Source organism: Thermobia domestica, chromosome 8 (genome assembly GCF_964235325.1).
Source record: "Thermobia domestica chromosome 8, izTheDome1.hap1.1, whole genome shotgun sequence".
NCBI lineage: Eukaryota > Metazoa > Arthropoda > Insecta > Zygentoma > Lepismatidae > Thermobia > Thermobia domestica.
In genome coordinates, this window is record NC_137461.1 from 75,690,370 (window position 1) to 75,762,458 (window position 72,089).

The window sequence follows — 72,089 nt, forward strand, 5'->3', positions numbered from 1 at the left end:
TCTGCTAAGGGCAAGGTGAAAATCGTTTTTTCTATTGATTTTGAGAAAATCATTTTCTGAATGGTAACGCTCTTGTATAAAAACAAAAATTTTTGCCTGCTAAATTTGAAATGGTAGGGACTGAATCAAAATATGTTTGAAGCCAGTTTTTCTGCTGTTCGTTTGTATAATTCCTTAAGTTATGGAATTAGTTCACATTTTGAAGTAATTGTTAATAGCAATACGCACTTTGGAGAATCCTGCAAAAGAAATAAAATTTTTGACAGAATCTTCGGTAGGCACATTATAAAAGTTAATTTCTTTAATGCTTATTGTTATTATTGTTAATTTGTGAATATAAACATATCTAACGTATATTTGCATATTCTTATTCCTTATTTTGTTTTAATAAACATTTTGAATTTAATTTTCCTGGCTTCTTATTTCACTGAAATACTGGTGTGAAACTCTTTCAGGTATTTGCATTTTTTAATTATGATAGTAATGAATACTGGATTATTCAAAAGAAATTGCGACAGGCGCTAGCTTTTTACTTAGGATCTGGTGTCTCAAACTTTCTTCAAGGACAGAATTTTTGGGAGGAACAATAATTCAATTTTTATTCTTGAGCTTTTGTGTGGGTGGGGGTGCTACAAAAACTATAACGAACAACTTCAACGTCGTTTTGAATGTTTGTCTTTTGTGATATAAGGTAAACTGGTAAGGTTTAGTGACATTTTTTATATTAATATTGTAATATTTTTTTTTCTGGATTTTCAAATCTAAATTGTATGTTATCTTGTTATACGTTGTTTCATCGATTTCCATTTAGTCTTCCTTTTTTGTACAAGAAAGAGTAACTAATATATTTTTAGATTTAATTGTTAATTTTTGCTTTGCCTTAACGCTATGTTGTTTTCTACAGAAGAGAGTATTTTACTACACTTTTAGATAGCTTCAGCTCTACTGTAGACTTTCCATAGCTTAGCATAAGAGTGTAGCACAAAAAATGCGTTATTATATGGTTCTTTGATTCTTCTGACTTACTTCAGAGCGCACGCAATAAATCGTAATATGAACGTCTGTTTTATTGCTGGCTGTATTTTATTATTATTATCTTTTTGTATGAGCTTTAGTTCAAATTTCAAATATATTATCTTCAACTTTTCCGAACGGTTCCATCGTTCATTCTGGCCCTCACATTCCTTTAATTTCAAGATTGTACCATTCTTTTCAGGAAGTTTGCAATTTATATCTAACTCACGTTAAATTTAAAAGGGAGTTTATATGAAATGTTTACGGAGTGTCTGTTCCTGTATTTATGTAAGTATTTGATGGTAGAAAATATGTATGAAGATGATTTAATTACAAGTGAGGTCACGTGGTTAATTATAATGTTGGTGAAGGGCGTGTTTCTTAAAAGAGAAATGAAACAATTTTGCCGGAAACAAATGAGGCTTTACAACGCGGAACCTCCCTCATCTGAAATGTAAATTTAGGCAACATTCACGTTATTCATTATGTCTAGCATCATGTGTCTTCTATTTCTTTCCAAGTTGAAAAAGAGCAGTTAAATGTAACACAGTTTTATAAATTTAAAGACACATATTGCATATTTGGTTATACACTCGTGGTTTTAGGCCAAACCAAAATAATTTTTCCCTTAGGATTTGAGGATGTTTCAGGAACAGTAATACAACAATATTCAATATCGATATCAATTTCTTGGACGAGTTAATGCAGATATTTCAAGAACGCTGTGTGTTCATTTAGATGAAGAACAAGTTTGTGTGTAAGATTGCCTAGCAAAATTACGGTGTCCTCGGGTAAAGCTATAGTCAATTAAGGAAATAACGTTTCCTTGTGTCTCAACACCCCATCACTACAAAACAGGTATTTTACATATTACTTGCCCCTCCATTATTGTCTATCGTAAATATTAGTTTCAATGATATGATGCAAATAGCGTGTTCCTTACTGGGATCTGTGGGCCTACCGTCTAAAAGAACAACTGCAAGAAGGGCAGTAGAACTCATTGCGTAAGAGTCAATCACATAACTGCACATGTTGGATATATGATACCGATGCACAAGATTCCGGTTCTTATGCTACGTATTCGACGAATCATGGACTGCTAGTCAATAACAGTAATAATGTCATTTTCATTTTGTAGGTAGAGGTTTGTACTGATTCTGAGTGATGCATGGGTTAATCTGTAATGTTTCTATAAAATACTATAGTGAAAGATGCTTATACTGTTTGCAAATTTTCAACTTGGGTGCAAGTTTAATATATAATTCACAACTACTTTACTGCTACAAATTATTTCAGTTTTGTATAATACCGTGACTTGTACATCACACTAATTATAATTTATCTTTTTTTGTATTCTAGTTTAATGTTTTTCTTCAATAATAACATGAAATGGTTTTGGTTTCGCTGTAAACCCCTCTATGGGTTCTGTTGATGGTGGAGGTTGATTCAGTGGAATACTGAAGGTAAATTTCTGCAGCATCATTGTTGTAAATAGAAAAAGAACCATTTGTGCCATACTTTCACCCAAACATCTTCTTCTACCTAAAAAAGAAAGAAACAAGAACAACTAGTACAAATACAAATTCCAAAACAACTTATAAGCAATGTAATACCACCCTTAGCAGTTAAAATTCCCATGATTGTGAACTAATTTTAGAACGTAGTATAGGTCTTTTGAAGTTAAGAATTTACCTCTGTACATACAGAATAACCAATACTAACATGCCTGCAATTGGCTGTGAATACCATTTGTGATTTCCACATATCATGATGTACACTCTGCGGAACAACTTGGAAGCCAAAGTATGATATAAAAAATGTTTATTCCATCAAATTTGCCGTGAAATAACCAATTGGCAATACAGTTGTTTATACTACTAATGTATCCATCGATGATTACCCACAATGTTTTTTTAAATATATGATGAATATTTTGAATGACTCTGACCCTATACCGTGTTCACTAAAAGAGGGATCAAAACAACATCCAAGTGATCTACCCTAACTCCTATTCACCTCTATCGTCTCAACCAACATCCCTCTACCCACTATAATTGTGGAGCTGATCTCGGTACAGGTAATAAGTTGATATTTGCTTTCCCCTTGTTAAACTCTCTCTTGTATGTAACTTGCAGACCTGACTCCTTCAAATTAGATACCATTCCTTGTAACGTTTCTCTTTGAGCGTTACATTTTCTCAAAGAGAATATTTGCGGAAATGTTTAATCAGCTCTCAGTTAATGTTATTTCTTTCTATATTTTCTCAATTCTCGACTCTCATGAAGGATTCAGGATGGTCGACAATTGGACTAGTGTGCGTAGTTGTAGTATGCTACTTTTCTTTGTATGTCTATGTTTTGCGTTGAGCGGCTTTTGAGAATAGCTCTGACTGTTTAAAAATAATTCGAATTTTTGTGTTGCGTTTAAACAGAGAGATTAATTATAAACGTAAGTATATGAATGTTTACATAGATAATTTTTATTTCCACTCAGTCATATATACATCATTATTAAAGTTGTCGTTTCCATTCTACGCTCTGATGCGCAGTATGGAGCGACCAATCAGGAGCGAGCAGGTTGTGGACCGTGCCCCCCCTAGACTTAGCTTCTTGTAATGAACATGGCGGAGGTGTAGTGAGAAGCATAATTTGTCCATGTTTTTGGACATGAAATTTCCTGCGAATTATGCAGTAAACGATTGTGTTTTCATTATCAGTGCCTTCTTAAGTATTGCTGTGGTTAAACATTATGTTGGAGGAATGAATACGTCGTAAATTATAAAGGATTCATTTAAAACTTGTTCGGCGTGTGTGTGTCTGACGTATTACTGGGTTTGGCGCAATATTCGTTAATCACTGCTGTGATGAGATCTGAAGTTTAATAGCCTTTCTCTATTGTCTCCAACCCACATTCGATTACGTATGGCTTCGTCCTCTTGAAGTCGGGATTCCTCGCCTTCTGACATGGTGATTTATTGTTATCAGACTTCTTAATAAGGGACTCCATCCTAGGTAACTGGTTATTGATCATACCTGCTTCTGTGGAATTTAAACGTTCCTGGACTGCCGATGGACAAATGGTCCTCCTCCAATTTTGTTGAAGTTTCTTAAGTGATTCGTCGCCTATTCACTCATCAACAGTGTTGTGGCAGCTTTGCAGCGAACTTCTGTCTACCTGGTGAAAGTAGTGGTGAAATGTGCTTACTTGGCATCAACCAAGGAGATGTCACCCTTTGGTCAACCTGCGCCGCAGTCATGGTCATGACTGCTATATGGTGAGATGTTGGAGAAGTCATTGGGACCGGTCTGGTAAGGAGATATTGGTCACTGTTTCCAGGTAACTATGTTTACTATTCTTTATTCCGTCCTGTGAAGAAACCGACGTCGTCCAGGAAGTTGTGAAAGAAATTTGTCCACCGTTTATACATTCGTTCAAGTCGCTTTTGATCACAATATCTAATGTCTAGTAAACGAAAGTGAGTCTCTATCCAGTAAGTCGAATCATACGCCGGCGGGGTAGTCTAATATCAACACCGTTTCTTTCTTGCTTTGAATAAAATCATTTCCTAGAGTTGTTTAGATGTATAACGTATTACTCGCTACCATCTAGCTCATGTTCGTCCAGTAGCGGGCATTTCGTATTGTTTATTTCTCAGGTATTTCACTTGATAAAGTAAAGATTGATTAGCGATGGCTAGTTTATGTCTGTCCAGTAGTGGGTAGTCCGTTTTGTCTATTAATTTCTACATATATATAGTTCACAATCCAAGTATTAAGTCGCCACCACAAGATTTGTGTTAAATCCTCGAGTTGTTTTCATGTCATGTTTTAGCTATAATGTTGCTCACTAGTTCAGTGAGGCGCGCTAAGATGGTGGGTGTACGATACCACTCGTACTTCAATGCGAAAGTGTCAGAAGTTGAGTCTAATTTCACTGGCTGGTCTTGTATTCCCCATAATGTTCTACAGTGTGTATTGTTATTACCGCCGCTGTTAATTGCAAATTATGTTGAGGGAAATGCCCTCTTAACAGTTGGATGCGAACAAAGTGGAGATGTTATGTACTTAAAGGGGGAAGGTCAATCGACACAGCCGTAGGTCTACTCTCTCTCTGCAATGAGACATTTACGAGCAGTAATGTAATTGTTAAATTTCCCTCTTTGTGAAGTAGCCTACCGAGGATTTTGTGCTAATGTCTAGTTAAGTTGTAAACAACTCTTCCACTGTTATTACAGTACTGCTTAACTTCTACTGTTACTCACCTTTGAGTTGTGTTGGCGTTAAATGTTTGAGAATTTTAAACGGAAAACATATAAGTATTTTTTATATTTGAATCTAGCTATCCATGATTATAAATGTTAATGAAAGTCTAGTATTATACGTTATTACAAGGAAAGTTAAATAAACAGAGTTGCAAGAAATATGGTGTTGTCCTGAATGATTTTTTTATCTCTTCTTCCTCAACATCGACGATGCCATTAGTGTACAAGAATCTGGAGTTAAGTAGCGTTGTGTTTACTGGTCTATAATTACAGCGTAAGAGAAAGGAATAATATTGGCGACCCACATTTTTTTCTTTCCTCCTTCCCTTTTCTCTTAACGTCGGCTACGGATACGTCTTAAGATAAATAGTTTTTTTCTTTTCCAAGCTGGCTTCCCGTAGCCTAGGATGTTTCGCCTCAAGTTGGCTACCCAGCCATAGAATCGAACTCGCGAAAGGTCACGCCTCATCCTTATACAGCCTACATCCTTATACATTTCTTTCCTCAATTTCTTTCTCATTTAACTCTCTACAAAACATATTTTCTCCTATATTGCATAATTTCCTTCCATTGCACTATGATAATCCCTTAATTTCCTCAGAGTTTTTCTTCCGCCCGATTTGCTTTCTCTTCATTTTGTAGTTACCATTGCAAAATGTAGTTATCTTTGTAGGGCTTGTTCAAGACAGTGGTAACATTGCTCTGTCGTTTCAGGCGCTTCTAGGAAGAAACTGAACACTGGCGTTGATCCTCAAGCCTTTGAAACGTAGAGACGATAAAGGCCCGAGGGTGTTTGTCCTTGAGAAGACAACATTCAGTGGTTGTTGGTTACGTACAGCTGTTAGATGGGTAAGTCAAGTCGTATGACTCAGCTAGGAACGAAATTCAGCAACGATGTAATTGTTTATTTTCGTATCGTTTTGACGAGATAATAGTGCAGTTTAATCCATTTACGCCGTCAGTGCAAAGATTTGAACGACTCGGTATAAGAAATTCAATTTCTAGTTTTTCTTCGCTATTTTTGTGAATAACAAATGAGAAAAGTATATGGGAGTTAAAAGTGGAAGTTTATAATATTCAAAGTAAACGTTTTTGTACATCAACTTTTACTGGTTTTAGTAAAGCTTACGACTCGCTTAGAAGGGAAACATTGTAGAATATTCTTACAGAATTTGGAATACCAAAAAGGTAAGTAGATTAATTAAGGTATTTTTAAATGAATTCCAAAGTAAATTTCGGGTAGGAAAATTTTTATCCACAAGTTCTCACTCGAGAATGGCCTGAAATAAAGAGATGTGTTGCTGCCATTAGTATTAAACTTATTCGTGGAATACCTATAAGGAAAATGAAATATAACAACTAGGCCATACAGTTGAACGGTGTTCACCGGGTTATGGCGTATATTGATAATGTACATTTAATAGGGGATGATAGGAAAACAATAGAAAGAAATACAGATTTATTATTAAACGCTTGCAGGGGCATGGGTTTAGAAGTAAATGCAGAGAAAACTAAAAACGTAGAAGTACTTTAGGACGGTAATACGGAAAATTATAGATGCGTTAAAATTTTAAATAATACTTTTCATAAACTGGATACCTTCAAGTATCTAGGATCAATATTAACAGACGAAAATCATATTCATGAAGAAATTAAATGTCGACTAAAAGAAAGGAATTCGTTTTAATTTTCAGTTCAAACTGTCTTGTCGGGGAATTTGAAGGTCAAAATATATATAAAAATGATAATCATTGTAACTAGCCCGTTATAAACTTTTTATTTGTGTTATACTTTAGTTTTAAATTTAATTCTTATAAATTAACAAAACAAGAAAAAAATTCTTTACATACATTCAAATCAAAAATCTATAATAAACTGCTAAAACGTTATTATGTAATTTGTCTGCAAGTTCGTTTTATGTGCTAAAAACAGTTTAACTTACATAATGAACTTCCTCATTATGTAAATCTTGTATTAACAAATTTATTCATTTAAATCAAATTCCAACTTGTACATAAACTCAATCTTCTGGGTCATGGCGTGGTTCGACACCACTTTGGGTAACAACCTCAGCAATATATATATATATATATATATATATATATATATATATATATATATATATATATATATATATATATATAATCTCACAATATTTCCAAAATAAAAAGTGTGATCCAACATTCATATATCGCTAACAATATCAATGTAACTAAAATATTAAAAACACATTTTGTCTTCAAACACCGAACATCATAGTCTTCGTCTAACAAAGTGTAAAAAGTTACTATTTTGTCAATCCCAACTAAATCAAAAACTTGTGCTAAAAATAAACCATAAGTAACAGTCATAAAACAATATCTTCAACAAAAAACTTAAGTATGTGCTTAATAAACTCTGAACACAACCAAATCATGTATGTTGTTCCGTATAGTTGCCAGACATGGCCGCTTACTCTGAGGGAAGAGCATAGACTGAAAGTATTTCAGAACAAGATCCTGAGACGAAAATTCGGACCCAAGAAGAACGGTAATGGGAATGACGGAATGTTCATAAGGAGGAACTACAAAATTTATACGGTTTACCATACATTGTTAGGGTCATAAAGTCTAGGAGGTTTAGGCGGACAGGTGATGTAGTTAAATGGAAGAAAGTAGAAAAGCTTTCAAAGTTTTAAGTGGAAGACCAATCGGGAAACGATTATTAGGAAGACCTAGGAGTAGAGGGACGACAATATTAAGATGGATCTCGTAGAAATAGGAATACAAAGTAGAAACTGGATCCAGTTGGGTAATGATAGAAGTCAATTGAGAGCTTTGGTGAACGTGGCATTTAACCTCGGTGTTCCATAGGCCATATAGTTAGTTAGATACCTTCTTTCGTTGAAACGTCGTTGCTGTATTATTTCCTCTCTTGTTGGGATTTACCTTTTACTTTTGCTGTAAGGTGAAGAAGGCTTTAAGGGGCAAATGCTGGGAGTTGAAGCTGAAATTTTGGAAGGCGCAATATAATACAATCTGTGTACTTCTTGTGTTCATTGACAGTGTGTAGAATGTTGTTCATTAGATGTCTTGAATTGAACATGTGCATTCAGCTTTGGATCGTTGAATCACGTCCGGAAATACGAAGTGAGAAAAATCGTCAAAACTCCTTTAAAATTTACAAATTACTTGACTTTTGCAGTAATTAAATAATTATTGACTTCCTTATCTTTTGACTGTATTTGAAATTATGTTAGCAATTTATATTTTGATTCATCAGTCGGTTTTAACTACATAACGGATTGTTTTCATTATTTGATGTAATTTGTAGCGTTCTAGAACTATTTTATTAGTTTTGTTACAAATAATCAATGTTTTGTACTTTGAGAATTTTTGCCCCTACCCACAAGAAATCTTGTAGAGAGGAAATAATTACTGCATAGTTTTGGTATACCCTACAGTTTTAACTATAAATGCTGTTGTAGTATATGAAAATAGAGAAAGTTGGGATTCTGATTGTTTTTGATCTATTATATCTGGGTCTTACTGGCGAATCCTTCCACTCCGTACTAAGACCTGATGAATTATGATTTTTTGTATTGTTGATAAAGAGGGTTGAACCGAAAGTTCCTCGGGATTCTAGTGTCGTTTTGAGGGCCTGAAACACCCTTCCAAACCTGGTCTGAAGCCCTTGTAACTGCGTTGTAAGAGGACAACATTAGATATTATTTACCGCCGGCGCTAAGTCAAGGACAGACCAAAGAATATCCCAGATGCGCTTTATGAGCGAATTGTTAACTTGGCGACTTCAAGTGAGGACGGAGGTGCCTGAGTTTTTTTTTTTATTTCGTAAGGCAAGTTTCAAAAAATTTTCACGGCTTGAGCTTCAAAATATCACGTATAAACTTTGCGTACCTTTGGATATTTTTAATTTTTTTTCGAGTTCCCTACGTGAAACCGGGACCGGGCAAGGGGGACGCAAGGTTTCAAAGGAAGTACTTTTTTTGTCAAAAAATTTCGTTTTTCCCGATTTTTCCGGATTATGATTCGGATAAGAATGTATGATTCGGAATTATGAGTGATACCGTTGAAAGTGGCTCATTACACTGAAGAAAACGGCATTTACACCATGACTCCAGGTCAAATAGCAAAGACGCAGTAAGTTTTTGAAGTATTACATATATATACAGGGTGGCCCAAAAGGAAGTATACACGTTTGCGTTGATGAGGTATAACATTCTAGTTTATGGATTTATTTGCTGCGGCTCTTAAGAAATAAACATAAATTAAAAACACATTAGGAACAAATAATAAAGAAACTATGTGTATCTGATGGATAACAATAAAAAACGATATAAAATGCAGTACATTACGGTATACATTCTTTTGGGCCACCATATATATATATATATATATATATATATATATATATATATATATATATATATATATATATATATATATATAGTAGATTTCCTTAAAAACAATCAGATCTCTATGTCATCTATGACCGGGCCAGAGGGGCTCAAAAATTTAAAAAAAGAAACGAAAAATACCCCCCTTTTCCCGATTTTGTCGTTTCTGGTGTATAATGCGGACAAGCGATTAGTTCTGTTGGAAATGCTCTATCCTGAAAAAAAAAAAACTAGATTTAAACCATCATCCTACGATAAATAGTAAGGAAGCAGTAGCCGTTTGAGTGAAAGTCTAAAATTTACTGAAAAAATTACAATCCTACAACGTTTACAACTGGACGCGATTACAATTCACTCCAAACAATTAATAGAAGATATTAAAATATTCAGCACTTTTGTTTTTATCGGCTATAATTGTTATGAAGTTAAAATACTTTCTACATACTTTCCGTAAATTTTTACTCTCTGATTAATTCCAAAAGATTCTCCTGTGGGATTTCAAACTAAGTTTAATGTGTTTCCACAGTATTTGTTTAATCAGAACTATTACTACTTTTTTCATTCTAATTTACGCATCCGCCTAATGTGACATATACCGGTATGTAACGCAGGAAAGAGAAGCACATATGAGTCATCAACTATAATAAACTGCTTTTCTGAATGAAAACAAAAATTACGCCAAATATCACGTGAAAGGTCTCTCAAGCTGCCGTGTAAGAAATGTTGTACTACTTGGTTATGAGCAGGAACAGGAGATTGTCATAGTTATGACCAGCTTGTCAATATGAGTGCTGAACACATACTTTTCAGGTAATTACTTAATGTTTAGTTGTTGGATGGTTATATAATATTAAATATATACGTTCCGCTTTGTAGAAGGGTCTAGAGACTACTCTATTTTTCAGATCGTTTTTTTCTTATTTACATGTTTTGATTTTGTGTCTTTGTAAATTCTGTGATATTACATATATGTTACATTGGGCGCTTATGTTCTTATATTTGGTACTCAGCCAAGTGTCACCCTGCGTTTGTTGTTGTTGATTTTCAGAAGAAATGTGTTACTTTCAATGATATTACATTAAGTACGTACAAGTGTCCTTCCAAAATAATAACTGTTCTTTACACAAAAGTATAGAAGGGGTTTAGGAGGCAGAACCTCAACTAATATCTTATGTTTATGCAATAAAATGTTTCCATTAATTACTTTGTACTTCCTTGTCAATATATTTCTTAGTTATAGAGATTATGGCGGAGTAATACATTAAAACGTACTTCTAGTTATCATTGGTGTAAGTAGGGTATCGTTCTGAGAGCATTGCTCCTTACTTCTGAAAATTGCAATGTGCATGCGTGAATTGGGGTAAACTTATCATGTTATTTTCGTCAACTGAAACAATCATGATGTTGATAGCTTTCCTTCTGAGGATACCCTGGCCTCGTGCTCCACTCTAGTTACGTCAATGATAGCTATAGAGGAAACTTTTTTCCTCACAAAGATAATTAGGATAGGCATGGATTTGGGAGTTCAAAAATAAACTTGTTTTTCGTAGCGTCGTTTCCATGTAGAATCGGCTCCAGGATCGTAACCGAGGGGAACTAAAGGGGGCAAGCCAGTAATGTCTCTCATTCTAATTTTAGAATACCTGCTTCTGAAACATTCTCACCACGCTAGATACCAATTCCAAGATAGAGCTTCCTCGTGGCTAAGCGGATAGCGTACGAGCCCTTAGCGTGGGAGACAGGAGTTCGGTACAAGGCGGGAGCGCAAGTAGTTAGGATTCCATCATAATGTGTAGGACCAAGTATCGTACATTATTGTTGTTGAAAGGGACGCTAATCTACAAATCTAATCAACTCAATCATTTCCAAGATATCATAATTTAATAGTTGGATCTAATGTGGAGGCAGGTATGAAAGTCCGCTACTATGGAAAAGATCACTTTCTAGGTGTAATCCTTGACACGAAGATGCGAAAGTGTACTTCAGATCATTGCAAGGCAGTTGAGAGAATACAACATGTAAAGTATAAATATACATAAATTGCTTTGTCTCTTATCACAAATCCTGAATTAAAAGAAAGATATATAAATGTTTGGACTACTTCGGGAACTGTATTCTTCATTTATATAGAATGCATGCCTACATATGCTATGTAATGAAAGTCGACGCTTGATGGAATAAACACAGGTAAAAATTAAACTGTTATTGCACCGAACCAAGGTAAGAAAACTTTTTTGATATAATAATCGTAACAATAAATAGGTTTTATTTCCTTCGTTTGAAGTAATAATTTTAATTTTTACTTCTGTGACTTTCTTCAAGAGCCACAACTGTAGGCCTTTTAGCTAAAGTTGGGATCTTTTTAGAGTGTAAAATTTAGTTTTAAAATTTACAGGTAAAAGATATATAAATAAGTAACTGATTATGCATAACAAGCAAAAAAATAATTACAAATAAATAAAATACCACATTTACGAATTGACACAATAACAGACCGATGTAACACTTATGTTACTCCTCTCTACCCACATTGAAACCGATCTTCATAAAACTTTCAAAATTTGATATAAATGCTCAAGAAAAAATACTGTAAGTGATATCATCATATCTAACGAAGAAAAAACTTTTGGGCACAACCGTGTTAAATAAACAAGGTTTCTAATAAAAATTGTTAGACGTTTTATACAAAAGAAGTGAAATACCCGTACTAATAAAATATTACATAGTGTGTTATTTTGTTGTGGTGTAATGTATTCATCTGATTATAGTACTGAATTATTAACGCTAGATGTATGTGTTCAAAATAACATTTATGGAGTGTGAATAGTATTGTTAGTTAATTTGTATAAAATAATAACTAGCTGCTAAAGATATATAATACTTGTATTACCTCCTCCATATGGATGAATTTGCTCAGAGTTAACAATTTCTCCATCTTTCATAAATCGTTCTGGTCGAAATTCATCTGCATTCTCCCATGTTTCTTTATCCTTGCTTGCTAGACTCATGTTAAGAAATATAGTTGTTCCCTGAAGTAAATTATATCTCACAATAAAATTCAATTAAAGATAATATAGTAAATTGGAAATTTAGATTCTAGTAATAGGACAAAAGCAGGGACACATGGCGCACATTTCTGGCTAACGGAATATAACTGGTTATATATCCCTTTATTATTTCCCAATTCAGATTACATAAAATTTCAATATTTGTAGAACTGAAATACATAAAATTCTTAATATCTTTACCATAATGGCACGAGAATATGGTTAGAAAAAGCACTCCTTTCATCTATCTTCTTTGACAGGGTGAGGCATATATAGCGCAATGAATAAATGATCAGAAAAGAATAATTTCGTATACTACGGGCTCTTCTAAGCAGTCTCCAACCGTCCTTTTCGACCCTTTTACACCCTGCAAACTAGTCTAGATAAAGTGAACAGGTTTGATAGAACCATCTGAAAGTTTTGCTGTAGAGATTGTAGCTTCACACAATTCTAGACTCTATAGACATTAACCACTATGTTTATACAAAAACTACAGAGCTCGATGTAGAAACATAACAGTAATAAATGTATTCACTTACTACGTGGGCTCCAACAACTTAAAAGCCTAATACTTCTATATTATTTGCTTTAGATGAACTCAAGCCATACGTCTGATATTGATGGGTTCTCTTTGTTACGCTATGCTCATGTGACCTTACCGAAGTAAGCATGGACAGTCGTATAGTGAAGGTGATCCCAGTTGAGAAATCACCCAACATTCTGTTTTATTAAACTTTGCAGCTGAAGTAGAGAGAAACAGATAAGAAATCACTAAACTCATCGGAATATTCCTGAAACCATATAATTTAAAACTTTCTTTCACCAGAAAGATAAATTACTTGCCAAAAACTATCAAATTGTAATAAATCAAATATTTCACTAAGTTCTCCATTCAGGTTCAATGATAAGTTTCTATGAATAAATATGTCTTTATAGGAACTATTGAAACAAACGGATGTACAATTTCCTTACAGAACTAGAACAACTGAGGTTTTATCCACCACAAACATGTATATCAAATGCGAATTACAGCCTTCCATTTAACCAACCATCCAAAGTATCACGGAAAAAACTATTAAACTTCACAATAGCCTACCTATTCAGCATTTAATAATTCGTAGAACAACCATATGCATATTTAATAATAAAGTTCATATTAAACATGATGATCGAAACAACATAACTTCCTTTACCAAACACTGTTAAACTCGTCGTAACAAATTCCCTTGATTTTACTCTTAATATCCAATTCTACACTTGATATCATGCTCTACCCTTGAATTGCTTATTGCAGAAAGGGACCGAAGTCATTTTTTTTTTTTTTTTTGAGGTATTGGAGTTAGTGCTATTTTTGACTTCCCAATTACAGACAGATAGTTTGGTGCAGAAAGGACATCAGTCGCATGATTCAATAGCCAAGAAAATATACAGCGAAAATTAATCTTTAGTGCAGAAATGTACCTAAGTCACTGACTCGAGTACCTTTCTCCAATAAACTTGGCTACTCTATAGCGACAGGCGCTGGTTTCTTTGTATGGAAGAAGAGATTTAAAAAGAATATGAAAAATAAACTTGGCAACCTTGAAAGAAGTGGTGAGCGATTTCTGTAAGTAATAGTTCGCCTTTTGCAGTGGTCTTTCGAGGTCATATTTTAGTGCAGAGCAGTGGAAATTGTTGTGTGCGGTTTGGTTACGCATATGACAGATATGTAGGACGATATTAGTATTAGTGACATGAGCGTTGACAGCCCACAAAACCTCGGAAAGGCGTACGAAATGTTGAAACATACACTAGAAATATGATTAGAAGTGCAAGAGTCCGTGGACACGAATATGTGAACTATAGAGGTGTTACAACCTAGACAAAAAGAGTGCGGTCGCTTGTAAGAGTCCAAGAAAATGTTATATCTTTATTTACCCGCCGGCCAGCTGGTTGTACGCTTCTCCGTACCGCGGGAAATTTAAATGATTTTTAATAGTTTGTAGTGTATGAAAGAAAAGCTTCTAAAATAACTTCTATTGCATACAGAGACATAAAGTAAAAAGCATTTTGTTGCCGAAGGCCCCTGCTATAATTTTGGGGGTCATTTGAGATACTTGGTACAAACCGAGGAGCGCCACGTGGCGCCAAAGATTAAAAAATCTAGAAAAAATGCTAAATTTGGGGTGAAAACACCCCCAACCCCCTTGTTTACAATTTTGTTTGTAAAGAATTTTATTGAAAATGTACGTACATCCTTCGGAATGCGAAATCTTTTTGGTTGAGGTCTTAGAATGAAATATTACTGTTTCTATAATTTATTTTCTGACACCTTGCAAATTCGAAAAAAATGTGTAAAATTTATGTCATTGCAGTGTATCAGAAAACATTTTTTTCTGACCTTACGAAATGCGACTAAGTTATGAAATTACTTTTATGTTCTTAAGGAAAGTCCCCGGAATAATTTTTGGGTCCTTCGACATGCTTGGTACAAACTGAGGGGGCGCAACGTGGCGCCAAATATCAAAAAATCTAGAAAAAATGCTAAATTTGGGGTGAAACAACCCCAAACCAATTCTTTTCATTTTGCTTGTTCAATTTCTTGTCAATGTCAAAGACTTGTTGATGTCATCAAGGGGGACGAACACCTGATTCTAGTCTCTTCTGCGTAAAAAAAATCCTTCCAGCTAACACAGAACGGAAAATGAAATGTCCATGAAGTTAGCAGGCCACCTATGGCAGGCCAGAACTTCAACATCACAGATCGTTAGTGCTTCGTTAGTGCTCGTTAGTGCCGCAAACCGCATCGTTAGTGCTACAAAAATAACGTCTGAATTTTAATAGTTACTATTGGCCTGCTAACTTCATGCCAGCAGGCCAACATATCAGAATCACACCATAAGTGAAAGAACCGGTTTGAGCATCGTTAGTGCTCGTTAGTGCTGTAAATATTGACGTTAGTGCTTCTATATATACAGTTTTTAGGGTAACAAAATGGGTCAGTTTTATGAAGCTAGCATGAACTTAGCAGGCCACCTATGGCAGGCCAGAATTTCAACTTCACAGATCGTTAGTGCTTCGTTAGTGCTCGTTAGTGCTGCAAACCCCATCGTTAGTGCTACAAAAATAACGCCGCAATTTTCACCAGTCACTATTGGCCTGCTAACTTCATGCCAATGAATTTGACAGGGCACATATGACAGGCCACAACTGGGATTTTACACATCGTTAGTGCTTCGTTAGTGCTCGTTAGTGACGCAAACCCTATCGTTAGTGCTACAAAAATATCGTCTGAATTTTAATAGTTACTATTGGCCTGCTAACTTCATGCCAGCAGGCCAACATATCAAAATCACAAAATAAGTGAAATTGCCGGTTCAAGCTTCGTTAGTGCTCGTTAGTGCTATAAATATTAATGATAGTGCTTCTATATATATAGTTTTAGGGTAACAAAATGGGTCCATTCTATGAAGCTAGCGTGAACTTAGCAGGCCACTTATGGCAGGACAGAATTACAATTTCACAGATCGTTAGTGCTCGTTAGTGCTCCAAACCCCATCGTTAGTGCTACAAAAATAACGCCTCAATTTTCACTAGTCACTATTGGCCTGCTAACTTCATGCCAATGTAATTGGCAGGTGACATATGGCAGACCACAACATTGATTCGACACATTGTTAGTAATTCGTTAGTGCTCGTTAGTGCCGCAAACCCCATCGTTAGTGCTACAAAAATAACATCTGAATTTTAATAGTTACTATTGGCCTGCTAACTTCATGCCAGCAGGCAAACATATCAAAATCACACCATAAGTGAAATTACCGGTTCGAGCAACGTTAGTGCTCGTTAGTGCTATAAACATTTACGTTAGTGCTTCCATATGTACGGTTTTTAGGGTAAAAAATGAGTCCGTTTTATGAAGCTGGAATGAACTTAGCAGGCCACATATGGCAGACCAGAATTTCGACTTCACAGATCGTTAGTGCTTCCTTAGTGCTCGCTAGTGCCGCAAACCCCATCGTTAGTGCTACAAAAATAACGTCTCAAGTTTTAACAATCACTATTGGCCTGCTAACTTCATGCCAGTGAACTTGGCAGACCACATATAGCAGGCCAGAAATTCGACTTCACAGATCGTTAGTGCTTCGTTAGTGCTCGTTAGTGCCGCAAATCACATCGTTAATGCTACAAAAATAACGTCTCAATTTTTAACAATCACTATTAGCCTGCTAATTTCATGCCAGTGAACTTGGCAGGCCACCTATGGCTGGCCAGAATTTCGACTTCACAATCGTTAGTACTTCGTTAGTGCTCGTTAATACCGCAAATTCCATCGTTAGTGCTGCAAAAATAATGTCTCAATTTTAATATTCACTATTGGCCTGTTAACTTCATGCCAACGAACTCGGCCGTTCACCTATGGCAGGCCAGAATTTCAACTTTACACATCGTTAGTGCTTCGTTAGTGCTCGTTAGTGACGCAAACCCCATCGATAGTGCTACAAGAATAATGTCTCAATTCTTAACAGTCACTATTGGCCTGATAACTTCATGCCAATGAAGTGGCACGCCAGAATTTCGACTTCACACATCGTTAGTACTTCGTTAGTGCTCGTTAGTGCCACAAATCCCATCGTCAGTGCTACAAAAATAACGTCTCAATTGTTAACAATCACTATTGGCCTGCTAACTTCATGCCAAAGAACTTGGCAGGCATCCTATGGGAGGCCAGAATTTCGACCTCACACGTCGTTAGTGCTTCGTTAGTGTTCGTTACTGCCACATACCCAATCGTTATTTCTAGGAAAATAACGTCTCAATTTTAATAGTTAGTATTGGCTTGATTGGTCTGCTAACTCCATGCCAGCAGGCGAACATATCGAAATCACACCAGAAATGAAACTGCCGGTTCGAGCAGCGTTAGTACTCGTTATTGCGATAAACATTAATGTTACTGCTTCTATTTATACAGATTTTTGCGTAACAAAATAGGCCCGTTCTTGAAGCTGACAAGCCACTTATGGCAGATTACGATGTCAACCTCACATATCGTTTGTGCTTCGTTCGTGCTCGTTAGTGCTATACATCCCTTCGTTAGTGCTTCAAAGACAACGGATCTATACAGTGTAATATTTAAGAAATCGATTTTACTCACGTAACTGCATGTCACACGTCCCACAGAGCTTACCCCAGAACACAATCTCGATTGCACTCATTAGTGGTCGTTAGTGGCGCATGCCCTATCGTTACTGCTCTATAGATATTGCCTACAAATTTGTAAAAACTGTTATTGGCCTGCTAACTTGTGGCAGCACGCCAGGGACGAAACCTACGACAGATGGCACCCGTCATTAGTGCTTCGTTAGTACTTGTTACTGAAGATTATTATATCGTTATTGCTTCATACTTAATAACTACATTTAAAAAAACATTAATGGCTGCAACATAATGGCAGCAGACAATGGACGAAATGTACGACAGACCACAATTTCGATCGCATCCGTCATTAGTGCGTCGTTAGTAGTCGTTAGTGCCCCATATACCACCGCTAGTGCTTCACAGAAAACGAATATATTTTTAAGGAAAGACATTTTTGCCTGCTAATTTCATGCCAGCAGACCAGAGTCGAAAACTACGGTAGACCACAATTTTTATTATACCCGTCATTATTGCTCATTAGTGCTGCATAACTCATCGTTAATGCCCTACAGATAACACTAACATTAGCGGTTGCTGAAGTAATAAGCACTAACGATACACTAACGAATGACACTTATTATTTCGTTAGTCCTCAAAGTGGGGACCAGCGTCAATTTGGAACCCGAGAGGGGTTTTACTTGTAGCATATACACTAATGAAGCACTAACGTTAGGGTTGGTGCACTAAGAAGTACTAACGATGCAACAATGATTGACACTAATTTTATCGATAATGCGTTAAGTGGAAGCGCAAAGTTCACGAACGTGTAATTTCAATATCACTAACGGACAAATTGAGTCACGACCAAGCACTAACGTAGGACAAACAGTTGGCATTAGAAAATGAATTCTATCTCAATTAGGGAAAAAAGCGGGGACAACCTGACTGAAATTGATTTCGTTATAACGATGTTATTAGAACAGCACTAACGCTCAAATTTGCGCACTAACCTGCAATAACGTAGCACAAAGTTTGCCATTAGGAAGTCAATTCTATCTTAATTAAGAAAAAAAAAGCGGGGCTAGCTTGACGTCAAGTTGGCCCCGAAATTTAAATTGTTCATAACGTTGTTATTTTGATAGCACAAACGCTGAAATTTCTGCACTAACCAACACTAATACAGCACAAACGAATGGCATTATTTATTTTTCCCAGTCGAAAAGTGGTGGTTCCAACTTGATACTAATTGTAATGTGTCGTGCACTAATGATATGATATATAACATTAACGAGTACTAACGAAGCACTAACTATAGATAAAATCAAAATTGTGGTCTGCTGTAGGTTTCGTGCGTGACGTGTTTGCATGAAATTATAAGGAAAAAATGGAATTTTTTTTAAAGTATAGGCGTTATCTGTAAGGCATTAACAATGAGATATGCAGCACTAATGAGTAATAATGACGGGTATAATAAAAATTGTGGTCTACCGTAGTTTTCGCCTCTGGTTTGCTGGCATGAAGTTAACAGGTCACTAATGGCATTAAACAATGTAGCCGTAATCGGTGGATCACTGATGGTGGGATAGCGGCACTGGAAATACTTAAGAAGCACTAGTGACAGGTGTAATCAAAATTGTGTTCTTGTGCGGATTTGGTCTATGTCTCCTACCATAAAATTAGCAGGCCAATACTGCCTTTCTTAAAAAATATAGTCGACATTGTGCAGTACTTATTATAAGATATGGAGCACTAACGAACACTAACGATGGGATGTGTGGCACTAGAGAGCACTAAAGAAACACTAATGACAGATGTAATCAAAATTGTTGTCTGCATAGATTTCATCCCTGCTCTGCTGCCATAAATTTAGCAGGCAAAAAATGTTTTTCTTGAAAGATGTAGCCGTTAGCTTTGAGGAACCAACGGTCTGACATGCGACACTAACGAGCACTCATGAAGCACTAATGAAGAGTGTAATCTAAATTGTAACCTGCTTTAGATATCGTCCCTGTTCTGATGGCATCAAGTTGGCATCCCAATACTTGCTTCTTAAAAAATGTAGCTGTTATTCCTGAACCATTAACGATGGAATATGCTGCACTAACGACCACTCGTTAAGCACTAATGAAGGATGTAATATAAATTGTGTCTTCTCTGGTCCCTAGTATGCTGGAATGAAGTTAAAAGACTAGTAATGGCTTTATTAAAAACGTAGCCCATATATATGGAATATTAACGATGGGATATGCAGCACTAACGAAAATTAACGATGGGATGTACGGCACTAACGAAGAAGTAATGACAGATGCACTAACGGTTTCATATGAGGCACGAAAGAGCACTAATGAAGCCTAATGACGGGCGTAAGCAAAACTGTGTGTCTCCCGTAGATTTCGTCACTGGTCCGCTACCATACTATCATCAGATCAATATTGGCTTTCTTAAAAAGTGTAGCCTTTATCACTGGATCACTAACGGTGGAATATGCGCACCTGACGCGTGCTGCTGAAGCACTAATTGCATATGAAATCAAAATTGTACCCTCCAGTTGATTTTGTTCCTCGTTTCCTGGGTTGAGGTTAGCATGTCAACAATGGATTTCTTTAAAAATTGTAGCCGTTATATATGCAATACTAACGATGGGATATGCAGGACTAGCGAACACTAACGATGAGATGTGCGTCACTAACGAGCACTAATGAAGAACTAATGACAGATGTAACCAAACTTGTGGGTTGCCGTCTATTTCGTCCCTCGACTACTGGCATGAAGTTACCAGGCCAATAATGGTTTTCTTCAAGAATGTACCCGTTATCTGTGAAGCACAAACGATTGGATATGGTGCACTAACAAACACTAACGAGGAACTAATGACGGGTGTAATCAAAATTGTGGTCTGTTGTAGGTTTAGTGCGTGGCTTTTTTTGCATGAAATTATGAGATGAAAATGAAGTTTGTAGAATTTTAGACCTTAACTGTGGAACACTAACGATGGAATATGCAGCACTAGCTAACACTAACAAGTCACTAATAACGGTTGTAATCAAAATTGTGGTTTGCGTAGATTTGGTCTTGATCTGCTGGCATGAAATTAGCAGGCAAAAATGTCTTTCCTTAAAAATATATTCGTTTTCTGTGAAGCACTAGCGGTGGTATATGGGGCACTAACGACTACTAACGACGCACTAATGACGGATGCGATCGAAATTGTGGTCTGTCGTACATTTCGTCCATTGTCTGCTGCCATTATGTTGCAGCCATTAATGTTTTTTTTTAAATGTACTTATTAACTATGAAGCAATAACAATATAATAATCTTCAGTAACAAGTACTAACGAAGCACTAATGACAGGTGCCATCTGTCGTAGGTTTCGTCCCTGGCGTGCTGCCACAAGTTAGCAGGCCAATAACAGCTTTTTACAAATTTGTAGGCAATATCTATAGAGCAGTAACGATAGGGCATGCGCCACTAACGACCACTAATGAGTGCAATCGAGATTGTGCTCTGGGGTAAGCTCTGTGGGACGTGTGACATGCAGTTACGTGAGGAAAATCGATTTCTTAAATATTACACTGTATATATTCGTTGTCTTTGAAGCACTAACGATTGGATGTATAGCACTAACGAGCACGAACGAAGCACAAACGATATGTGAGGTTGACATCGTGATCTCCCATAGGTGGCTTGTCAGCTTCATGAAACGGGCCTATTTTGTTACGCAAAAATCTGTATAAATAGAAGCAGTAACATTAATGTTTATCGCAATAACGAGTACTAACGCTGCTCGATCCGGCAGTTTCATTTCTGGTGTGATTTCGATATGTTCGCCTGCTGGCATGGAGTTAGCAGACCAATCAAGCCAATACTAACTATTAAAATTGAGACGTTATTTTCCTAGAAATAACGATGGGGTTTGTGGCAATAACGAACACTAACGAAGCACTAACGACGTGTGAAGTCGAAATTCTGGCCTGCCATATGTGGTCTGTCAAGTTCACTGGCATGAACTTAGCAGGCCAATAGTGATTGTTAAAAATTGAGACATTATTCTTGTAGCACTAACGATGGGGTTTGCGGCACTAACGAGCACTAACGAAGTACTAACCATCTGTGAAGTCGAAATTCTGGTCTGCCATATGTGGACTGCCAAGTTCACTGGCATGAAGTTATCAGGCCAATAGTGATTGTTAAAAATTGAGACATTGTTCTTGTAGCACTAACGATGGGGTTTGCGGCACTAACGAACACTAACGAAGCACTAACGATCTGTGAAGTCGAAATTCTGGTCTGCCATATGTGGTCTGCCAAGTTCACTGGCATGAAGTTAGAAGGCCAATAGTGATTGTTAAAAATTGAGACGTTATTTTTGTAGCAGTAACGATGAGGTTTGCGGCACTAATGAGCACTAACGAAGCACTAACGATCTGTGAAATCGAAATTCTGGTCTGCCAAGTTCACTGGCATGAAGTTAGCAGGCCAATAGTGATTGTTAACAATTGAGACGTTATTTTTGTAGCACTAACGATGAGGTTTGCGGCACTAATGAGCACTAACGAAGCACTAACGATCTGTGAAGTCGAAATTCTGGTCTGCCATATGTGGTCTGCCAAGTTCACTAGCATGAAGTTAGCAGGCCAATAGATATTGTCAAAAATTGAGACGTTATTTTTGTAGCACTAACGATGGGGTTTGCGGCACTAACGAAGCACTAACGATCTGTGAAGTTTAAATTCTGGCCTGCCATAGGTGGCCTGCTAAGTTCATGCTACGTTCATAATACTGACCCTTTTTGTTGCCCTAAAAACTGTATATATAGAAGCACTAACGTTAATGTTTATAGCACTAACGAGCACTAACGTTGCTCGAACCGGTAATTTCACTCTTGGTGTGATTTTGATATGTTGGCCTGCTGGCATGAAGTTAGCAGGCCAATAATAACTATTAAAATTGAGACGTTATTTTTGTAGCACTAACGATGGGGTTTGCGGCACTAACGAGCACTAACGAAGCACTAACGATGTGTGAAGTCGAAGTTCTGGCCTGCTATAGGTGGCCTGCTAACTTCATGGACATGAAAATGAATCATATAAACAAACAACGCAGTTTGAGCTCGTGGGTTTGAGGGGTGAGGGGAAAGAGGGCAAGTTATGTATATTGCCCAAGGTCAAGTTGTGTATATCACCCACGTGTTGAAACGAAATGGAGATAGAACAGAACAGACCTTCCTGTTGCTGGCTCATAAATTATATCCGTGGTGAAATGTTTAGACTATAACAGCAGGAAAACCTGATTGCCTAACGTCCCTCTGTACGTCGCACTGCTAGCTGTGGGAAAAAAAGAAGAGCTTTCTTTCTTTCGTAGAATAAAGGACCAGTATATATTGAAATACCATGACAAATATTCCCTGCGAAACATTTATGAAATCTTGTGAAACGTAGTGTTTTTAAAATTTAAAAGCCATTCTTTTTAAAAATCACAAACCTAAATTCTTATCGCTGTTAAACACTAGATAAAAGTAGGAATAGCACACTTATTTTTTAAAATGATGTTCCTTATTGTATGAAGAGATAGTCCATAGCGAAAGGAAACAAAAACGTTGGTTCTCAACCGGTGTGTCGCTGGTCAAAGTAGACCTTTCGCCTCTGTCAGTACAGTGACAGCGGGAAAGAACGGATTTACACTTTTGACAGTGTACTGTCAATGGTAAAATAAAGGTCAGCCGTTTGATATCCAAATTACATTTTTGTTGGAAGAAAAATACTTTTTAGTTTTTTCGGACTAGTTTGATTGTTAAAAACCGTATTTTCCGATTATTTTACAACAATGACATTTTGCAACAATGCTGCGAAATGTTGTTCAGAAACAACATTAGTACTTGGAGGCACTAGAAATGTGCAATTAACTGGATATTGAAAATATGTATAAAATGTAATAATAGATGGCTAGAATAAGGAAAATATATGTCAGATGTCCCAGAAATACAGGATTACATTATAAATAGTTTCAGTAAAGGATTCAAACATATATTGGGATAGGTTTACACTAACTGAGTCTAAATTATCGAAGGTCCCAAAGGTGTATCATTTATGTTATTTCTTCATATTTTTTGAAAGCCCTCATTATGGAATAACAATAAACCCATGTTTCCTTTTTATTTTACATGGAAACTCAGAAAGCAGTTTTTCTTCGAAGTAATGCACAAGTTTACATTACATTTTGTGCAAACAATGTGTGAATATCCATTCGGGCAAAACCTGCACCTCCCTTGCTTCTCATAGTTTGGCCAATGTGCTAACAGGTCGTACCTCCCTCACATCCCTAACTGGCATTGCTGACACCTTCCTTTACTTGTCAGGTACTGTATCTTCGCTCGGACTTCGTCTTTTTCTTTCGATTTTGCCTGCTTTGCAAAGAGCGTGTCCAATGCTTGCTTGAAACCTTCCCAACGAATAATCATTCTTTCTTCCTAATTGATCTTGATGGCGCCTATACAACAACCAACCATTCACTACTGCAACACCTATACACCAATACACAATTCTCATGTACCATTTTATTGATCTTATATCAATTCTGTGTAGTTCGAGGACCATATCCGCTTTGTCCACTCCACCCATGAACCTATTGTATTCTTTCACAATATACGACTGACTCACCTGAACTGAACACTTCTCTGCTGCACTCTATCGTTTGGCAGTTCCTTGAGGTTCGATGGCCGCGTAAGTTGATAAAAGGTTGATAGCTTTTCGGTCATACCAGCGCACTAAAGCAGCGTTATTATCAGTTTCTACTCTCCAGTCAAAACTTCCACGTCCCTTTTTCTTCAATTCTGTTTCATTCATCAGAGAAAATTTCTCCATTCGTTCAGATCTGACAGTGCCAACGCAAAATATCTGCTTCTCCTTCAAAGCTATTGCTAACTGGAGAGATGAGAACCAATTATTAAAAGTAAATTTTGAAATTCTTTCCGGATGGACTTTTTGAACAAAGTGCCATTACTATATCTCCAGAGAAACCTAAACCAACCTCTTCCCAAGATCCTTTATCAATGTAAATATTGAAATCATACATTATTCCGGACGCTCCAGTTCTCATAAAAATTTTAAACCCCCACTTGTGAGGTTTGTTTCTCAAATATTGCTTGATATTGCTTCTCCCCATCAACAGATTGGTATTCTTCTGGGTTAACAGCATTCATATTCGATGCTAATTCCTCCAAAAGGGGCCAAACTTTGAACAGTTTATCATACTCTTTATCAGAACTTGGTTTCTGATTCTGATTATTGTTTAGGTGAAAGTATTATGTATGTTGTTAGAATCTGCCCCTACTCATAACATCTGCAATGGGTGGATATCGACATTCTGTAGACCAATGCATTCTCATGTTTGCCATTTTCACTAAACCAGTCTGAAGCCAGATGGCGAGAAGTTGTTCAGATATTTACTTCTGTAATTTAATTGTGGGTATTTAATATATTTTCTTTTCTCAAGTGTTTCTTTTTATTTAAATATATGTTATTTTGTGCTTGTGAAAACTTGCTGCCAGTGTTCGCTCCCGAATTGACCATTTGAAGTTTTCTTTTTATTCTACAGGTAAAAGAAGAGATAACTTTAATGTATAATTATTTTGGTAATTTCACATAACCTACTGTTACTATAGTGTCATATATATGGATGAATTGAAATTTAGATTTGAGGATATATATATTTAAATCTTGCTGTATTTGCTTTATATCTATATATCTATCTATCTATCTATCTATCTATCTATCTATCTATCTATCTATATATATATATATATATATATATATATATATATATATATATATATATATATATATATGTGTGTGTGTGTGTGTGTGTGTGTGTTTGTGTGTATAGTATTCTTGTTCATCATCTCGTTAGTAAATTGTTCACTGGTATATCTTTTAAAGGAGGAGAATATTTTGATCCTAGAAAGTCTTTATTTATACGATATCTGCCTAAGACGGGTATCCAATCTAATAACGTGCCTTTATGTATGTAACTTATAAGCTATTCTTATGATGCTAGGAAGCTTTGCTTATAATTAAATTATGTAACTAGTGGCAACGTGTTTTTCTTGACATCCGGTGGGACGTTTATGATACATTGCGTAAACAATTGTTTAAAACTCTCACCAGCATGAGGCTTTTAGATATATAATTAGTTTCTGTGAATGCCCTTGATGTCTGTACTATGTATTAAACATGCCCTAACGTGTAGAGAAAGATAAGGTATCTTCAGATACTATATCCGGGTTGGGTGTTGTTCGTATAGGGACGCCACCTAAATATAGATAAAATTGAAAGATTGTTTCTAATAATTCATAGGTTAGCGGAAATGTTACACAAATTAGCTAGGAAAGTGGATTCGGTAACTTCTGACGTCCCTGTTAATAAGGATCTCTCGGGATTTCATAGGCCAACGAGTGCTATCCATACTAGTATAACGTTTAATACTAGAGGCCATAGTGATCATACAAGTTCCATCTCCGTACTAATTCTTCTCTCTTCTACTGCTTTGAAAGTGTTAAACAGATTTGTAGAAAATCTTGCAATTTGTGATGTTAAGAACTTTTTACAAAACAGCAAGAATCGACTGTTGGTTAATCATTATTAGACACATCGTAAAAGCAGTGACTTTCGATCACGTAGCGTAGTTCAGCCTCATGTACGAAATAGAATGGGTAATATCCAAAAGGCCTAGTTTCTAATTTTTAAGAGGTTTTTGATACTCAGCAGATTCGAACGTCAGACTGTGATGTACGAACCTTCCCTCCACTAGTTAGGAAAGGTGGTATATTTATTGAAGTCAATGTTTATGACAAGAAATACTTTGCATATTTGGACAGTCTTCAAGTGTTAATTTTACAAGCACCGGAGTGCTACAGTATCTACTACAACATGATTTGAACTTAAAAATATGTGTTAAGAATATGTGGGACGTACTGCTACGAACTATCCTTTAGTGAACAATAAATATTGTTTCCTTCCAATGGTCACAATGGTCGATATATTAATTTAGGAGTGTATTTTATTGAACCGACTGCTTTTTAATTGAAGGCTAAATAACGAAGCGTATTCTTCCTGATTTCATTTTCAGGATGACGTATATTACCAAACCTCTTTTTATGTGTTTGTGTTTAGGAACACAATGCCTGAAATATGGAAAATTGATGCCTTGACAAATCAAGCATGGGAATGTGTGTTTAATCTTAGGGAATAGCTCGATGCCATACTAAAGTGTTCGACTAACACATGTTTTCTGCTGTAGTCAGGCTTTTAGTGTAACGATAATTATACGTCAAAACGACTTTGCATAAGACCCTAAGTAACGATTGTTTTCTTTACGATTTTGTAAGCAATCATAACGCAATACTAATTAGTTTATTTATTTTTACAGATACTTTCTTCAGGCATAATGTTAAGTAATATTTTTGTTTTAATATATTGGTGATTCGTTTCCCAGAAAATGTCTCTTGTTGTATTTTTATGGAAAATAAATGTGTCAGTGTCAGTTTATGTGAGAGTTGTCAAAGGTTTCTTAGCGCGGCTTCACTCTAGCTGCCTAGAGGGCATTACTGATCATGTAACTATACATTCTGGCCATGTTTCCAGGTGAGCAGTGCAGGTTTCAGAAGGATCATACTCCTTTTCATAAGACTTATTTTGTGCTGCAATTGGTTAAGAAATACAGCGGTTAATTCAATTGCTACAATGGCTCACAAACTCATTCGACTTAACCGAATTTTACATTTTCGGAAGGTATATCATTAAATATCAGATTCAAGTTCATAGCATAATTTACTAGGGCTAAGTGATTTTTGTGTTACTGATGTAGGGTGGAATATCTCCAGGTAACTACTAAAGCCTCACAGCTTCCATGCCGAAACTCATTACTGTTGTACTGCGAGCCAAAATTGGATATTCTAATTTATACGTATGTAGGCATAATATTTTGTATGTTGAGCTAGTGTCCATCGTTCAGGCGGTTAAATATACGGTACAGTATATCAAAAGATGTGTATATTCAACAGTAATCTACTTTTTACGTTATTTTCCTGTTAAGGGTGTAATAAATTCTCAAAGTTTTTTTTCTATTTTTTAATGATTATCATTTCGTCAAGGACAACATACTCTCGCATAGTAGACTAAGTTTACTGCCGGTTAGTGCCAACTTATCATGTGCAAGACGTACTTGAAAGATTCTGACCCATGTACCAACATAGAGTAAAAAGTTACTACCGTATCGTGGTTTCTTCACGATACGAGATTGCGATTACTGTAACGGAAAAGTGGAGTACTGATAAGTGTGAAAATAATTTAGCAGGACATGATTGATCATATCACAAAAGTCCACAGGAACACAGATGCTCTTTTGGATGAAGACTGTAGACGAGAAAATTGCGCACCTTATTACTTAGATATCGCTCAATATGATAATACCACTTGTGACTTGAGTAATTTATCACTTATCTACAATATACAGCCACAAACGAAACCAAAACAGAACAGACTTTTAATTCTGAAAACCATAATTGTTTTTCATTTTCTTTTTATTCCCACACCAACAATAAAAAGCATATGTCAATGATAATAATGAATGTCGAAGATATGAACCTTATCCTGCTTCTAACGTTAAATAAGTAGAGTATTTAATGATTCCTTTTTCACTGGTAATTGACGCCTTACCAGTAGGCGACACTGGAAAACCTTGTTAACTGTGGGATTTAAGTATACGTGCGATAGAAAATTCTGTGAATTTCTTGCTATTATATGCACCAGTTTGGAAATCACTTCATTCCATAACGATTGTAGTCTGGCACAGCAGACACATTATAATCTACATACAGGGATTGTGCTTACATTACTTCACTGTACCTTCTGTCTGATGATCTGTTACTGTCCTACAGTCAGCAGGAAGTTCAAGGCTTCCTTAAATAGTATTCAGTACGTTGGGACTTGAGAAAAACCTAGCAGCATAAGAATATTGCTTCCCGTGGGATGAACATAATTTGGTAAGAAGGAAGATGAGTGAAACTTCATATTTAATAGATACTGTTTGGATCACTTCATGCATCCAGTGTCGTGAAAAGAATTTAAAAAATATATAGAAAATTAGAAGGACAAAATTACTGTGTAGAAATGCATAAAAGGGAACCAATGAATTAAGTTGTATCAACCCAAATGCGTGAGTGCCTCACACCGACTGATAGGACCTGAAAACCTAAAGGCTGTCAACAGTAGGGATTTTTTTAGTTTCTCTTTAGTATGTCGGAACCTACAAACGCATTCAAACTAAGATCAACATAAGCTGTACAGGCTCGTTTGATGTTCGAGTTTTGTTCAAAACAGGTTATGTGTATATCATATTTAAGAATGTGTTGATCTAGATTTTAAGTTTCTAATCAGTAATAAAAGAATAAACTGCTATCTAAGCAAATTTAACTGTTTATTTCCTTACCGTAGGTACTTTATAATCCGAAAGAGTAAGGTCCTCTATTGCCATTCTAGGAACAAGCGGTACAATCGGTATCATCCTTTGGACTTCATGTATGAACGCAATTGTATAAGGCATTCTAAAAACAAGAAGATAACAATATATTTAGTAAGATTAAAATAAAGTATATTACAATAGTAAAATAATGATAGTGTTATGTGTTCAATTATATTTCGAAGGGAAAGAAAGTATAAATATAGGTTTTCTGACTATATTTTAGAATTACTTAATATAAAATTATCATATTTTTATTTCTTACCTTTTCATATGACTTTTGAATGATGGCGAGTTGTCTATACCTACAACTTCCTCTATTTCCTTTCGGACCCTTTTTTGGACCTCGGGATATAACACCAAGTACAATATTATAAAGCTTAATGTGTTGCTTGCAGTGTCCAATCCAGCAAATAGTAAATCCATTATTATATCAATGGAAGTTAAATCTGTAAATAGTAAGACAATGTTAACTTATGGTTTATTAAAGGTGAGATTTCTATACAATGTTGCTCCACTCTTATGATAGTTCATTTCAGACACCATCAGTAGCCAAATCGTACTTGCCACATGTGAAGCAGGGTTTTGTCTACAGTTAGGGCAAATTAAGGACATTCGCGATTATCATACTTGTAACGGTTACTGTTTTTAAAGAGATAGATGTTCTAGAGCTAATGTAGATGGATAAGTTTCTCAGTGTCGGAAAAAGTTAAACCTGGAACAATCGATTGCAATGTTCTACCATCCTTGAGGAACCGAAAGCTTACTCAGAAGCTGCAGAAAAAGCAATTAGCTTGGAGATGTCATTGCGAATGTACGGTATTACGTCAAAGACCAAAACATACGACCACACTACGAAATAACAGCATGTGTTCGATGCTGTTAATATGATCTGCAACCCGATGCTGTTAACCCAACTGCAATTAACCGGATCATCTGACCACACAGAAAAAGCAATTCTGTTGTATAGCAAAGAGATGGATTACTCTATAATTAGGATTTAAAATGCTCTGTGAAAATATTCTACTAACCAAGAAGAAATGTATAGTTAACTTTATGGTGCTATTTCCGACGAATGAACTAATGTTACAGACAGTTTAAGGATTAATACTAAACAACAGAACGTTAAATCGATGAAGTTATAATAATTATTCAGTAGTTATAATAATTGTAGTAATATCCAGTTTGTTAATAAACTAAATTACGCACATATGCAAATTGGGACTAATACATTTTTAAATTTATAACCAGTAAAATTCAGATTTCTATCACTTAAATATTTTGACAATATGCATTTGTTTATACCCTGTAAAATAGAAAATTTAAAAACGAAAATCGTCTTTGAGATTTTATATATATATATATATATATATATATATATATATATATATATATATATATATATATATATATATATATATATATATATATGATTTTATGTTGAATACAGTGGGATAATATATAGCATGTCTTAGATTTCATAAATGTCTCTTTCAATTAATTCATTTTTTGATAACACAAAACAGTACAACCAATGTAAACAAACAGTGAACATCATATTTCTTTAAGAACGAGCTGAGATCGTTGAAGAGTATGGAAGTTAATAATTTTCTTATAGATAGGTTTGTGTACAGGGAGTATGTAGAACTAAAATTCATTTATAGACAATTAACAACTTTAATACAAAGTTAACCACTGTCGTTAAGAAGAATTTCTCCGTTCATCCATATCAAAAATCGGAGATAAAAATGACAACAGTTCAAAAAATGTTAAAGCACAACCATAAAAAATCTGAACGCGCCAAGGAAGTCCTGAATATGATGTAGAATACATGAAATACGAGTTGGAGAACTCATTCTCCGCCCACGGAGACCAAATTAAGTACAGTAGTTCAAATTGGAGGTCTATATCTGGAAAGAAAGTATCTGTTTTCCTTTGTGCTAACTTTGTGCATCTAAATTGATACAAGTATCTGCAGTAAGCTCAACGCTGACTTAATCAGCCAAGAGTGTCATATATGAAGAGAGACAGCTATTAACACAATCCAAATATGTTGCAAATAATTATTGACTATCTTGCGTTGCGTGAGAGTATTTACTATTTAATACGCTATCGAACGAGGACTTATATCAATTGTACAATTGTTGGATGTGCAAAATCTATACCCTACACCCTGGGAACTGCTGAGAAGAACTATTTCTTAACTATTACGTGTATCTCCTCTATCCGAAATCGCTAGGGCCATAGAAAGCAATTGACACTGCTAATCGTAGTGGGATTTTGAAATGAGGATATTGGGTAACTATATCAAATCTACACCCTTGGGCTCACTTAAGATATTTTGTTCTCCATAGTTGTTTTACGTGTATCCTCCATACCCAAAATCGCTTAAGTTTTCTCCTCTTAAAACAATAGATTGATTTTTCTCGGGTTTCGAAATGTATATTCTGCGTAACAAAATATATCGAATCCATATCTTGGAGCTTGGTGCAAAGAACTAGTACATCTTTTGTGTTTCATTATATGTACACAAATTATGTACAGATTTACAAAACAGGCCTTGTAGTTTTCACAAGTGTGTTTGAAGAGAAAATATCTCAGCAAATTGTTTTATACGTACTTTTGAAAACATCAAAAATTCTCTACCAGCTTATCTTCTGAAAAAGACGGTATTTAAGGCCCATTAACCTAGTTATGTAAGAAATATAACGAAACATGTGCAATGCTATTTATATGAGTTCTTTCTTTATACCAATTCTAAAGTATGAAAAGCAAGTACAAACCTTGCAAACTGTTACAAAGTTCATATAATCTCATTGAATATACAATAAAATGTATGTCTTTTAAAATTAGTACAATAGTTTCATTTAATATATTCATTAGAAGATTATTTACACGAAAGATCTATCTGAAAACTATTTAGACTTGACCTATTATGCGAGCTATTTAACCATGTAATATGATGTTTTGCAAATACATATATGTACCTTCATCTATCGGCAGGAGATATACGAGAAAAATATCCCGGGGAGCATGCTTAAGCAAATTGATCTGAGTTTGGAACGGAACGGGTAAGTAAGTGTAATATGTGGTTTCTTTGGACGAGTGTTCTGATAATGGTTAATCAGCTTGTCATGAAAAAAAATCATTTGGATTTTCTCGGCCTTCGAGTATTTTGAAACATCCAACAGCTTTTAGGATTTAGCAGTTTTTAGCCAAGACGAATATCGGTGTCCAGGACCAACCCCACCATTTATAAGATTTGGTCCTGTCTGAGGTTTTACTATTCCGCAAACCGAAGAAGATCACCAAGGTTATATAATTGGAAATTGTGGAAAACATTTGAAAAAAAATTAGAACGAAAATTCGTAACATGCAGATAGAATCTTTCCAGTAGTCGATATGGGACTGGCAGGGACGGATGGAAAGCTGTGATTGAGTGAAGGGGAATTAGTTTGAAAAGGAAATCAAGTAGTTTGCAATTTCACTAGTTTCGCAAAGAAAAATATCGCCAGTGAAATCATTCCAGTTATTTTTGAGACGCCTAATATTCAATGATTTTGGAGTATTGAGGAATAATTACAAAACTATAGTATCACAAAACATATTCATGTAATTGAAATAATGAGTTGAGTTTATTTTGAGTTTAACGCTCCTTTTAGCAGCGAGGCTATATGAGATGCTCTCTACTAATTAATGTAAAATTCGAGTTCCTGGCGAGAATAATTGATAAAATGAAACTGTAAATAGAATTTAATATTATTGTTATTGATGGCGATTCTTCTTTATGTTTATATTTTCTTTATTTTCCTTTTGAAAAGCTATACAACTCACCAACTTCTATATTAAATTTTCGTCATATTACAAAGTAATGTTTCTAGGTACACTGCAACTGATATTTCGGATAGACAGCGACGAAAAAAAGGTAGAAATACGAAATGGAGCAAGCATTGCAAGTGGCAAAGGTCAGGGTAGGCCAATAGACGGGAAATAAAATTGTGACGATAATGAAGTAACGAATGTTTGTAGTACAATATTATATAAATTAGAAGTCGTGAAGAAGTTGGTTAGAAGTTGAATTTAATGTGGATAACCATAAAATGTTACTCTAATAATTAGCTTCTAACAATTAAAAATATATATTACAAGTTAATAACCTTCGTGTTTGAATAATTTTTGATTATAAATAAGACGTTATTAATAATCATGTTTGAACCAATTGGAAGTATTTACGGATTAACAGAAAATAAGTAAGATATAGATTTAAACATTTTATTGACTTGAATATTAGTATTAATAGACTTATACCATATTTACAGAGAGCTAATTCCATAACGAGAAATACCACTTTACTTTTCAGCAATATACCTTATAATTCCATTTGTGTCCAAAATTTAGTAATTAATATGTGTAACTCTCAAGCTAAATAAGCCAGTTAGAAAAGGAAAACGTGTTTCTGGTTTTATCTAACCTAACAATCTTCCCAAGTATGGCAGTAACAAAAATGTATACACACCTGTTAGGATTGAATTTTCCTGTTCCATTTCCTGTAAAAAGTAGTCCATCAAGTCTCGCAAGCTATCATTGTTGTAAGTTCGTTTGTGATTTTCAAACACATTCTGGAATAGGAAATTAATACAAACTTTATTTGCATTATACAGTTTCGTACAGTGTTTCATTATCAATAATAATAATAATAATAATAATAATAATAATAATAATAATAATAATAATAATAATAATAATAATAATAATACGTGTGCACTTCGTGAAGGAATTCCTTTTTTCATGGTGTGATATTTTCTTAATGATTATTGGAACCGGAAGTTGTAGTATTTTTACACCACTTTTAATTTTCGTAGAGATATTAGAATATTGTGTATAATTGGGAATCCTAATCAATTGCAGTAAACCGTTTTTCGCTATCTGGTACGTTTTACTCTATAACAATCAACGGTAAAACAAAGCATTTATCGTTTATGCTATACGGAGTGCGATATTGAAACTATTAATCGTAGTTGATACCCCATCCAACCACGAATAATAACATCATGGCATCCATAAATCTGTCCCGTAGTAGCTCAACAAGAACGATAAAATGAAAGCATTTGGACTGTTGGGTACCGAACGAAATGATGCCAGAAAACAAGGATTGTTATCTGCAAACGTGTAGTTCTCTCAGTAGAATAAGATACCGGGGAGCTTTCCTGTATCCAATAATCACTTTTGATTTTCTAGTGAATCAACTAGTGCACTAGTAAATGGCCAGGACTGTGGTCCATGTCCAGAATTGTTTGTAAATTCTTCACATTAACCACCCTTCACCCACCGAAGGTGTTTTCTGGTATGGCCGTCAATGATGGACGTGATTATTCGTATCTTTTTCCGTCGAAGAGAAACAATTATTGTGTAAACAATTAGATTGCAGAACTCCATGAAATGCACCACAAATGTGTCCACGGACATCCGGAAGTTATTAACAGGCATTATTTCCTTACTCAAATTGAGAAAACTGACTCAAAAATATGTCCATAATTTGGTACAGAATGTAAGAATCGTTTATTTTAGAAACCCGTTAAATGCACTTTTTGAAACAAGAGAAAACGAAATATACATTATATTTGTGATAATAACAAATTTAAGCGTTCCGCAAAATGGGGAGTATTATTAATTAATTTGCTAGATAATTGGATGTTACTTCCAAGTAGATTATATTAGTTATTCTGTAAGTAATAACAATTTATATGAAAAAAACAGTTAACGGGTTTCAGCAATAAAACTAAATCGGTTGAAATCGTGAAGTTTGCAAGCGTAATAATATTTGTTATTGTATTATGTTTTAAAAATAAAAAAAATACTAACTATTCATATGTATTTGAGTATCAAATGAACTGTCGTAATATGATTAGGAGACTATCATACCTGTACTAAAACGGTAATCACATTAGTCCTACAAAACATGCTTAATTCTGAACAAATAAGTTAGTCGACCTCACAACTGGATTCTGAGAAACTCCATAGATTTGTAGAAACTCATTTTTTCAAATTGCAGTAAGAACTCGGTTGATTCTTACTAGGAATAAGCACGAGAAAAGATTTGTGGCTGTCTCGTCTCGAAAATGTACTGTAAAATTGATGTCTGGACTCGAAAAATGTATATTTTTCTATTGGCAGAGCCGTGTCTCGGCTCGAATGTTGTCAGGAAAATCCTGTCTCGACTCGTCTCATGCGTATTCCTAATTATTACTTTGTACTGAAACTTGTGTTTCTTTTAAATAAATGTGACGTTTCACTGGCACCGGCATCACTTTTGTTTGTTTTCCCCCTGTGTTTGACTTTTTACTTCCCTACCTATGTTTTCAAATATGTATCTTGCATGTTTCTTGTATCTCATCCATAGAAATATTTCCCAAATCTTATATTTCATCGTTAATGTAAAAACTGTATTTACCTGAACAATGGCACAAAATGTCATCCGGAATAGATCTCCTTGCCATCATATTGTCTTTATAGTTTTCGTATTTTTCCCTCTTGACTCTTGCTTTTCGTATAACATTTTCTTGGTATTTGTCTTCGTTGGAGACACTACGTTTCCTTTTTGCTGGAAATTCACTGTCAGAACTATTACTAGGCATTGCAACCAAAGAACGGGAAAATCTATGCATCGGGTACTATAACAGCCAGTTATGTATTGCTAGAATTTGGTGCGCATATGCTCAACCGTTTTCGAAAATATAGCACATACGTACCCTGTATACGCTCGTTCTTTCGTAAATTCGAGCTGAGTATACGATGGGCTATAAGATTATTGAGTGGGTATACACCATATACTCCCGTATATGCCCCATTACATCCCTGATAACAACACTAATTGAAGCAGCACACAACACTTCACAATGATGACAGTTGGGAAAAACCCACAAAGGAAGTGCACTGAAACGAAACCACAACGAGTGTCGCTAGCAGTGCAGTGTTGTCAAGATAGGTGAACATTACATTTACTGCAGAAACAGGTTGTGTGATATCACTTCTGTACTAAACACAATAATAACCAATTTCCACACACACACACAATTTCCACAATAGAATAACCACACTTCGGTTTTAATAATAACCAATTTCACGCCATAGCAGGCGACTGATTTAATAAGTAAAGTGTGTGTTTAGAGTATCAGTAACTTATTCCGTACAAAAGTACAAAGAATGACGGATTTCTGAAATAAACTATTCAAATGTGGACTTAAATTTAGTTCATAAACACAACGAAGAATGTGTTGTTGTTTACGTTAGAAACTATTTAAATTAATTATCGTTACCTTGATATAATCACCGAAGAATTTCTTTATCTTAATTTGAGCGGTATAATTTGTATATCCTGGTAGAACATTTCGAAGCAATGGAAATGCATTTAGTATTAGTCCTGATTTCATTGTTACTGATTCACATTCTTCGAGTAGATGGATCATTTCTAGTAAATTGGGGTCACTGTAACTGAAAATATGACCAGCAATAAATCTCCACAGACAATTGATAACAGGTATATGGAATATATGATCCATTGCAACTCCTTTGGATCCAGATTCCATACTTCTCTGTTGCAACATTCTTATTAAACGTGATCCTTCATCAGCAACCATTGATTCCATGGTATCCTTTCCAAATCCAAGTGTTCGAAATATTTTAAAGACTAATCGCTTACGTTCCAGCCATATTTGTCCACTTCGAAACATAAAACCTGAAATAAATATACTATATTTTACAATGAAAAGCCATTTGTAGATTACCATAGCGATAAATTTAATTTTCTAAATGCTTTTCAATTAATGATATCGTAATGTGAAATTGTAACCCAAGAAGGTAATATAGGTTATAATCATTATACTTTCTTTTAATTTCTATGAACCGTTTAATCGTTACGATATTCGCATTTCAAGTAAAATTAATTAGTTTTTGTATAGTATTGAAAGTCAATAGTTATATAAAGTGTGTTAATAATTTAACTTTAAAGTGTGTTACATGCGATCACTCTTTATTTTATCATCCGAATCAACTTATGTGAATAACTACTGTTCATTACTTTAATATTCTGACTTTTGTGGTCTCCTGATGTTATGGTTTACGATGCACATTGAATTGTAATGCAGAGAAAATAGAGGATCAGGATTGTGAATGAGATATATATAGGCTCTAATGTATAGTTTTTCAAATTTAAAAACTATAATTTTTGTATTGTAATTTTGTTTTAAAAAACTGAAATACATGTGAAATTATAATGTATTAAAATAACTCATTTGCGGGTTGAATAGTAAATAAAGTTTTCTTGTGTAACATTAAGTCAGCTACCAAGTGATGTAATCATATGCGCGTCCTTGAGGCTGGCGTAAGCTTTGCTTTTGTCAGTTGCAAAGAAGAAATAGTGTGGTTAGTATTTTAGCGATCACGATTGATTTGACTATGACCGTAATTGCCTTTATATGTGACTCACAGTTGCTATTATATTAGCTCAGCATAGGTGTAGCACGGTCTCAGATTCCGGCTAGTATTCATTTGTTTATTTTTTTCGTAACAGTTGACGAGTGTAGAAATTCATAATACCTTTCTCTCTCGCAACGTGCTTTAATGTCATATGAGTTTGTGTCAGTGCGTTTCTGATTATCGTTGCGACTGAACGTCAGTATAAGGTCTCTGGTAGACTACATTACGTTTATTTGGTCATATTCCCAGTTGAAATATTCACAGGATCTGTGGAAGGAAAATTAATATATATATATATATATATATATATATATATATATATATATATATATATATATATATATATATATATATATATATATATATATAGATATATAGATATTTGCATATAATGTTCATAAGAATGTGTATCATTAGAGGAAGGTGAGAAAATAATGAAAACAATATTAGTTTCATTGGTATTATATTGTTTCGTGCCATCATGCAAAATCTGATGCTTACCGGTGAATGTTTCACTTACAGCTCAAAAAGTAGTTTTACGGTCCTTTATAGAAATGATTATATTTGTACATTGATCAAGGTGATAATAATTTAATATAACCTTATTTAGCTTTAATAATGAGAAGGAAATTCATAGCAGAACGAAATTTAAAAAAAGAACAGTCTCTGAGACCAGCCACACTAAATATGTTCCAGAAATACACCGCTATTACGAAAGGATAAGCGTCCGAGTTGTGCGTTTGACTTCACGATTTAATGCTTCAATTTTGTCTCTTTTTGCATCGAGTTGAATGAGAAAAACATCGGTATTTTTGAAACGAGAATTCTTCTCAGTGAAATCTACTATGGTTATTAAAATTTTCCAGTTTTGTCTTCTTTTGCTGTTTGGTTCGATTTCCGTACTTTTAAAGTAATTTCTGGTTTCTGTATTAAGCTGCAGTCCGTGAGGGAGTGGCGAGTGAGCATGCTAAACTGTTAAAATAATAAGAGCATTACTATTAGTGGAAATATTTAGACAACCCTTTTGCTATTTGAGTGTTTTCTTTAACTACGTTCTCCTGCAATATGACTAAGAATATTTTATTAGTTAAAATGTTTTTATTTTCATTTAATTCTATCAGAAAGTAACGAAGATTAATTTATAATTTATACAGATCGATATATAGCCCTGATAGGGTAGTTGGTAAGGCATCTACATACAAACTGAGCGGATCAGTTGGATCCCTGGTGCGCACAGGAAGTTTTCTTCTTACCCCGTTTTATTGCTGGTCTTACTTTGATGTGTGTGTAAATTAATTCTTTCGCTTCACTGTCCTTATTTGAGAATGGAAACTGATTACGCTGAACGTGAATATGCGTAAATCAAAGGAAGTAATAAATGTAAATAAGGTTCTTATTATTATATAAAACAAAGAAGTATTTATTCCGTATATTGGACAATACAATACAGTAACTAAACAACATGATAATCACTAACGCTTGCAGGATTGTTTCCAGTGGGCTGGTGGGGGTGAGAAAAAGTCCGATATGAAATTTTTCGATTTATTGCCCTACGGGGTGTATATTAAGTTAAAAGTCATATCATATATCCTTGATAGTGTATATATCTTACTTTTTAAAATCGCCGCTGTATCCTATTAGTTACAACATTCATCTCCTGACATGATGTTAAAAGAAGAGAAAGAAAGAGATATGATCAGTGTCGTAACTAATTTTACTGCGCGCTGGATCGATCGATCATCAATTTAATCATACCCGCCCCATGTCCCACTCATTTCAACTGCTGTGTTATATGTATGTTATATATATATATATAAAACAAAAGGGCGAGGACAGAAAAGCCCAAGTTAAAACAACCTAGCGTCAAATGAGAAAGGTCAAAAGGGGCCCCGCTACAATAGGGCTTGAGTCGAAACGGCTCCGTGTGGGAAGGGACCGGTGCAAAAAGATTCTCGTGACAAACGTGTCCGACTCAAAACGTCCCCACGACAAAAAGGCCCGAGGAAAACATGCCCCCGTTACAATGGGCCGAGTCAACAGAACCTGCGTCAGAAATGTCTGAGTCAAAACGGCCCCGTTCAAAAGGGCCCGAGTTAAAAACGGGCTCGAGTCAGAAAAGCCCGGGTCAAAAGGGTTAGCCAAGAAAAGTGCACTGTGTCAAAAGGGACCCGCCTCAAAAAGGTTCCAGGTCAAAAGGGCACCGGACGAAAAAGCACAATATCAAAAGGGCCCGGGTGAAAAGGGCTCCGCGTCATAAAAGCCCTGCTTCAAAAGGGCCCGGTAAATACGGTTCCACTGATAAAAGCCTGAGATCAATGGAAATCGGGCATACACAAAAGAAAAGTCGGCCCTTAGTAAGTTGAAACGTTTGTGTAAAAAAAGGAAAAATATCCGTGGTTCTCAGTAACAAATAGGAAATTTGAATAATGATGTTACTCTTCATTGGATGCTGATTGTTATGCAACAATCACCATCGTTCAAATCGTTCTCCATGAAAGTTTGTTTGCACTCCCGTCTTTCTGACTTTGCATTCTCGTGATATATCCCAATTAAACTTGATCTATTATTGACTTTCCCCTAAGTTCTAAAATTTCATTTCTGCCCTTGGATCAAAGTATAGTATGAAAAATATTATACGGAAAATATTAATTTTATTTTGCTGTGAGAAAACTCATGTGGATCTGTATACAGGGTCAGTCAAAATATTGGAACAAAAATAATAACGACATGCGTGGGCGGAGGACGAATAAACATTACAATTGATATTATTGCAAAAAAACTGCATTTATTTGGAGTATGATAACCATGGAAGCTTTCTTGAATTCCGCCATATTGCATATCACACAATATTGTTTTAAATGTAAAATATTATGATTTTACACTTCAAAATAGGGTTGAATATTCCCACAAAGAAGAATGTGAACTCATTTTTGACATCTTATGTTTCAGACAGTGTATGCTATGTTTTACATATTTATATAATAGAAAAATTATCGTGACCGGACAGTAACGCACTCACGAAGAAAAAGCAAATGTTAGAATTTGTTTTTGATGTAGAAACTGCGTTAAACGATTTAGTGTAAATTATTTCAGCCATCTTGAATTCCGCATGTTGTACACCACACAATAATTGTAAATAGGAAGAGATATGTGTGTCACATAAAATTGGTTCTAGAATCTTCCTGCAAAGGATAATTTAAATTAATTTTTGACAGACCATCATTCGTTTACGGATAGCATGTGCTAAGTTTGACTTTTTTCTATTAAAAAAATGTATCTGGACAGGCAAGTAATAAAGAGAGCCTTCGTTGTGCTCTTCTCGTTTTTGTTCTTATGCTTACATTTGTAAAATATGGTAGAGTGAGTTGCCACGTATATTAATAGTAAGTGTAATATGTTTTAACTTTTTAACTAGTAAGCATATTTACTATTGTTACTTTAAAGATATAAAGCTATAGGGTGCTCTTAATGTGCAATGTTACGAATATTCAGTAGAGATATAATGATCGTGTGTTTGCTATTAATTACTAGCTGTATTAACTTCGATGGAGAACAGATTCTTTCTGTTATCTGGTCTCTACATACAACTTGGATCACTTGTAGCTATATCAGGACGAATCTTCGCTACACTATGGACTAAACTTTGACAATACTTACTTAAAAAGCTATCCACAACGACCGAATGACTTGCAAGATTTTCCTATCTATCACCCCTGGGTTACCCTGTATAAGGGTGCATTATGGACAACGTGCGACATACTAAACCACACACCCTGAATGACTTATAGATAGTCTTGTGAAAGAAAGAAGCTTTCTTTGTGATATGCTACAGCATGCACTTTCCGTTTTTTACGACCAAGTGCCCTATTGTCAAACAATCGACAAATGCAGATAAATGTAAGTCAGTACAGTTTTTTTCTCTCTAAAATGCAGTACAGTTTTTCTCTATAATATGTATGGGGTAGGAAAAAGTATCGGGCCAATCCAGTAATAATGTGCGGTATGAAATTGAATGTTCCAAGTGGGTGTTGCCGCAAAAACTGCACTGAGTGGAGATGTGGACACTGTGGTAGCAAAGATTGATTCCGCCACTTTGGATATCATACAGCATTCTTTAAATGGAAAGGATATGTGACACATTAATATTGGCTAGGGTGTATCCTGAACCGAGAACCTGAACTCAGTTTTCAGCTATCGTTAATTCTTTACGGGCTAGAGTGTGCTACGATTTTCATTAATATTCAAATGCATCTGAAAGTTTACTATATTCCTGTGGGTAGCTGTATACTACGGTGGGCCGAAAAAAACTCATTTTTTTCTTTCGAAGTTGTAATAGCGCGGAAAAGTTGCGAATTATATAGACAAAGATAAATAAAAAATATCAAAATTGGTTGACATCTTCCAGTCGCGCATAGATCCTAATGTTTGACAAAATATTAAAAAAAATCATTTTGCGATTATTTTTTAAAATTCCCAGCGGGAGCACAGTGAACTCGGATCCCAAGTTAATCCGTAGCTACATATCTCATATAACTTTGCTATTGAAGGGATGCTAAACTCAAATCCGATCCAATAATAGAGAGATATAGAAGTAAGTAAGCGCTCTATGACTAAGTCACCGTGCCCCTACTTTGGAGGAAACACTATGATTCTGACAGACGTATCGGCTTAGTAAATATTGTGTTTGATAAACTGACATACAAGAAGTACACACGATCAGAATGTGGAATTAGAGTTTCGTTAAGTAACGGTAAGTAAGTTTTTCTGAGTTATTCTCAACTGGTCGCCTGTGTCTCTCAGGGATTGGGAGGGGCGGTAACTCAGTGGTAAAAAGCTTCCATCTCGTACTTGGGATCCCTGGTCCACTCCCCAGACAAGTAATTTTGTGTTGGACGTCATCATATTGTGTGTGTGTTTTTTTTTCGGAATACTTCAAATTTCCTCCCACATTCTCATTCTACCATATCGTCATTCACTTGCTTTAATGATTGTCTCCCTTAGCCTAAAGAACATAATTGTGGATCATTAAATTGAAATATTTAATTACATATTTCATGGGTTGCCTACAGTTTGTCGATGGGCACCATTAAGATTTTAATACATTGCTATATTTTTCTATTATTTGTAAGGAAGGAGTCTGTGGGGCTCATAATTTTCGAAAGGCTGAGAATTAGATTTGTAGCCTGATTGTAAGAAAGGCTAAAGGTACAGACTAAATTTAATTGGTAAGTCTTTTATCATTATTAGTCTTTGTAAATTTCTTTTGATGGAGGAACGAGGAAAATAGTTCTAAAATGACTGAGTAAAGAGGCTCATTGCATGGTAAAAAAAAACATAGTGGCAGGATAGTACAAGTTACTTCATTTCATATTAGATAAGATCTATATATTAATATGTGAGGATATGTATTTGTACACATTCTATATTAGCATATTTCACACTACAATTTAGCAGGCATTTCTGTCATTTATTCAATACCTACGCAGTCAACAAAAAATAGTGAACTAAATTTCATCGATTGCTTCTGGGTCTGTAACTATTTCTTAATCTAGAAAATATTCAGTGAAGAGTATTTTAAATTCGGATAAATCGATACAGGAACTAACTTCAGTATTCTTAACTGTGACGACGCCAGTTTTAATTAATTAGGTGGGAGTAAGCGGAAGGGCAGGAAAAGGCAGGAGACTGCAAAATTTTGTATACGAAAAGTGTAATTTTATATTACTTCACCTATATCGTAATACAATTTGTCTGCAGCAGGCAGGCGTCATCACATGAAGCGGACATTCGTCCTGTTATTCCTGTCTGGTGTTGTCACTGATTCGTAACTTTTACTCAATTCGGGGTATTAAAAACCCGTGTGAGGGCATGAAAAGTGGAAGGGCATCGCGAACGAAACATGTGTATAAAATTTCTACTAGGAAAACTAATAAGAGTAAGACGGAAAAGGAGAACAGGCTAACATACTGCTTGTAATAAACTTAGAATTCGTATGATAGTAGTGAATTAGTTCAGGAATGTAAACACATAAGGGATACTTTCTAAAATTAAAAAAATAAAAGAAAAAGAGGAAAGGAAGAAAGATGAGAGAGTGATTAAAGTAAAGGATTGGTTATAAAATACAAAGCATTCTTAATAATTACACTTACAAAAGCTGTGCTCCCTTGCAAAACACATATATCAGTATTTTCCAAAAATGATAAGTTATACACTTATAAAATATGTCTATGGGAAGAGTAGTTTCCCCTCGGAAAATTTATTCTGCTCTGAGGCAAATTAGATTAATCAAACATGTGCATCTCTTCTTTTCAGGAATTCTAACAGCATTCTTCTGACTTGGACAATGTAGCAAGAATTATGTTCGTTGACTTAATGCACTTGATTCTTGTCAGTTTTCCTCAGCCAACTTTTCATACAATATCCCAGGAATTTTTCAGTTTCTTTGGGGCATTGCGCCTCTTCTCCACCACACCAAACCGCACATTAATGGAATCTAAGATTAAAAACTTTTCCTTTTGCTACACTTCGATCCTACATTTTGTTCTCGAGTTATGACTGTTTCTGCATTTTCTGGCAGATTTTTGGTTGGTCATGGCGCCGAAAGGAAGAATGTGTGCACCCAGGTTGGCCTCTACTTTTTGTCTTATCTGAATGTCAGAAATTAGCTCAGAAACATTGCCGATGTTGTTTTGAAACATCCTGTGTACTTTAATGAATTGTGGTGGAGATATATGAAAGTAGCCGATACTCTTACCGTAATTGTTCTAAACATGGCTGTGATTTCCTTTCAGAGTATAAATGGTTGGAAGTTAAAATAATAGAAAACGGAATTTCCAATATTGATTGAAATATACCGAAAGTAGGTTATTGATTTTTTTATGTACGAAAGATTTATACATAGAGTATTTCTTCTCTGAAATGTGCGTATGATTTGGCAGTTTCTTAGTGTTGGTGCTTAAAATCCTAGTACAAGAATTCCCTCGTTAGTGCAGATATTGTCTCCGTGCATCTTAGCACCAATTTAGGCAAGATGGGAATTCACCTTTCGCCTAAAATGGCTGATAGTCTTATTTTGGAGACATCAGTGACTGACAAACCGTTAGGTGAGATAGAAGGATACCCGTCGGAGACATTACTCGCTTATCACTCCCTCAACTCGTCACTGTTTTGCAGGGGCGTAATCAAGAATTTATTTGAGGGTTGGAAAGTTTTTATTGGTAAATTTTTCAGATGGTAATTTATACGTATGCTAAATTCTTTTGAAATTCCTGCAGACGTCCATGTTGCATGGTACGTTCAACTGTACGTTTCTTTCTGAGTCAGAACTTTCTAAATATGTGTACATATCTCCACCGGAAAGCAGAAAGGTGCTAAGCGCCAAACTGCAAATTTCTCAGGAGAGCATAAAAACGAATGAAATACTAATTAATTCCGATTCTTTCAATCTTCTATAGAATTCAGTTTTCACTGCAGACCTTTCATACTATATCCTGCCACTTGTCTCCTTTCTGCCAACATTAAATATGAAATGGGAAGTCAGGATATGCATTTAGCTGGAAATCAACGGGAATGGCGCTTAGCATCTTTCTGCTTTTCGGGAGCAATATATTACAGTAACAAAGGAACTTTGTATTACCGTCCGACTATCGTTATTGTGAAATATTTCATCATGACGTGGGAAATGATTTACATTAAGGTTGTAATATCTAATATTAAAGTTGAAACATCCCAAGTAAAGCAAAATCATGTAATAGCAAATATATTTGAAAATAATTTCAGTTTAAACTAGCTGTGGGTACATGCATTTCAAAATTGAACTTCTGGAATATATGAACGTAGCTAAAGGATAAATCAATAAAAACGGTCGGGATTTGAACCTAGGCTATACAAGTAGGAGACCTTACACTAACCGTTCATCTACTACATTTTATTTACTAAAATATTTTCAATGCAGCAAATGGGCCATTTCATGCTGAAACATTAACAACATAAGAACGAACTTATCAAGAAAATTGGTCTAACCTGACGGTGTATGTATTAAAGGTATTGCGGCATTCGTCTAGTGGTACTGCAAACTCGCTAGTCAGGATGCCTCGTATCGTAAATGCCTTGAGCCTTCGTTCGCTCAGTAAATGTCATCAACTTACTTCTCCGTAATTATTTTTGTAAATCTTTATTATTTTCATGAAGCAAAGAGTGCATCTTCTATTTGGGTTGAGAACTAATAGTTTACGTTCATCATTTCTGGCTATTTTCTACGTGTAAGTTACAGAGACTATTCTGAATAAAAGTTTTATTTTAGGAATTTTCCATTAAAGTTTAGCCATATATATTATAAACTATATTTATAAACTATAAACTATATTTAATTAGATTTTCGATTTTTTTATATGTTTTCCCTACCGGTTATGACAATGGTTAGAAATGAAGTCTCCTCTTCTTATACAATTATTGATAATTGTAAAGATTTTTAAAGTCAAAGTTCTGAATTGTGGGAATTATTTAAATTAATTAGAATGAAGAATACTAAGGAACGTGATTAGAAGGAAACGTTATTAAATAACGAATTGACAAAATCAAGCTTTTCAAAAACATAAAAATGTTACGATAAGGTAAGGGATTTGAAATGATGATCATGGAAAAACCAAAAATAGCTACCGATTACACACTAACCAATTACTCTAGGCAGATAAGGTTCATTAACTTGGTAGACACATATACCGAAACCACTAACAGAAAATGCCTGATCGCATTACGCCTGACCAACTCAGCTATCAAGAAACTATGAACTCTACATTAACATCGGTCGTCGTTTTGAGCATTTTATATGTTACTCCCTCCCACTCTCTCAAGATGTACAAGGATGTATTACCTCTTACCCGATTATGCAAACAACGTTTTAGGAAACACAGCCAGGGTCAGGGAGGGAGTGAAACGGAACGCAAAAATTCGCTGTATAGCTGTAAATACTTAGAAGTATGAGACCCATTGCCCTCTTGATCCAAGGGGTACAGTCAAGGAGATAACTTTAGTTGCGGCATACCTATCAAGGTCAGTTCCTGCAGTTGAACGTGCCGTTGACGGGAGGAAACACAGCAGCATAGAACTAGTCCCTTCTGTTTACGTTTCACGAATATTTATCATCTTCATACATACATGTCACGTACTGCGTAGATATAAATGACATGCTGTGTCAAGTATAGATTCCCTAAAAAGATATGAGTACTCAGAAGGAAAAAACATTACTATTTTTTCTCATCTTTCTATTAGTCAGCGTAAAGATGTATGATTGTTTCTGATCCTTCTTGTAGTTTGCTCAGGATTCACTTCTTTCTACTTGTCCTTTTAGCTATGAATACCATCAGAGGAAGTCTTATAATAGTAGCGTATTATCCGTAGAAAATACGAAATAATAAATAATGTAGACTCCGATGCCTTGAAACGGACGAAGAATGTACTTTGTAGGAAGATTCTTGCATCAATGTATGTGACACACATACCTTTTTCTATTTAAAAATATTGTGTGCTATACAATATTTGGAATTGAACATTTGTTTTCCTCTGTCTATGCGTCCCAGTGTTTCTGCCCTGTCATGATACATTATTTCAATTATATATATATATATATATATATATATATATATATATATATATATATATATATATATATATAACATAGCACACACTGTCTCAAACAGATGATGTGTCAAAAATGAGTACATATTCTCTTTCTAGGAATATTCAAGTGTACGTTAAAGTGTAAAATCATAACCTTTTATATTTAAAACAATATTGTGTGATATTGCAATATGGCGGAATTCAAGATGGCTTCAATGGTGGCTACACTCCAAATCAATGAAGGTTTTGCAATAATACCAATTGTAACACGTTCGTTCTCCTTTCACGCATGCTGATATTATTGTTCTGTCTCAATATTTTTGATTGACCCTGTATGCAGATCCACATGCGTCTTCTCACAGCAAAATTAAACTAATCTTTTCCCTAGAATATTTACCATAATATACTCTGATCCAGGGCTAGAAATAGAATTTTAGAACTAGGGGGAAACTCAACAATAGATAAAGATTGATTGGACTATATCACGAGAATAAAATCTCAGAAAGACAGGAGTGCAAGCAATGTTTCATGGAGAACGACTTAAGCGATAGTGATTGTTACAGTACAATCAACAACCGAACAAAATTAATATCACCATTCACATTTTCTATTTGTAGCTAATAACCACGTATATTTTTCATTCCTTTCCACAAAAGCTTCAACTTACTAAGGAGACACTATTCCCTTGTGCATGAATGATTTCCACTCTTGCTTTGACCTCAAGCATTTTACCCGTTGAATTGTAATTACCGGGCTCTTTTGACGCGGGGCCCTTTGACGCGGGGCTCTTTTGACTCGGGCCTTTTTCTCGTGGGGCCGTTTCGACCCGGGCCCTTCTGACGTGACCGTTTTAACCCGTGCCGTATTGGGATGGGGCCCTTTGGCCCGGGACGCACTGCACCTTTGACTCGGATCCTTTTTCTTGGGGACCTTTTGATCCAGGCATTTTGACGAGGTGCTGTTTTGGCTCAGCCCTATTGTAGCGGGGTCCTTTTGATTCGTGCCCTTTCGTCGCTGATCCCTTTCGACCTGGGCCTTTTGACGCGGTGATGTTTTGATTCAGCACCTTTTGAAGCAGGGGTCTCTTTTGACCCAAGCTCGTTTGACACAGGGCTCTTTTGTCTCGGGCGTTTTGTCACAGAGGTTTTTTGACTCTGGCCCATTTGTAGCGGAGATTTTTTACCTAGGCTCTTTTGACGCTTAGTGGTTTTGACTCGTTCCCTCTTCCCGCGAAGACCGTTCCATCGGGGCCCTTTTGACTCGGACCACTTTGTCGAGGACCCTTTATACCGGGGCCGCTTTGACAAGGTCCTTCTGACATGCAATCAAACATACAAACACACACACACACACACACATATATATATATATATATATATATATATATATATATATATATATATATATATATATATATATATATATATATACTGTATAATAAGAACCTTATTTACATTTATTACGGCCCTTGCTTTACGACTACAAAACATATTCACGTTCAGCTTAATCAGTTTCCATTCTAAACTAAGGTTAGTGAGGCGAATGAAAGAATTCATGCACACTTTAGGACTTAAAAAAGTTTCTCGAGAAATTTTTGTACTAAATTCCTCAAGAGTGAAAAGCGCTAGTAGCAGTTATTAGCTCAGTTGTTTAATATAGTCTCTTATTCAATCACATACATTTTACAGGTGCTGTATCTCTTTCCTTCTCGTCTCTCTACATCATGTCTGGAGATTAATGTTTTGACAAATGGGCTACAGAGGCAATTACAGAAAGTAAGACGATCTATGCTAACAGTAATAGATGATGTATTGTTTAATTTAACATATAAGGCAATAAATTGAAAAACTGAGAATACGAATCTTTACAGAGACTGCAGTGCACTGATGCTTCAAACCTGTGCCTTTACTCCCTATACCTACGTTATTTCCCTAGTCAAAATAAAAACGCTTGAAACTTAACCACAACTTCTTATCCAACCATCCCTTCCTTGTAGTACTACGCGTTCACATACGCGTCACGGCGATGAAAAGGCACTTTTGTCGATGGGGATACAAGTTAATTTACCACAATTATAGGTGTAGAAGCACGAGTTATTCTAAACATATGATTAGTAAAAAAAAATACTTACCTCCATTGTCTTGATAGACATACTTATAGATTGGGAGCATGTCCTTTCCTTCTGCTTTTCTATTTGTAAGAATATCACGAATGAATTCCCTTTTGGAGACAATTATTTGAATGAAACCAAATTGATTCAACGTGACTTCTGAACCATGTTTCTCGCACACATAATTCATCACTCTTCTCCAGGAACGAAATTGTATCCAAAGGTAAGAAAAGTAGATAAAATTTCCCAGAAATGGAAGTGACATTGGTTCTAAAAGTTAAAAATATATGAAATTTTAATAAATTTCTTCACTATTAAGTCACACAAATTAATATGAAAATTATTAAATTTTGCACAGTAACGATTATTATTATTATTATTATTATTATTATTATTATTATTATTATTATTATTATTATTATTAGGATTATCATAATAAGTTGATATTATTTACAGCATGAATGACTGTTAATAAATGAATTATGCATGACAGATCAATAAATGAAACTAAAGTAGTTCCTAAGGACTTCAAACGCTATGGCTGGATACAGAAGGCTTTTCCATCCTTGTGGTAGCAATTTGCAGTGGCCACCAGAGGTGCTAGTTTCGCTTCAGCAACGTTACGCACGCAGTACGGAGTAGCCAGACACTTGTGTATAAGTCGTGTAGAGGAGAGACGTGTGTGAGCAGAATGCAGCCGAAAATCGAAAAAAAATGAAATGAAATCTTTAAGTTTTACGTCCCACGGTTATGCCGGTTAGGCTAAAGGAGACGGTGATAATGAGAGATGAGTGAAATGGTGGAATGAAGAAAGTGGGAGGAAACGGGAGAACCCCGAGAAAACCCACGAGCACGGTGTTTGTCCACCACAAAGTTCACTTGGCGGGGGCTGGGATCGAACCCGGGACCCCAAGCACCAGCGGTGAACGCTCTACCACTGAGCCAACGCGCCCCCGCAGCCGAAAATCGACTCTTTTTGGGAAGGCTACATCGTAGCACTTTCTGATATAAGCTACAGCTATAGCCGAATAAGAACACAGTGCAAGAATAAAGATTTCATAGTGTCTGAAAAGGGAATTAATGTAGGCATCCATCACAATGCAAACCCAGAGCAAACCATTGCCATACGTCGTCAAAAGGGCCAAAAGAAGCAACCGGCTCCACAACGCAGTCAAGACGTCATTGCCAAGGTCCGCCGGTTTGTGACCCAGGAGAACCCACCTACCTAACATGACATAGCGAGGCGTCTTGGACGGTAAACTGCAACTGTACAACGAATCATACGCGACAATTTGGGACTCAGAAGTGCACACAAGCGGTGGGTCCATGTTCTGAAACCAACGCACATCGCAGAACGGCGGGTGGCATGCAAAAGGCTGTATGAAGGTTACCTGGCAGGCGAGAAATGGCGTTATGTGAACACCTTAGATGAAGCATGGGTCTATTTGACAGGATCCTAGCAAATGCGTGTAATTTGCTTCCGCCACTGTGATGGAACTGATCATGCAAAGTGGGTTCGCTCCTGCAAGGAAAGATTTTCAAAGGGATTTACGGTAGTGACGGGTACAAAAGTAAAGCTACCGATACATCGGGTGTCATCAAATGTCAAGGTGAATGCAGCATATTATATCGGGGATTTACTGTAAAACATCTATCTCCAACATACCCCGACTTTGTATGGCAGTGACACTGACAAAGTGTTCATCCACCAGGACAAGGCCAGCAGCCACACTGGCAAACGAACGGTGGCCTACATGACACGTATGGAACAGGAGACATATGTAAAGGCTATCCCATTTCGAGACATTCCCGTCAAGTCACCAGATGCATCCCCTATGGACTTCTGTGCTTTTGGCCTCCTCAAACGGAACATCAATGAGTCGTTCGACCACACTAGGTGGCTTTGGAAAGTGGTAAGGAGGAGTTTGCGAAATTGGATCAGGTAGTGCTCAATAGAAGTCTTCTTCAGTGGAAACTACGATGTCGTGCATTAGTTCACCAACGGGGCTCTCACATCGAACATGATCGCTAGTAAACGGGGTTTTACGACTTGTGACATGGGTCTGTACTTCTCTACCATTAGGCTGAAACAGTTTTCTGTACATAGCTTAAACTTTGTTGGTCTTTACTCTCAACATTTCAATTTGGATCTAGTAGACTGTTAGACTAGTGATGGCAACAGTTTAATTCAAGTTCATCTTCCTGCAGGAAAAGCATTAAACAACGTTGACATTGAAAAATTTCCAGAAGTTCCAGAATCTTATTGGAAGAAATCCCAGATTCGCTCCGTTTCCTGTTCTGCGTAGTGTTGAATGGTTGCATGGGTTAATGGAGACGTACGAAGTTAGAGGTGAAGTGTCATCGCTGATATTACTGTGTTTAGAAGAAATGTTAGGCAATTTAAATGAATTCGTAATCACTTTGAATATTCCTTGTTCTGGTGTCAAATTTTTAGAACCTTATTTCTTTTTGCAACTTTTTCGAGTTAGAGAACCCCAATAGGCAGTTTGTCTGGTCAATTTTAGTTCCGGGGAAAGCTCGTTTTATGTGTTCAATATTTCAATGTGGATTTTTTTCTTAAATCGTGTGCGCATTTGTGTAGTTTCTTTTTACTTCTACGAACTTATTAATAGCTTATTCATAAGCTCAAAGTGGCTCATTTCATCTTAGCTTATGTGTTAGTAAAGTTCAGTCCAAGGCCAAATTACGATAGACACAGAGACGAGAGGACCTTTGTATTGATAAATCAAGGTAAAACTAAGAAGATTGATTTAAGAGTTGGAACTATTCGGTAACTTATATTCAATTTTGAGATAATAACTAGTGGATGTGTTTGACTAATGGTGGTGATAGTGCGGTTCTAGTAAAGAACTATATTTAATAGTTTAATTAGAATCCGAATAATAATGTTCTAATGAACTATAATGATAAGCTTAATCCTTATTCAGTTACACTACAGGGTATCAGGTTTCAGATGTTAGTTCTAGTCGACTAGATTATACATTTATGAGATATCTAATTTAATTTAGATTTAAGAATGGTAAAAGAAAGTCTAGATTCATGCTTTACAGTAATAGCTTATAGATATATGCTGTAGTCACAAAGAGCCTAGGAGTATGAGCGTTTTAATAATTGCGGTTTATAAAATAATTTAATAGAGTCTAATTTGTTTATGCACTAATCATGTGTAAAATCATTCGTTACTTTTATAGAGTCTGCATTTATACAGAAAACTAATGGAGTTTAGGTTTACGCCATATTTAATTTACAATAGCGGATTCATTGCAAATGTTGGAAGAGATCTTTCAAGTCCGTTCCTCTGAAGGCTTTCTCGAAATTATTACATAATACACTTTCAAATCTCAAAATTAAAATATATATTCAATTTATCCAAAATTACTTCAACCGTGTTCCAAAGTACGCAATAGTAAATATTCTTTAAGGAAAATAGGGATAGTACGAAACAGGCTACCGTTGACAACCAGTATTGAAACTAATGAACGCTAAGCATAGTAATACGGATCACGAGCTACAAGTTTCAATTTTATCGCGTAGATATTAACTGATTGTGGATGTATGCTGTCATATTAAGAGCGATGTACAAAATCTGCTACATTTTGTTCCAATAAGAGGAAATGAAATATGAGTAAAACCCGTTAAAATCATCATGACCAGGAAGGTGATAACGAATTTACTACATTAACAAACTCGATAAATGTAAGGTAAACACTCTAGCTGTGTAGTATAAAAAAACATAATATTAAAAAATGCTTGCAGGTATGAGGTATAGGATTATCATCGTAAAACTGTCATTACTTGATCATATTTTAAATGATTGGATTTACTAGTACATTCTGTAAAATATTAGCCATAATTTTATATTGCAAAAGAATAAATGTATATAATCATGCCTTTTGTTCTGTAAGGCTACGAAACATGATCAGTCTGAAGGAGGAACGCAGACTGGAAGTATTTAATAAGAAAATCCTGAGGGGGATATTCTTGGAATGAAAATGGGGGAATGGGGTAGGCTTCAAAATTAGGAGCCAAATAATTTAGACTGTTTACAAAACATTGATGGAGTAATCAAAGCTTTAAGAGTCACAAAGAACAGATCATGCAGCGTGAACGGAAGACAGTAGAACACTAGAAATCCAATCAAAAAATGATCATGAAGAAGATCTATGCACAGATGGATCTCTTGGAAATAGAAATACAAAGTAGAAACTGGATCCAATTGAAAAAGGACATAAGCCCATGAAGTGGGTTTTTAATTGCGGCATTCAACCAGAGCGTTGCATAGGCCATAGAGTTAAAATATGCGTGCAACTGTTCGGATTATGTTTTTTTTTTTAAAAAAAAAGATAAGGTAATATTAATGGACATTACCGTAATTATATTATTGCCTGATGTTTCCTTTCAAATAGGTCTGTATAGCATCATCAAAATTACTATTGTTTACACATCTAGTACAGGAACAGGACAGATATACTTTATCTAATAGCACACCTTGACACAACGCTCTGTTGGAAAGCCAGAATGACATTTGTCATTTTATAGTACCAATAGTGTGTCCACTGCAATGCGTTCAAAGGAGCAGGAGTTGTACGGCAGGATATTACATACCAACGATTACACTTTCATCGAGATGGAACGTCCATTGGGTGAGGAGCCTACTCAGTTTCTTGCACGAAGTAATATCACAAGATGAAAGTATAAAAAAAACTCATATATATATTAGTATATTCAAGCGAATTAAAAACTTGTGAAAAACATCGTTATGTCTCGTCACATGTGATATGTGGCCATAACAATAATAAATTAATAAACTCAATATGCAGAAGTGTGGCATACACATTGACAATTGGTTAATGAAACACTAAATGAGGTAGAAAACACATAATAACATACGTATTTTCTGCAGACCTAAGACGTACCTTGCAGCGGTATTCAGTAGGTTATTTCGACAGGAACGCAGAAAAAAGAATATGGACTTGTCTGTGTAAATACTTGATTAAAGCACGTATTGCTTCTTTGTGGCTTTCGTTGATTCTGAAAAGAAATCCCTCTATCTCACGATCGTCTAACAGTCTCCATCGAACATAGTGAGATAAAGTAGTTTGAAATTTATTTATTACAATTTGCTAGCAGACAAGATTCGTGTCTCATAGATTACTAAGAGTGGACAAGCGAGGTCACATTAACGCATCCGTCACCTATATGATTCTGTGTGAGATATAGAGGGATTTTATTGCAATAATTGGTAACTTCAATTAGCATTAACTTATCAAAGTTAGAAGTGTTGTAACCAGGAGCAAAGTAAGAGTGAACGGTTGGGGATATCGTCCTCCAACTTCCAGAAAATATTTGTGGCGTCCACTCACTTTTTGAAGAAAAAAATGCAATGACCAAAGACGATAGGCGGCGGCGCAACGTCATGCTCTCCCCTACATTTTCAGATTCACTTTCACCCCTCGTAGTATTTATTTCTGCGTAGTCATTCAGGAAATCTGTTTTACACATTTCTTTCTTTCACGCGCCTTCCCTGGTACCACGTTTTCCACAAACAGCAATGTATACATACAGTATATTGTATAAGTTTTTTTCTTACCTGGAGGTAGTCGCTTGTTCTGCATTCTTTTCATTAAAGTATACACAACAGTTAGGAGAAGAGCCATATACCACAGCCACATTGTTTCCACCTATAATAGTAATAGTAGTTTTTTAACTATATGATCCAATGAGTAATAAGATTTAATAGCCCATATTTACACTTACAATTTAATAATACATATTATATTGTGAGTATTTTGTTACCTCTTTTTGATTGCATTACATTTCTTTTAATAAATAAAATTAAATATTTTTCATTATTTTCATATATGCTGTTATTCTATAATTATGAAATATTATATTCGAATAGTGAGATACATAACTACGAGAAAAGTAAGTTCCATTGTGTATTGTAACATGGTGAGTGTTTAGCGGTAAATTTTGATGGACTCCGTTTCTCAACTAGTGGACAGAGACACTCTATCTGCTATATCAATATTATGAACCTAATTCTTAGCTAAGAAGACATGTTTGTTTTCACACTGCTTCTGACGGTATTGTAGCTACTGTGAGAACCCGCTATCCACGAGATCTCGATTCCAATTCTCGGTTTAGGAGCAATGTGTATTAAGGTAGTTCAAATTGCACCGTAAGCTATAGTTCCACGTATGTGACGAAACAGAACGATTTTCAAAAATAGCAATAACTAATCGTGTAAACATCCTCAATAGCATTGCATTTTATTATGCATATTTCTCCTTCATAAATTACTTACTTGTAGTATTACTTTATTATGTGTGTAAAACGCAAATTTATTGTTTACTCAACGGAATTAAAAAGGAAAAACTGTGATTTCGGAGTCAATCTCTTTTTTTCTAAAGAAATGCAAGGCTTCGTTTTGTGGAAAAAATGAGCTCAAACAAACTGTTATCCGAGGCAGTCTTCCATACCAAATTTCGTATAAGTTTTTAAAACAACGCAACGTAAAGCAAGCAAAAATCAATTGTAATTGAAGACCTGAGTTGCATAATATCCCAAGTCTACTCTTTTACTTCGTATTTTGCGTCTTTTGTTTTTTATGTTAGCATCTATGTTTTAAGGGCTATTCACTTGCATAATACGTAAATCGAAATCAAAACTTTTTTAAAAAAGTAATCAAAATAATTTCAGCTAAACAAATAGCAAACCAAGTATAATTTTCTTGTCTTTTTTTCTAAAATCACAAAAGTAGTCCCGTGGACTTTGGATGTTCTGAAATTGAGGCCTTCAATTATTCTGTGTATTATTGTAAAATGAACCCCAATTTTGCATTGTGATGAGGTAATTTTTACGGAATAAGATTACTGGTAAATTAAAGTTATTATTAATTACTTATATTTCTAATGTAAAGACAGCATGTAATTTTCCAACAGTTAAAATCACTTTGCCTCTCACTTATTTCCAATCGAGGTAAATGAGTTTGTAGATAACAGTTTATACCAACCAATGTGTTACTTAAATAGAATATCTTGTATGCATTGCGTAGATGAAATATTCTTTCTCGAAATAGAAATTTATTATAACGAGATTTCTATAATGATTTGCCAAGAGAAACTAATGACAGAAATGCAACGAATTTGTTATCTTCGTTGTGTGTTATCTTATATAACGTAGAGAAAACTCCGTTCATGCATATATTGAGTGTTCCTGTACATCGATTATTAATTAATTTCAGAAAGGCTTACGATTCGATTAGGAGAGAAACATTCTACAAGATATTTACAGGATTGGGAATACCGAAACATCTAATTAGATTTATTAAGATGTGTTTAAATCAATCCAAAAGTAAAGTCCTGGAAGGAAAATATTTTTCCGCGAACCTTCCAGAATTTCGAACATATAAAGGAAATGAAAATATTTTTAAACGTCATCAATAATTTGCTCAGACCTGTATATTTGACCACCTCCTCCCCTTTGGATACACCTTGAGTTATATGAGAAAAATCGAAGTCGACTCAAGTCACAAATTAATTTTAAAGGTTATTGTTCTCTAAAATTGGCCATTTTATAAATAGGTAACGGAAGATTAAAATATTACAGAATTAGACCTTTTTCTTCTCCTCAAAATCAAAATTCTCGAAGGTGTTGTGACTAGAACCAACTTGCTCATTTACAGTAGGGTGCCTCAAATTTCCCCTTTTCTTGACATCAACTGACCCTCATCGAATTTTTTTTTTTTTTTTGCGAAATGGTCTCTATGTCATTTGCCCCCGATTAGTTAATTTCTTTAGGTGCCACTAACGATCTAAAGTTTCAAAAATTTGTTAAGAAAAACATGTTTAAATACAAATTATACATATCTACTTTTACGAAAATATTTTAGCCTTAGTAGTTGTTTTTGTCAGAAATGAACATAGTCTACGAGAAAAAAAATGAGCTTGATCGTTCAAGTCCTTCAGGTGGCATCAGCGTCTTAAAATTTGGAGAAAACGCACCTAACGTATACCTTGTTCAGTGTTATGTAATAAATATAATAAATATTCGAGTTTTCCTCTCTTATGAAAATCTAACTAAGTAAGAAATGGGTTAAACAAGAAAAAATAGACTTTATATTAGAATGAATGTTACCAAATAAGACACATACCAGTAGTTGTCCAGCTTATGTTCGTAGCGCGAAAAGATAAGAAGTTATGATTTTTGTAGATAAAACTCATTTCGATAAAACACCTGCACTGCATAGAATAAAGTCCCCCCAAAACGGGTTTGTCGTAAAATTAAAAGTGGAGTAGCATCGAGAGAAAATAAAAAAAGTGATTCATTGTTAGTGTGTCTGCAGATGAGATGAGGACTAATTTTGCGTTGCTTTCTAGACAGAAAAAGTGGTGTTTGATGTGGAAAGTCTTTACGTTGCTGATTGTGTTTAAGTGAAAATACATATGCATTTGTGTGCGTTTTCGAAGGATTGCATACTACTTGTGCTTGTCGGCAGCCATTGAATGTGTCAGTTCGTAATTGTATATGGTGCTACAACTTTGTTGAGGACTTGCGTTGACAAAACTGTATAACTGTTCAAAATTGGTTTCGGTTAATAAACTATCAAGTGTCCGTTATGATATCACCTTAAAAGATGCCATGTTTGAACGTAAGGAACGTCGTCCTTAATGTCATTGGATCCCCTGCGGAATTCACTTTTATTCAGCCTCCAACAATCGCTAATGTTCTTAAGCAATTCTTGTGGGAAAAAGAGAACGCGAAATGGAAAGCAGCATCTCAGGAGGATCCCTCTGCAAGAGTGCTAGTTCATTCAATGGCGAGGAAAGTAATTCAAATTTTGGAAAAGGCATCAATCGGCGGTGCAGCTATTTTCAGCAAGCAACGTGTTATAGCGTTGATTCTACGTTTTCACAAAAGGTCTGTCAGCTGCAAAAGTTCAAGGAGAAACCCATTTTCTTTGCTTCCAAAGTTGCTGGATCCAGGCGTTCGCCAGCAAAACTTTGTTTGATATCGCTTCTTGTAAATGCATCGCCCCTGTTGCTTGCACTTGTACGAGAGAGAAGAATGTTTCTAAATTGGAGGTTTCATTTTTAATTGACCAAAGAACCATCCGACTGATGGGTATGGCAGGGCGATAGAAAGGAGACACAGAAATGTGTCAAATCTTTATTGCGAAAAAAATCAAGGTCAGAAAAATCAACCAAAGCTCAATGGAATTAGTAGTTTCGGAAGACGAAACGATAGTGTCCCTTTACAAAATGAATCGGGAGAAGAGTCGTATTCCAGAGTCGAGTTTCTTCCTGCGCTTAAAAGAGAGAAGACTAGCCCTTCTAAACAAATAAGAGTTAGGCTACCGACATTCTCTAATGCCGTATATAGATGTACTATATCAGACTGCAAGGCCACAATTATCGCTTCGTCATTTTTGGCAGTTTTCGGACTGGTTACCGAAGTTCCTAAGCAAAAGGTGATCGACAAAAGCAAGATTCGGAGAGAGAAGAAATCTTTAGGAAACGTTATCGTTGAAGAGGAGAGTGCGTCGCTTTAATCGGCCGAACTGAAAGCGTTATACTTCGACGGAAGAAAGAATCAGACTCTCACGCTTGAGACTAAAGAAGGCATCAACAACCGAATAATGAAAGAAGATCACTACGTACTGCTACAGGAGCCAGGATCGAACTATCTTGGCCACGTCTCTCTTTCACCTGTAAGAGGAGAGAGCATACGGGCTGATATCACAAAGTTCTTTGTTGATCAAAATACTCCCCTATCAGATCTGGTTGTTTTGGGTTGCGACGGTACTGCTGCCAGCACTGGCCGGAAGAATGGTGCGATGGCAAATATTAAAGTCTTCCTGAAAAGAACCCTTCAGAGAATCGTCTGATACATACGAATGAGCTCCCATTTCAACATTAGATTGAATTTTTAGACGGCAAATCTACTTGACGAAATACATTTAGAGGACTAATAGGATCAGCACTGCTAACCCGCGAAGAGTTGCCACTCCGAGTTTTCAGCCCGTTACAGTAGAAAGGGGCCTCGACTTCACTGAAGATTCATTAAGCACGGATCAAAAATATTTGTTGAATATCTGCCAAGCGGTTTCTTGAGGAGAATGCCCCGTTGGGTTAGCCTGGTAAAATTCATCAAGCCAGATGGGTAACTAAAGCAAATAGTCTTACGTTTGTAAGTAGAAACAAAAGAACCCACGAATGAACTTAAAACCATCGTCCAGTACATCATGATGATCTACGGGCCACTCTGGTTTGCTGTGTTCCATAGTCCATCGTGTGCAGAAGGAGCTCGTCATTCGTGCAACTTATCATGACTTCTCACCACATGGAAGCGAAATACATGAAAATAATGTACCATGTTATGCAAAAGTGAACTAAGCGCCAAATTTTAAAAACCCACGTAAATGCGACGATTGGTTCCTGATAAGCATTAGAACGTTTTGCACCATCGAAAAGAGAGGAAAACCAACACCTTTCCAAAAAAGAAACATAATTTCACTTTTGATTACGGCTACATTAATGCTGGACATCAACCTTTAAAGGTAATTTTCTTAAAAGTGTGAAAGTGGCGCTTAGTTCGTTTTCGCAGGACACGGTACAATTGATCCAGTGTCTGTAGAAATGCGTGGAACAGCCAACCGGAGAACCTACTTCTATCAATGTTGACTGATCAAGATGCTAAAGTACGAGAGCTTGGCTGGAGGCGAGTCCAAAAAGCATTACAAATGGCCCAATCTGGTGATCGCGTACCGGTACGAAATTTCGTCGTCCCTGAAATCAACTTAGAAACGACAAACTATGTTGATATGATTAATTGGTCAGTATGCACGCTGACGGAGCCACTACTAACAAAACACTTGAGCCTGCAGAAGCTAAGATAAAATGTGAAGACGACTCTAATGACTGATGAATCTATTATATCCTTACCCTGTCACACTCGTGATGTAGAAAAAATGGTGAAGTTGTAAGAGAAGCGGCATCAGCTGTATGTGGGCAAGAAGCATTACACAGATTTGTCCTCCAATCTACTACTAATATCAAGATATCAAGAAATCATCAAGAAAACACTAATATCAAGAAAAAGTCTACTAGAATTTAATACAAAAAAATTTGAGGTAAAAGAGTAACGATGTGTACTTGCACTACCATACGCGAAATTAGTATACACGGGGGGGGGGAACTCGAACTGCACCCACCTCCTCGTGGTGAGTTCTGGGTAATTTCCATCATTAATGTTTGGAAATAACCAAAGGTCTGTAAATGTACAACAAAATCTTTCTTATCTAATTAACGATCGAAATGAATCACAAACAATGCAACTTAATTTTAAGAAATGAAAAAAGTAGGGACACATTTGTACATATTTTAAGCCACTGGTGTCACCTGAATGACTTTACTCATCAAGCTGAATTTTTTCACGTAAAACATAGACGTTTTACAGAAACAAATCTACATAGGATAACAATATTCCATAAAAGTAGATATTTTACATTTTTTAAAAAAACATTTATCTTTTAAGAAAATTTAAAAATTTTCGGCCGTTGGTGGCACCTAAAAATATTGACCAATCGACTTGCATATTTTTTTACATGTTATATGGAGCCCATTTCACAAAAAAATATCATTAAGGGTAAGCTGAACTTAAAAAAATTGCAAATTCGATGCACCCTAATATATAGTGTTTCATCCGTCTATTTTAAATGTGTTCTCATATATAGAGGGTGGGCCGTTTTAATTTTTCCACGGAAATATCTCGGAAACGGTTGAACATAAATGAATTGAACAAAAAATCCAATAGGAAATACCATAGGAAAAATCGAAATACAATGTCGCGGTGCCCCAGGGCCGTTCTTCAAACGGGCCGGGGCCCAACTTTAAACTTTTAAATAGAAATATGGGGAGAGAGACAACTCGTTCCATAGAACTTTAAAAAGTAATAAGCGATGTGACAAAAGATTTTTCATATCCTTCACCGTATTCAAATTTTCCACCACGATATATTACCTGTATCAGATAAACGTCCAGTGGCTCTAATATGGAAACGGTGGAACATAAATGAACCGAATAAAAACTCAAATAAGAAAGAAATGGGCCACATCAAATGGTGTTGCCCGTGCTCCCAGGGCCGCCCTTCATGAGGGCCCAGGGTCCAACTTTAAAATTTTGAATGAAAACATCGAGTGATACCTCATTCGATAGACCTTCAAACACTAAACAGAGCTGTGACAAAAGCTTTTTCATATCGCTTGCCGCATTCAAAATAGCCGCTAAGGCATGACACCTATATCAGATTAAGCGTTTAGTACCACTATTATGAAAGCGGTTGGAGATAAATGAACAGGATAAAACTCGAATAGGAAATCACATTGGGTGTTTACCATTCTACTCCTCGAGAATAATCCAACGGAGAAAAAGATTATTAAAGTATAAGTGACATAATGCTAAAGAGGAAATCTGATTCTTAGAAAATTATCTTTCCGATCTCCATCCGTAAGTAGGTGAAGCGAAACTGAAAGGTAAAATCTTAAATGAGAACCCCACTTTTACTAGCCATAGGTATGGTTTGTCTGAAACACTTGGGTGTACAAGTGACTGGTACTGTAATCAATCAATATTGTGTATACGAGTTTTGACCAAAACCAACGTTTGTACACGTTGTTTTAAAATTGCATTGTGTAACAAATTGGTTTCGCATTTCAGTTGATTAATTTTTGCACAAATCATTGCCCGGAATGATAAATACCCTTTGTGATTTTCTACAGAAGTTTTATTCTGTTTATCCGTTATTATCTTCAACCGTTTTCATATTAGTGGTACTGGACATTTTATCTGATACAGGCACAATGTCTTGGTCAACATTTTAAAGTCGGTGACCCATATGAACAATCTTTTGCACAATGCTATTTAGTGTATGAAGATATATCGAAAAAGGTATCACTTGACCCACATTTTTGTTTAAAATTTCTAAGTTGGGCCTGGGCTCCCATGAAAGACGATCCTGACGAGCACCGCGATAAAATCATTCGACTTGTCCCATTTCTTTCTATTTGAGTTTAAGTTTGGTTCATGTATATTCAAACGTTTACATATTAGTGGTACTGGACGCTTATCTGATACATGTAACATATGTTGGCGGCCATTTTGAATACGGTGACCGATATGAAAAATCTTTTGCCACATCGCATTTTAGTTTGTAAAGATCTATCGAACGAGATGTGAATCGTTCCATGTTTCCATTTAAAATTTTAAAGTTGGTCCCCGTGCCCCCTTGAAGACACGCCGTGGGGTACCGCGACATCACCGTTCAATTTGTCGCATGGTATTTTCTATTCGAGTTTTTGTGCAGTTCATTTATATTTAACCGTTTTCGAGATGTTTCCGTAGAAAGATTAAAATGGTCCACCCTGTACAGTTTGACGTGTATTTTGATACTGTGGTCAGTGCTGAGACTGGGCATTCTAGATTTCGAAAATTTCCGGTTGGAATGTAGGTATAAAATTGAGATTCAAATTGTTTTCTCGATGCGACAACTCATTTATTCCGAAATACTGATTCTTCCTGCCTCTTTTCATGTTTGCTCTATGGACAACAAAATCTAAACCGGAGAGCAATATCTAAACCGGAAGTAGTAGTAATGTTTTAGCACATAAGGTTTTATAAGAATAATGCTAATGTAGATGATCCTTCCACTTGAAACGTTAAATCGTTTTCATAAACTGTGCTTATCGCTTCTACTGTATTACCGTCCTTGTTCTGCAACCGTCAACAATGTAACTGAAAACGCTTTATTTTTAGCGATTTTGGTTTGAATAGAGTTTAATGGAATAGGTGAATGGTATCCTTAAAACGCTGAAGGAGTTTCAAGATTTATCGCTTCTCGATTTTTAACATTGTTCCTTTGACAGGTGTCAACAGACGGACAGATACTTCTGATATTTAAGTAGAGGATAACATAGCTTAAGCTCTAATTATATATGCTTTCTTTGGGTGTGTTGTCCGACTATTATACTCTGAGGCTTACGGAGACGGTAATAATAATAATTTTGGAATAACAAATGCAGAAAACGGATGAACCCGAGAAGAGCCGCATTTACAATGGTTGTTCACCCTAAAACCTATATTGGAAATCCATCATACAAATTTTCTCTATTTGGAGCTGAAATTCTAATAACGTTTAGACACATGGACACTAATTTCTACCAAGAAGTTTATATACCATGTTTCTTCTTCGTAACATGAGAAGACTTTAAGATACAAATTTTTGGCATAACTGAACTTTTCTTCTTCCTTTAGGATGCTTACTTATTTAAATAAGAGTATCGTGATAAGAATCCAGCACAAGACAGTGTTAAAGATATTAAGTTCAAATCGTTTGCCCGTTTCTCCGGTTAATGTTACACACAATGTTAACTTCCATTGTTTGTTTCCCTTAAATTTAAATTTTATTCGAATTCCATCCATCGGTTGCATTTGATTTCTTAATAAACTGATAGAAAAAATACCTTGAATATGGAATATGAAATTTCATGCTATTACTTATCTCTACACAATCCAGTAAAAAATGTGTATTTTAGGGAATTAACTCGAGTGTATAATTTACTCGAAATTACAAAATTTGAATAAGTAATTCAAATTACACAATTCGGACGAGTGTATAATATTCAATGTATGTTTTCAATATCTTATATTTCCGATTGCCGGTTTCTTATATTGGTGTTGGAGTAAGATTCATTGCTGTGTACACTTTGTGAAACTACATATTAGGTATAATTAGCATTATTACTATTATTGAAGAGTACAAGAGATATGTTCTACTATTCGATTGGACGCTGACTTGTGGGTATGTATACTTTTCCCAAACAAGACTCGGAAACCTATGGGACTTTATTATTCTTTTCTAATGCTTATGAATTACACCTGTTTCTTCGGCTTGAAATAATGAAAAAAGCACCAACTATGAAGGATGATTAGACATTGTCCTAGCGATACAGTAGGATCTAAACAACTTGAAGATTGTGACGATGAAATCATTGAAAATTAATACTTTATCTGGAGATTCCATACTGTATTCCATTTATTTGCAATAGTTTATCTTTAATAAATAATTTCTAGCAATTATTTTCATTTTACTGTTTGACACCTTGCAGTAGTATTCTGTAACTTCAGCTTTGTACCCAATCAGCTTTCATGATACGGTAATTGTATTATATATAATGGGTATATTTATTTATCACTAAAAACTGATGCAGCAAGAGGCTATTTTAAACTGAAACTTTTCCAAAACTTATGTATTAAAAGAATGTAGGCATTCGCCTGGTGGTATTGCAAAATCACTAGTCAGGATGCTTACAACGGAGGGTCACGCAGTGGCTCCGCTGAGATCCAAACGAGACAATTGTGTTTTCATTTGATATGTTATAAATAGATGAATCCCAAAGTTACTCGTGCCACCGAGCTGAATGTCGTGTGTTACAACATATTTTGTAATGTAAAAGCTACAAAGCTGGCAGAATAGTCTGAACCGAGTCATTTGTTTGGAAACGGTTGGGTAAATGGAAAACTCGGCCAATACGTATACCATCAGTTTGAAGGACAAACTTTTTCGGATTAAAATATTTGCCCCAGGGTCTCAGTCGGGGTCCAAATCAAAATTTTCAAATGGCAAAGGGGTAAAGAGACACATCGTTTGAAAGCTGTTGTAAAATGAAAGAAAATTGAGCAAGTCTCGACTCTCTACAGCACCCGTATGCTAAATGTAACAAAAACGTATTTGAAAAGTATATGGTCACCCCTATAAATCGGAAATAGTGAGACAAATGTGAAAATATCAAAGAAATTGTGGCATTATTTTCAATGTACAACAATTTAAGTTTACTCTTATCTCAGGGTCCCCACAGGGTCCCAGGGGGGTCCAACTAAAAAGTATCAAATGGCAAGAGGGGGTTAAGTAGCAGATCATTTGAAAGCTCTTTTTAAATGAAAGTAGATGGAGCAAGTCCCGAGTGTCTACGATATTCCTTTCCAAATTGTAAATGTCAAAATGTAAAAAAAAAACTTAATTGAAAATCTATGGCCACCTTGAATCCAAGATGGCCGCTTTAAACTTATGTTATTCATAACAGTACAAATCTAAATCTCTATTTTTCTCTGTTATATATTTAGGGAGGCTAAAGACTAATGAACAATTGAATTTCGATTCACTTCAAATCTTATTTAATTGGGTAAGAACACGTATATATTTTGCTCTTAATACAGATTCGTCAAGGTTCTCTCGACATCATTTACGTGAACGTTACGAATACGTGATGAACAGACAATTCTGATTTCCTACTCATAATGCTAAACAAAAGTTGAATACCTTTGTGTAATTTTCTAATTTTATCATGGACTTTTAACTTAAGTTTTGTTTATATTTTGACCTTCGCCTTTTTGCACACGGTTGCTGTAAAGAGTCCAGACTTGATTTATTTTCTTTCATTTTACAACAGATTTCAAACGATGTGCCACTTAACCTCCCTTGCCATTTGAAATTTTTGAGATGTTGAGCAACGTCTGGGACCCTGCGGGGGACCCTGGAGCAAAGTTTTTTTTTTACCCCAAAAAGTTTGTCCTTGAAAATGATGGGATACGTGTTGGCAAAGTTTTCCACTTACCCAACCGTTCCGAACAAATGACTCGGTACAAACTATTCTGCCAGGTAATTTCTTGTAGCTTTTATATTACACAATATGTTGTAACTCACGATATTTCGCCCGGTGGCACGTATAACATTGGGATTCATCTGGATATAACATATCAAATGCAAACACAATTGTCTCGTTAGGATCTCAGCGGAGCCACTGCGTGACCCTCCCTTGTTAGTATCACACTCGAACATGAGGACTTCTAATTAAGCGTTAACGCCAAGCACTAACCTAAGTTATCTCTGTAAATGTTGTCACATTACTTTTATGTAATTATTCTTGTAAAATGTTAGTTATTATTTTCATGTATGAGAGCGAAGAATGAGCTTTCTACTTGGACTGAGATGGGACATCACCCAGTTGTCTGGTTCTGATTTCAATGTTCTTTTTTCTGATAGAGGATATGTATTCATTATTTGTGATAACAGAAATTTTTGCCATGATGTATGTTTTCTATTTTTCTATGATTTTTAAGGGTTGTGACTTGGTTCTTAGAGATTACTGCTGAAGTCCCATAATACCACCTTTTTTAAACGGAGTATCAATGAAAGAACAACCATGTAGATCCATATAAGGCCTACGGGGAAGTCGTATGGTAGGTATGACATTGACGGCAGCCATCTTGAAGTCCGCCATTTTTGAATTAATGTCAAGTTTCTTTTAAATGGGAATAGGCTAATGTGATACACAATATCTGGCTAGAATTTAATCAGGAAGAAATGGTGAAGTTAGTTTAAGATATGCCCATTTGGGGAAAAGTTATAGGCATATTGATTGTTTATACTTACTATGTGCATAAGTCCCTCACCTCCGCTTCTAACCCACGTAATTATGATTATTCGTGGATAAAAGATTCGATAATACATATTATGTCCAGAGGGAAGAAATAAGGCACGGGTATCCTTGACGGCGGCCAATGAAATCCGCCATTTTAAATTAAAATGAAGTTTGGAAACTGAAGACCATAGCATGTGACATAGCACTGATAACCATACCACTGAAAAATTGTATGCTTATATTTATTCTATAGTTAACCAGTATGAATTTATGACTGCTTCTACTGTGCACCAAATGTCCACTATGCGATCTTTCAAATTGGTAACACTTCTAATTTTTCCCCGCATGTTTTAAGATCCCAACTGGCACTTTGCACTTCTTGCCAAGGTATATATTTTCTACATTTATTACATTTTTTAAGAGGTGCGATTTGTCAGTTCGTGAACATAATACGAAAACAGATAAATTGTTTATAAGGAGGTATAACTTAATCAAGTTCTCGACCAATACTGACTATAAATCTTACAATCGTGAAGCATCAACAATAATCGCTAGAAAACGAACGCCGTTTTTTTTGACTAGCTAAAAAAATACCAAAGAAAATAAATAAATAAATAAATAAACAATAAAGAAATAAATATAAAACAAAACAAAAGGCCATTAAGTTACACAACTATCATATTTCGTTTTCTTTTTTTAAGTGAATTTTCATTTGATTTCTCGTCTCATCTACTATCCATTACAAGCTACATGTTCGGTATTACCTGAATACAAAGTTGGAGTTGTTTCGTTGTGCGATGATTCATCTCAGTAAAAGAGTTTTTGAAGGACAGTTATAGGAAATAAATAATTACATGGCATAGGAAAAAAATAATTACATGGCAAGTCTTCAAAATTGAGAAAGGTTGCTGGATGCTTATCGCAACACTATTCATGAACTGAGAAATTGCAACTCTTAAAAGAAGTGTAATATATTTAGAAAACATGAGTCATGACAATAATTGGAAAATGCCAGTTGGAATATTGAAACGTGCGGCGAAAATTAGGAGTGTTGCCGATTTGAAAGATGAAATAATGGACATTTGGTGCACAATAGAAGCAGAACTAAATTCATACTGGTTAACTATAGAACAGAAATAATCCTACTATTGACTTTCTGGGCAAGTGTACTATTAAAATGAGGTGTGAGATGCTATATTTTTCAGTTTTCAAAACTTCACTTTAATTTAAAATGACGGATTTCAAGATGGCTGTCGCCAAGGATACCCTTACCTATCACTTCCCTCTAGGCACAACTGATTCTTTTATCCACTTATTGTCATTAATACGTGGGTTAGAAGCTGACGTAAGGTACCTAGACACACAGTAAGTATAAACAATTAATATGCCTGTGATTTTTACCCAACAGGGCGTATCTTAAAACTAACTTCACCCTTGTTTTTGTGATTCGATTCTAGCCCAAAATTGCGTATATTACCCTATTCCCTTTTAGAAAACTTGACGTTTATTCAAAATGGCGGATTCCCAGATGGCTCCCCTCAATGTCATACCTCCAATACGACTTTCCCCTTGGCGTTATATGTATTTACATGGAATGTTCTTTTATTTACACTGCGTTTACAAAGGGTAGTAAGGGACTTCAGCAGTAATCTCTAATAAACACATCACAACTCTTAAAAATTATTTAAAAAATAGAAAACATGTACCATGCAAAAAATATGTCATTACAAACAATGAATACATGTCCTCTATAAGCAAAATAATAAATCATTGGATTCGGAACCGGACAATTGGGTGATGTCATTTGTGAGAATTATCGCTTCTATAATCTTAATCAGCAACTAATAGTTTGCCTTGATTAATTGTTCATTTTCTAAATATTCTACTTGCAGAGACTATTTGGAGTAAAAAATAGTGGAGTAATTATTTTATTTTCTTAATGTTTGATGAACCCAACTGGACGCGCGCCTTTCCGTACAACCCAAAGACAAGCCCGTTGTTTTTTGTACAACAGACGTTCCTTGCACGTTTTTTGGTTGATAGAAATATTACCGCAATCGACTTAGTTTAGTTTTATACATGCAATTTTAATTACCTAATCGTAATTTTGAAGATATTCGCATTAAAAATGATAAATAATAGAAATAATCTTGGAGAGTAATATTAGAATAATTAAAAAATAATACTAGAAAACGTGTATTTTACAAAATCAAATCATATTTACATAAGCACATAATTGTGTTTTGAGCTCGATTAGTCGTCGCCTTGCTGTAGCGGAAACAAATTTTAGTTTCTCAGCGGTATTTTGCAAACCAATCGTGAACACGTGTTGACCCTGATTGTCGTAGAAGAATATTTTTTTCTTTCATACAACCAGCATATTTTTTTCCCTTAGAGGGCATGACCTCTTTCTCTTCCATGGCGGTGATTTGAATCTTGCTTAAAAAGTTCTTACGTCCAGAGGAAGTGACCTAATATTAACTCATATTTCCGAATGTTCCTTCACGAAACTCATCGCTAGATTTTTTTGGAAATACCTTTCCTCTGCATGGTGGTTGGTGAGTTTTAAACTAAAATTTCACCAATCGTTTCAAGACTTACAATTGATAAAAATGATTCAATTTCATTGCTTAAATTCGTGACATATTGTGTTGGTCCAGAAAGATTTTTCATGATGTTTGCTAATGTGTGCTATTTCGGATGAACACCAAATTGTCTCTCCATCCTTACCGTTGTCACCTAATTCCACGTCACTCCCTCCATCACCTTCGATTTCAGTTTCATCCGATTATTAGTTATATTTAGCCAGTTCATCACTATTTGATGCACTTTTGAAAAATAAAACCACCAATACTTAGTTGCGAGCTACAATGTAATCAAAATTTAAAAAAAATCTAATAACCTAACTAAAAGAAGACAAATTACAACTTAATATTCGTATTACTACAAGCAATTGCAAATTGAAAAGACTGTATTTATTTTAGATAATACCAGAACGTTTAAAATATAGAACCTTAAAATATAAATTAATCTTACTTAAATATGTTTATAACTGTTGTTCACCAAAGGAAGTATTTGTTCCTTGCAGGACACTCAAATATACTTAGAAGAGTACTTAAACGCGGAATTTAATCTTTCCTGAATGTATTTATAAACACTGCCGTTCATAAAGTGATGGTTTCTCCACTGAAGGAAACTGAAATATACTTACAAGAGAAAAAAGCAAGGTCAGAATTGCGTTAGAAGAGCAGGTCAGCAATTAAGTCTACTACAATTTAGAGTTCCATACCGTGAATACAAAACAACTAAAAAAATTATTACGTTTTTTACAATATTCTCACCCAGTTTGCTCCAGGAAATGTTAAGAGTGGGGCTACAGGAAGTAAAATATTGTTCGTTTCATATTTACTGATGTTGAAAGTTTCATACAGAAATGAAAAATAAATGAATTTTTTTCTTTCGTGTTGCGCGATCAATTTCGTTAAAAAAAATTCGTCTTCGCTGGTAGACCATATTGTCACGAATATAGGAAGAGTGTGTGCTTAAGTTTGTTCACTATAGTTATTACTACAGAAACGCAATCCTAGCTAAAATGTCGATAGAGTATGGCGTATGGAGCAAAAATATGCAAAATAGTTTTGTCCTTCTCTATTTCGATCGTTGTAGTTCATTGTGGTAATAAATTACACAAAATACACTAGTGCATTTACCTAAAACGTACACAAGGGATTAACATTAATGAAAGTAATCACACAAAATATATTATAATTTCAGCTCAAAGTGATATGATGATTTTACAACAATTAACATCATCACACAAAATGTAACAATAAGTTTACCATACATGGATATTATGGCTTGGATAAAATGAAAACTATGGTGTGATCAGCCATTGAATTTTTCATTACAGTGCAATTAACTTCAATGTTGAAATCAATATTAATACAGCAACCTATAATCTAATCACTAAATTAAATGACTCCACTTCTATATTGCAGCGGCAACTAAAGAATCTATTTTTGAATCATAATTTAAATTTCAACAGATCTCATACTTTGATCCCACCACCGTTATTCTGATAACTTACAGTGTGCTAAATGCGAGATTTTATAAATTAATAATTAGTAATAATTTTGTAAATGTTTGTAATATATTACCGGATATGTTACTTATATCTTTCTTATATTTTGCGATTTCATTTGAATAGTTCGATATATTTCATATATTGTTATTAAACTATTTGCTCGAATAATACATATCATTTAAGCATTGGACTGTGGATACTTGTATCCATTAATATGCAGATTAGAAACTGTAAGTATTACATCCAAGAATTATATACTTTTTCAAACCGTACTCACATCATCAACAGTTAAAACAACTAACTATTATGATCCTTAATTAGTTCAGAGAAAGTTACGCTTGTAACAATCGAGAGGGAAACTTTCATGGTTAATTTATTCGAGTTGTTTATTGCTGATTATCGGAATTAAATGATAAAATAATAAATCTCGATCCAATTCTTCACTATGTTGATAAAGTAATCAAACCAATCACATGACATACAATACTGAGTGGACTTTTACATATAGGAATTGTGTAGGTTTCTTTAGAACAGCACCTCAATTTGTGATGCACTTTTCGAAAAGGTCAATTTTATTCTTTCAGTCGTTATTTAGTTATTTATGTTTAATATCTGTTTTCGTCTTTCATTTTATTTTCTAAATACAATATCATAATTAGTGTTTATTGTTAGGTCCAAAATACCAATTAATTCAAAATTATGTTAGCACACTTATATCTCTATATGTAATATTCTAAGTGTGATCTCGAAATTCTTAAATCACTGTAACCACATATCCATTAACACCCCTTTATTCTTAATCTGTACGCGTTCATATGCTCATTAAATCATATAGCATCTGTATCTTAATATCTTACTCTTAATTATCAAAATTTGTATCGTGATAATCCTGTTCCTAATATTTCAATAATCTTCGTAAAACTAACTCAATATGTATCTCAATCCAACACT

The 72,089-nt window shown here is 35.3% G+C and overlaps 1 protein-coding gene across 1 annotated transcript; it reads right to left on the reverse strand.

Annotated features, from left to right (window-relative positions):
• Positions 1–2,374: 2,374 nt before the first annotated feature.
• On the reverse strand, positions 2,375–55,247 carry LOC145692175 (methyl farnesoate epoxidase-like). Its single transcript, XM_081767473.1, has 7 exons — positions 55,166–55,247; positions 36,668–37,086; positions 33,868–33,970; positions 29,617–29,800; positions 29,322–29,436; positions 12,562–12,700; positions 2,375–2,556 (listed from the first exon to the last, which is right to left on the reverse strand). Exons 1-7 carry the CDS (start codon positions 55,245–55,247, stop codon positions 2,375–2,377), a joined length of 1,224 nt encoding a protein of 407 aa, XP_081623599.1.
• Between the last annotated feature and the right edge of the window lie 16,842 nt (positions 55,248–72,089).

What these genes read in the sequence shown, in the direction of transcription:
- LOC145692175 (XM_081767473.1), bottom strand. Translation starts at nt 55,247, where the DNA reads ATGTGGCTGTGGTATATGGCTCTTCTCCTAACTGTTGTGTATACTTTA. An exon ending in GAACAAGCGACTACCTCCAG is followed by an intron (nt 37,087 to 55,165) that starts GTAAGAAAAAAA and finishes TATTTATTTCAG; the next exon opens with GTTTTATGTTTCGAAGTGGA. An exon ending in AATTCATCCATATGGAGGAG is followed by an intron (nt 2,557 to 12,561) that starts GTAATACAAGTA and finishes TTTCTTTTTTAG; the next exon opens with GTAGAAGAAGATGTTTGGGT.